General features: G+C 42.3%; 4 protein-coding genes across 4 annotated transcripts; all 4 read right to left on the bottom strand.

Moving 5' to 3' along the window:
• Window positions 1–20,755: 20,755 nt before the first annotated feature.
• LOC117972104 (ribonucleoside-diphosphate reductase subunit M2-like) lies at window positions 20,756–21,724 on the bottom strand. The gene has a single exon (XM_034920392.1). The coding sequence runs from the start codon at window positions 21,722–21,724 to the stop codon at window positions 20,756–20,758; it is 969 nt and encodes a 322-aa protein (XP_034776283.1).
• An 11,694-nt stretch (window positions 21,725–33,418) lies between these two features.
• LOC117972103 (CD276 antigen-like) lies at window positions 33,419–37,550 on the bottom strand. The gene is made up of 5 exons (XM_034920391.2): window positions 37,488–37,550; window positions 35,597–35,669; window positions 34,374–34,727; window positions 33,929–34,222; window positions 33,419–33,751 (listed from the first exon to the last, which is right to left on the bottom strand). The coding sequence occupies exons 1-5, from the start codon at window positions 37,515–37,517 to the stop codon at window positions 33,612–33,614; spliced, it is 891 nt and encodes a 296-aa protein (XP_034776282.2). The 5' UTR covers window positions 37,518–37,550; the 3' UTR covers window positions 33,419–33,611.
• An 11,492-nt stretch (window positions 37,551–49,042) lies between these two features.
• LOC117398003 (G1/S-specific cyclin-D2-like) lies at window positions 49,043–49,849 on the bottom strand. The gene has a single exon (XM_059014592.1). It carries the CDS (start codon window positions 49,838–49,840, stop codon window positions 49,049–49,051), a length of 792 nt encoding a protein of 263 aa, XP_058870575.1. The 5' UTR covers window positions 49,841–49,849; the 3' UTR covers window positions 49,043–49,048.
• A 1,110-nt stretch (window positions 49,850–50,959) lies between these two features.
• Window positions 50,960–51,769, bottom strand: LOC117398057 (testis-specific serine/threonine-protein kinase 6-like). The gene has a single exon (XM_034920389.2). It carries the CDS (start codon window positions 51,767–51,769, stop codon window positions 50,960–50,962), a length of 810 nt encoding a protein of 269 aa, XP_034776280.2.
• Between the last annotated feature and the right edge of the window lie 20,320 nt (window positions 51,770–72,089).

Here is a 72,089-nt window from a genome sequence, read left to right as displayed (position 1 = left end):
GCACTTTGCACGTTTCGTACACTCATCGCCTTTGCCTGAAGAGGACGGTTTGGGATTCGCGGAAAAGTGGTCGGGGTTCGTTCGTCGAACGTGCTCCTGTCATTTCGCCAACGTGGCCAAGCTGAAGTTTAAGCCGCACGAGTGCGCCTTCACGTCCCCCCACGAACCTCTGCCGGAGCCAGAGTTTAGTTCAGGGGTCACATCGGCCACCGAGAACGACGGCTCCTCCGAGGAACCGGTCGAACCGTCTCCCAGGACGGACCTGCCGGCCCACGTCTTCAACAGCATGCCACTGAACGACGGTTTGCGTGAGGGAAAGGTTTTGCTGTCGCTGTACTGCCAACCGGCCCGTCTGCAGCTGGAAAATGCCCGGGCGGCTTTCCTTGTGTCGATGGAGCATCTTTCGACCGAGTGGCTCGTGTACACGGATCCGCCGCTCAGAGCCAAACGTTTCGGAGAATGGCGACGGATTTTACTAGACAGAACGCCCTTCCGGGCCGACGGGGAGCGTCGTTCCGTTGTTACCGACACGCCGACAGCCTTATTGCGTGCCGAGCGGCCGCCCACCCTCTTGTGCGCCAAACGACCACCCGCTCTAGATCAATTGCCGTATTCCAGGCAGCCCTTGGCTCAGAATCGCCTGGTGCCACGTTATCTCGCAACTTGCCGCAGGCAACTTCTTCCGCTACGTAGCATGAGACTGGGGGCCAACGCCACGCCGGGATACCTCGTCTACAAGCGTTTCAAATCCCTCGCTTCCTTAAACATCCAACCCGTCGCCCCATCCCCCGATCGACCCGCGAACGTTTCCTTTGCCTTGTTTTTTGCAGCACAGGTTTCGTGCTTGAGAACCAGGGAAGAGGCCTTAGCGCTGTACCTGGCGCTCGCCAGCTTCATCGCCACTGACGAGGCTTACGAAACCGTCACCGGGAACGAAACCCCCGTCGCCCAAGCGTTCAGCCTTTCCCTGATGGCGGCGGATGCGTTATACACAGGCGGGAGCCACATTTACGATTGCCCCGACGACCTAGCAGCAGAGATCGCGGCCTTCTCAAAGAAATCTGAGCTGTCGGTGGATCTGTGCAGACATCTGACGGGGCTGGTGAAGTCGAGGGAGAGAGAGATGCGGGCAGGAGAACACCGCACTACGTGCAAGCTCTTGTACTGGGTCCTGTTCGTCACGCTCCCCTATTTCGTTCGCGGGTTTGTCGACGGCCGTTTGACTCTGAGCGAAACGAGAAAAAGATGCAAGGCCGCGTACCCGGACTGCCTGGTTTTCGTGGACGGGACGCTCAATACCTTGGCAGCCGGCGTACCGGTCGCTCGCCCGACTCGCTCTGCGCTTCGTATCTCGGAGCTCGAGGACATCAAACCGGCCTACGAAGCCTGGGTGGAGGACCGCATCTCGATTAACCAGAGGAAGCTCAAGGAAGTTTGGGCCGCGACGAAAAGGTTGACGCTGAGGCACGTCAGCTCAGGCACGTACTACGCCCATTTCTTCGACCTGTTTTTCTATTACACCTGGTGCGTTCAACTGCCCTTCGCCGCGAGCTTCCCGCACCTCAGCGAACGCGTCGTGCGCCTTGTGTTCAAGGGACGGCGCAACAACGCGATTGACAACGCCATCGCGGTCAAAGCGTGCGTGGAATTCAACCCGGCTGTCTCGTTCAACGCGGCCTCTTACGCCGCCTGTTTAACGGCCTCGCGGGGGGTCGCGGTGCCCGAAGCGTGCGAAGCTTCCATCGCGGAATGGTTTTCCGCAACAAACAAACACGCTCTGTACGCCGGGCCCGTGACCATGGACGGGAAGAGGTACCGATCCCCGAGCATCCTGTTCTACGCGACGGCGGCCTGGTGCCTCCACGCCTTCAGGAAGATGCCCCTGTACAACAGAATGTTCGGAGCGGCGCAAAACCACGGGGGGGTCGGCCTGCACTTTTTGGTCACCGAGTTGCCGAAACCCATCTTCGAGGAGGCGGCGTGTCGCGCGTCGGACGAAGCGTTCGAGGCGTTGGGCCTGGCTACCTTGCGAGACGATTACGACAACGGAAGGCCCATCCGAGCCAAAGCCTACTGGTACAAAAGGATTCTGCCCCACCCGTGCGGACCCCACGTCAACTGGCTGACCGTGTTGCTCGCTCTGGGTCCCCGTACCCCAACAACGGGTGCAATCAGGACGGAGCTGAAGAACGGGATCAGAGACAAAATACAAGACACACAATTCAGGCAGTTAATTAGTTTTTATTTTCAGGATGCCGTGTTATCAAACCGACATGGGTTTTGACAGCGGCAGTCGTCAAACACACAACCGGGGTCATGACACACCTGGAAAACTTTTCAAATAAAACGTCACTCTGTAAACAACAAAGGGTTTGAATAAAGTGATCAAAGTCGTCTCCATCCTCGTCGTCACTGTCTCCTTTTTTTAACAGTTCAGCGCCCGTATCGCCGGTGGAGTTCGGAGTAGATTCCGAACAGGTTAAAGACTTCGGAGATCGGTGCCACGAAGTAGACATTTTGACACACTTTGTTTAAGAAAAACTTTAGGCCGACTCTGCCGAAGCCCAGGAGGTAGAACCCGTTGGCTTCCTCGTAGCCGCCGGGGTCTCTCAGCAGCGGAGCGAGCCGCGTGATGTCGTCGCCCCAGTACCAACGCACGCTCGAGCGTTTGTTATCTTTGTACTGACTCAGAAAGGCATACAGGTTGACGGTGAGCCAAAAGACCTTGACGTATTCTGCCAGGAGCTGTTCCGCCTCGCCATCGCCGCCGTCCTCCTCCGTCGCCTTCTGCAGCACGTAGGCCAAGATGTCCTTGGAGTACGGCCGGCTAGCTATCCACTTCAGGTCAAGGGTTTTGAGGCGGTTGATAAACCTGACGATTTTATAGTTGGGGACCTGGAACGCCTCCAGCGCCTTAAAGAACGTGTACCGGGGAGACACGACGGTGTGCTTGTTCCGGTAGCGGAAGACAGGGAAGAAGGTGTTTTTGTAGAACTCGTTCACGATGTTGGTCTGAGCCTGATTCAGGCTCGTCGTGGCCAGAAACGTCCGAACGTTTTGAAGCCGTTGCTTGCTCACCAGGTCTGCCTCTCCTTCGGGGTACGGTGTCCCCGTGTCGAAATTCAGTCTCAGGACTTCCGTCACGTCCGCGGTCCGTGTTTCAAAAACCTCAGACAGTTTAGTCTTAAACCTCCAACGCTTCAACACGCTCAACAGCGTTTGATACGGTTCCAGGTGTAGGTAACGAACCGCCGTTTTGTTGTTGTGTTTGTCCTGGTAGCGTTTCAACGTTTGTATCAAAGCGGACCGTTTGGTCTCCAGGTGGTTGATACCGTTGTTCGCCTTGATGATTTCCAGTACCTGGTCGAAGGGTAGCTTGTTAAAAATGTCCTCGGGCTGCCCGGAGCCGGAAACGTCCTCTATCTCTCGAACCTTAACGGCTTCGGTCAGGTCCGCGGCGGTGGACACCCACTTGTTCACCAGGCCGTCCGGCTTCAAGTCGACAGCGTCTCGGTCGGAAACCCGAGGGGGAACCCCGAATCCATTCTCTGGGTCCCGGCTCGGGACGAGCGAGGGGGCCTGTGCGTTGGTCTCAATGCACAGGTCGTGGACAAACGAATAGTGGGTGCAGTGCATTTCCTGCAGCCGCTGTTTCAAAGTGCTCAGACCGTGCGGGGTGTCAAAGAGACACATAAAACAGATGTCGGTGTCTGCTGCAAAGTCGGGGACGAAAGGATATTGGGAGAAAAACGTCATGAAGTCGAGCATGAGTCCCAGGGTCTTCAACCCCCGCGCTTTATCCAAAAAGAAGTAACTCATGGTAAGCTTCCCAAACTCTCTGTCGTAGTCGTAAATGGAAATCATGTTGTTCGCCACCAGTTCGCCTTCCCACAGAGCCGCCGTATCCACGGACAGAGACCTGGCTAGGACACCGGTGTAGAAACAGAGAACCGACTCTTCTTCACAGTCGCCCGTCTCTTCCACCAGGGCCTTCTCGATGAAGGCCTCGGAGATTTCCTCACACACACGGCTCAGATCCCCGGGAGCGTGATACCGACCGGTCTCGATTAACGCCTCCATTCTCCTTTGGCGGAGGGCGGAAAGGTTTTCGTAAATGCGGAACGCGGAGTCAAAATCCATCGCCTGACGGGTCTCCGGTTTTTTTGACCGGGTAAAGTTTTTTGTCCTCGGCGTTCCACTCAGCTACCAGATAGCATCCGTCATCCGCCTTCGGAGCAAAACATTTCGGATAGATGTGGCGCACCGTCACACTGAAGTAAGGCGTGGCGTTCCTGTGAGTTTTTGAATGAACCATGCAGTGCAAGCCCGTTTCCTTAGAAACCAGCAGCGCTGACCCGTCTATTTCGCTTTTCAGAAAAAAGCAATCCCGTCCGTAAGTGCAGTTTATTTTCTTCAGGGCCTCGGCGACCCGTTCAGTCGAAGGCGGCGCCGGGTCGCTGGCCGAGGAGCGCGTTGCGCAGTGTGCGGCGGGGACCACGTCGCCGTGTTTCAACACGTGGGGACGTTTGGATAACACAGTCCTCGTCAGAGTCAACGGCAACGCAGAAAGACCGTAGGTTGGGCTGCCGTCCCTGTACAGCTCGTGAGTGTCAGAGTCCTGCAGCAGGATGTTCCAAGAGCCCTGGTATTCGAACCTACCCCCACCGTCGGGCTTGTCGCAGAGAGGCAACCGGACGGACTTGCGTGCTGCGTACGGCTCGGCGTCGATCACGCTGAAGAGCGAACCGCGGCACACATCGTTCAACAGGCGCTGAGACAAGAAGGCGCCCTGCAGTAGAGAAACAACCGAACCGTCCGCTCGGATCAAACGTGAGGTTGTTTTCGGGCTCGTTTCCAACATCCAGACATCTCCTTCGAATGGATTGGTAAAGATCCTGTCCCTCTCCTCGGTCATCAGGACACGTTGCCTGAGAGTTTTAGTCGACAGGGACTCTCGCTTGAGCTGCGCGACAAAGGCTTTTGCGCTACAGATGTTTTGAAAGCAAGCTTCCAGGGGTGGTTTCCACACCACCCTGAGGCTGTACTTGGCAGGCAAAGCTTTCTTCCTCTGGTACACAGCGAAGGGCCCGTACTTACGATCGTCCGAGTGTCGGAGATTAAAAATGGAAGCCACGGCTCGTTTCAGGCAAAGCAGAAAGTCTCCCGCCACCATCCCCAAGTGGTTTGGGTCACACCGGTAGCCTTCTCCCAGCGCCATGTCGATGTCCACGTTGAGGGTATAGACAGGGCGGGACTCGACAAACACCTCGTTCCAACAGCAAGACCCCGGGGGCGAGGTCTTCCATCGCTCGTAAACGGACGGCGCGTCGGCCACCACATAGCTAAAATGCTTTTCGCTTTTCCTGCTGTCGTCCATCAGGAGGACGGGAGCAACGGTTCCCCACGCCCGACGGTCAGGTAGCCCCATGGATTTGTATCGGGAGAGGGCCGACCCGTCCTCCTCCGGGTTTACCGACACGTAGTGCACCAGCAGGTCAAACACGGTCTCTCCCGCCGCCAGGAGCGATCGATAATCGCAGCGCCACGGGTCGATGGGAATAAAATATCGCGGGTCGTCCGCGATGCACCGATACAGTCCCGGGTGATGGTTTAAAGATTCCAGGGCCTTCCAAATGTCCATCACTGGGGAGCGGGCTTCCTCTGCGCACGAGACAAGGTCACGCGCCGCCTCGAACATCGCCTCGCCCGCAGTGGGACGTTCCACCGACGACCAGTTGGCGGAGTCCCCGTGGGCATCCAGCGGCAAGCCCGCTTCTCCTCTGAGAGAGCTCACCTCAACCTCCAAACATTGTTCGACAACGTCGTGGTCGACGGGAACGTTTCCCCCAAAGTGCTTTTCCACCACTCTTCTGTACAGCATAAAATGGTACGCTATGTCCACTCGATAGTGGCTCAGGAGGCGATTGTAGACCCAAGTCTCTATCTCTTTCGCTCGGACAAGGCGTTCCGGCAGGCGGACCACCCTGTCCATATACAGCACCTGCAAGAACGTCGCGAGCTCCGTTCCGGTAGAGGAAGAGAGGGATTTGATTTTTGCCTCAGGCAGACATTCCCTTTCTGTGTACTCCACACCATGCCGCCTCACATTAAAATGAACCGATTCTCGGATCTCCCCACCTTCCGTTAACGTTCCGGTGTCTACGACAAATCCTACGTCAGCCCACAGCTTGGGGGTCTTGTCTGGGCCTCGTAAAATGACATACAAAGAGCTGAGTTCTCCGAGTTCTGCCCCGAAGCCTACAATCTTGAGGCGCCCTTCTCCACCCAGTGGCACAACAAGCACCCAGTTCCTACTACTATCTGCCGACATGTTCTTTGTGACATGTGTCCTGTGTTTCTTTTTATATGGAAGACTGACTAATGGCACACACACACACACACACACGCACACACACACACGCGCACACACACAAATAAGACTTACGTTTGCGCCCGAAGACAAAAAGTGCACCACCGTGTTCTTTGCTTTGATTCCGGGTTTGGTGAAAAAACACATGTTCTCGATATCGCCAGCCGTTCCCACGATGCAAAAGTCTTTGGGAAACCACGGTTGTTTCTCCATCGTTCTGATGGCGCTCCATATTTTATCAAACAGCAGACGGCAGGTGTTTGCCCGGTGGGCTTGAACCAGTATGTCCATGTCAAGAAACACTATGGCTACGGCCAGTATCAGCACCATCATCGTCGTTTTACCGCAACGTCTCGGAACCAAAGCGAGGGTGTAACGCTTGTCGTATTTGCTGATTATGCTATCAATCTTTTCGCTGACTCTGAGGGAAGGGATCTCGGGGTTGTAAGACTCGATCTCTGGCGTGCTCAATCCGAGTTTCGTCAGCAGGTGGTGTTTGTACCTGTACATGTCGGTGCCCAGTTGCCTTGGCGCTACACCAAAAACAAAACCGCACAGGAGTTCTAGCTGGAAGATTTCAAGACGGAAATCTTCCCCCTGGTTGTCTCCCAAAGTTTTTAAAAGGTTAAAGAAACCGTCGATCATCAGTTCCATTCGTTTGAAGGTCCAGGCGTGACCGAGAGAGACCCCGAGCCCGCTCAGCCTCCTTAGATTCTCTACCATAAACCCGACGCGTTCTTTCCCGTACTTGGCGACGGACGCTGCCATTACCTGTGGGTTATTTAAAATCCTGCGTAGTTTTGTTTGGCTTTCCTGTTGTCGGGCGTCCCTTTTGCGCTGCGCGTTCCACTTGTACACGTGTTTGTAAAACCCGTCCGGGATGTTTTCTAAAGCGCATATTTGACCCTGGGAGTTAAGTTGAGTTTTCGACACCATGGGAGACGCGTTTCCCAAACGGTCGGCCAGCGCCGCGAGTCGACCGGACGTCATGGTGGTCCTCCCGACCAAACTGATATTTTGTTACGCGTTTCACCGCTCGGTCCCGGTGTTCAAGGATGATATCGAGAGTTCCGGTGGCGGAATTCTTACTTACAGGGATATAAACAGTAAAATGCTAGCTGAAGACGAAGTGTCTCTTTTAATGCACCAAGCTGAGAACGGGTACAGGGATCCCTTGGTGTCGTTCTGGCTACAACCCAACGGCAACGTGCTTCTGGTGGAAACCCTGGTCGAGGAAATTAACCTCAGGCTCGTCTGTTCATTTTACAAACACATATTCAGAATGGCGGATCCGCGGGCTTTTGCCCAACTGGACCTCAACTTCCGACGCTACGAAACGCTGTTTCTGGACGCCGAACAGAACGAGCGCTGGGAGTGTTGTCCCTATCCCTTCCCCGTATTAGAGCAGCTTCGGAACATGGCCGCTTGCGTGGATAAGGAGCACGTCGAAAAGGATTTCCAAACCTCGCTCTCGGCCGCCGGCCACTGCGGACGCGACCCTGTGTTTACGCAGGCGATAAAAACAACCCTGTTGAGATTCGGAGGCAGGTGTGACATCTCAACTCCGGCCTTCTTATCTTCCGTCTACCGGGACAGTTTAAAAAAACTACACAACCAAACAAAGAGTTTCAAACTGTTTTTTAATATAGACATCGACAACAACAACAACAACAACACTAGCACAGAGGACGATCTTAAAGGGGGGGTTCCCCTTGTCGAGACCCCAGTTGCCCCGAAACCGCCATGCCCTCCCTCGTGGAGAACCCACAGGATCCTATCCTCTGAGGAACTGGAGAGCCTTTTGAAGAAGCTGTACGTGGAGAATCTGGTTAGCATGTACGGGGGGGACGAAGAAGGAACTTTATTCCTGCGGGCTGTTGGCCCGGCGTTGGACTGTCCTAACCTTCACGAGGTGCCCGCTCCCGACGTCAGCTACGACCACTTTAGCCACACGCATCACTTGGAGGCTCTGAAAAAACTGTTGGAGGATCGTCTCAAGCCGACCGGCATCTTCAGACGACTCCTGGAAGCCGGCGTACTCTTCCTGTGCGGCAACCTGTAGGCATTCGTGGGGACCGGCGCGCACAGGGCCATGCGCTGCCGACACCAGTTGTCGAAACACCCGAAGCTCTTTAGGATCTTGCCCGTGATCCTCCGGGGAGCCACCGGTATGGAAAGGACCGTGCGGCTCACCAGAGAGACGACGATGAGTCGGGCGCGACAGAACGAGGCGAGCTGGGGGAATGTGTTGGCAAACATGATCCACGACAGCCAAGCCTGGTACCTGTACTTGTTCAGGGTGTATTTGTCAAGCGTGAGACCCTTGTAGGTTTTTATTTCTATCAGTTCCACCGTGCTGTTGGCTGGATTCCAGGCGACCAAATCCACCTCCGTACTGAAGGTGGGGGTGCTGGGTTCCAGGCCGCAGCGGGAACAGTGTCCGTCGGCCAACTTGTAACCCGTGACTTTCACGCCGGCGTCCAGAGGTAGCAAACCGTGTTTCCCAATGTGACACAACAGGGCGATCGATTCTGGCCTCAGTCCTTCAGCCGTCGCGGCCTTGCCTCGAAACAGTTCTTTCAGCTGACGATCCACGACCGAGCCGATCTGCAGATGTATGCCGGCCCCGTTCCAAATCTGCAAAGCCGCCCGCTTCGAAAGGTCTCCCCGACGGCGCCAGGATCTCGCAAACGCATTAGCCGTCTCTTCGCGGACGCCGGTAAAACGGACGACTAGCCGCGCGACCTCGGCTTCGAAGTTCAGGGCTTTCGAAGAGCGTTTTATCATACTAATAGCAGCGCGGAAAAAACGCAAGAACAGAAGGTTGGTTCCGTAACGGACACTCTGCTTGAAAGAGCCAGCTCTAGGCTTGTGATATTTGAGGTGGGAATCTAAAACCGCTGTGATTCCACGACTGGCGACCTCCCCGTTCACTCTCCACCGGCCGTCGATTACCCACACGGGGCTCTTCAGTTGCTTTTCCACGTACGCTTTCATCTCTGGGTCTCGTTTGCCGTTCGACCGAGATAAATAGTTGGAAAGATGCAGGCTCTCGCTGAAACGATCGCCAAAGGTAAAAAACACGCGCGCAAAGTGTTCGGACAGAAAGACGTGACGGTCAGGGATGTCTACACCCTCAGCAGCGTGATGGTGAAAGTCACCGCGGCTCACAGGATAATGATGGCGTACTTTGTGTACTTATTTGTCGTCACCTTGGGGCTGCTGCTGCTCCCCAAGGGAGGCCTTCTCTTCACCCTGATAGACCACGGTTTCGAGCAGGTCCCCGACATGAGATTTATAAATACGTCCGTCGCCGGCGAATGGCAAACAAGGCTCTCTCAGTACAACAGCGAGGTGTACGCGATATATATCGGCACCGTCCTGGCCTCTGTGTTTGTGGTGGGATTGTGCTTTTTGTTCTTCTGCTACAAAGTCTACAAACTCCTCAAGCACAAAAAGAACCTGAAGGGGTGCTCCAAGCAGATCGATGCTCACAAATACGGCATCTTCATATTCGCGTTTTACACGCTCCTGCTGTTGGTCATCAGCGGAGCGATCTGTCTCGAGGTGTTCTGCCACGACTCGGAGCAAATGTTCACCCCGTCCTGCCGGCACTATCACAGGTACTTGGCCGGAACGTACATATTGGTCTTCTCGGTTTACCTCTGCGTGGGCTCCTTTCACGTCATGTACAGCATGAAGAAACTCCGTCCCAATCTGACGTCTTTCCACGAGCCGACCGACTTCAACCAGACCCTGTTTTCGACCGCAGACACGGACAGGATGGGGTTGTGCGGGACCTACCGGGACGAAGACATGGAGTCCTGCGTCGGATCCTACATATCAGACGCGACCTACAAACGCCGATACTGAACCGTTCTCGTGTTCCTCGGAGGTCATGTATTCTAAGACGTTGGAGCACAGGATTCCGAGAATGATCAGGTTGGCGACAACCATGCCGAGGAAAATTAACAGCAGGAGGCAGTTACAGCATCCTGTAGTGAGGCGCATGTCGGTGTCGTGGTGGTGCGGTATACCTACAACTCGCAAAGAGAAGGTGTATTAACAGTGCAGACGTCGTTCCCCTACACCCCCCTAGAGCACGACGCACGCCGCAATATAACGGCAAGGTCCGGAGCTGTTCCATGTTGTATGTCCACTGTATATGTTTATGTGCTTAAAACAATAAAAAAAAACAGAAAGCGCATCGAGTGTCTGTGTCTTCTGTGATTTCTGATGCAGAGTTGCCAAGGTTGGGGAGGGCTGTGTTTCTGGGCCGAGATTTCCTACATGCGAAGGTGTCGTGTCGACAAGCCTGCACCACAGCTGCCGAGAGGTATCTGCGAGGTCATCGTGTATGAGAACGACCAGGTTGTGGACAACCGCGTTGAGAGGTGTGAACAGCAGGAGGCGGTCACAGCATCCTGTAGTCGGGCGCCTGTCGGTATCGTGGCAGTGCGGTATACCTACAGCACGCAACGATAATGAGTATCAACAGTGCGGACATCGTTCCCCCGTAGAGGGCAACGCACGCCACAAAATACCGGCAGGTCATGTAGCTGTGGAGCTGTTCCATGTTGTATGTCCATTGTAATACGATGCTTGAATTTACTGTGCTTAGAACAATAAAACAAAAAGCATAAAGTGTCCAGAAAACCGACTGGGGTCTTTTGTGGTTTCTGGTGTAGCACACCGTGGCGGAGTTTCCGTGGTTGGGGTGGGCTGTGTTCCGGGCCGAGACTTCGGATCCGACGTGCGAAGGTGTCAGCAAATACCTCTCCGCGTTGTAAGACAGCCTCGCGTAAGCCAGCGCCACGGCTGCCGAGAGGTACCCGCAGGTCGACAGAGCGATCCCAGCCGACAGAAACACCAAGTTTACCATCAGCAGCCGACGGACGGTGCGATACACGCTCGGGTCCAGGTCACAGGTCTTTGGTTTGAAGTTCAGGGACACGTGAACGCCCCCCCACATCAAAGACCCAACGGCGATCACAAAGCACAGTAATCGTGCGCAGCCCATAGGGAAGAAGACACAGCCTGCTTAAGGATCTCTTCGTCGTCCTCGTCTTCGTCTTCCCTGTCGCGTCTCCCTCCTCCCTTGTCTTTCGCCGAGGCCGTCAACACGGTGGTGAGCACCCCGAAGGTGAAAAAAAGCACAAAGTTAAATATCGGCAACTTGGCGAGAGTTTCTGTACACACCGCGTGGTTCGGGAAGGCGTCCTGTAACGTCTGGTTGGTCTCCAGGCTGCCGAACACCATTCTCCCCGTTTCCCCGCAGTTCGCCGGCTGTGGGCCGATGCGACATGGCGCGATCACCCCTCCCTGCACGAATCTCATGTAGTAAACGAAGAATATGAGCTGCTGGACTGCGGTCGTGGCGTGTAAAAACTTCATCCGTGTAAATCTGCGGTTCCCTCGCTTTGTCACGGTCGCTCTGTTCGCGCGACGAGGCGGCCGCTGCTTTACGCCACTCAGCAACTGGGACAGGTTGCCACAGTAAGAGCACACCTTCCACAGCGCCGCGGGGATGATCGTCACGGAATTGGTGAACCCCACGAAGCAAAGGCTGTCGTCGCACTCGGTTCGGTGAGTGAAGCAAAGGCCGTAGAGGACGACGCTGATGATGTAGTAAGCTAGGGATCCGGAAAACAGAATCCAAAACAGGATCCTTTTGAGACATTTGATCTTCTTGTAAGTGGAGGACAGACCCTCGATCTGAGGAGCCTGCAGGATATCTTCAGGGCTCTCAGAGAGGGTCAGAACATTCAAGGCACCGAGAAGGTCAAGGGCAGTCCAGAAAAAAGGCTTGGTCTTGTTCCTGCGACTGTTGTCGGTCTTCAGTCCCCCATTAACAAAGATAGAAGAATAGTTATTCTCCATGGCTCCCCCGTTGGCGATCCTAGAGGACAGAAAGCTGTTTGCCTTGATCGGTGAGCTTTCCCGGGTGTGTAGTATCGAAGATCTATCCCTAGCTTTGAGCAAGAGGGTCTGGCTCTACCCGTGGACAGGTCTCCTGAACGGCGCGTCCGTGGACCCTGGAAATGTCGCCCGTTTGCAAAACCCATCCATAACGTTCGAAAACCATTTTGCAGCCACCTGGGATGCTCTCGAGAAGACGGTTCCGTTTCTGTCGACGGATCGGGTCAGACAGTTTCGCTTTTGTTCGGAACAGCTGAACAGGTTGCTGTTCCAGCCTGGCAGCGGCGGCGCGGAGTACGGAGACCTCGTGTGGGTTTTGCGCAGCGAAAACCTGTTTGATCCCAACATGTTTGACGCGATTAAGCGGGAGGTAGATCACCTGGTAGACGGAGAAGCGATCTTAGAAAAACAGTTGAAAGGGCTTTGCGTCTTTTCTGCCGTGTTACACCGAGCCTTCGGGACGGGTGGCTGGAGCCCCAAGACAGACAGCGAGCTTCTCCGTGTCAAGCTCGTCACGCAGGAATGGGTCCAGTGGTCCGAGCTGAGCCCGGCGGGCTACGGGACCGAGGGAGTGCATCTCACGTTGACCGGCGAGTGTTTTCCACCGTGGGTGGAAATACCCGAAACGTACCGGGTTGTCGCAGACCCCCACCGGTTTGACGACGGAACTCCGCTGAAGGCGTTCTACCCACGTTTGACGGTCTGGCGACACCAAAGCGACCCTACGAGCCGGACCATCGTCAGGTACGCGTGATAATCACGCGTCGACAGGATCGCCTCGCTCGGTCGAAGTGAACCGGAGGGGCAACAGACTCCAGTCTTCTTTTAGCACGTGCCACATAGCTGCCGATCCGAACACCGCCAGATGGAGGCACGCGGCGGTCCACCTTCGGTCGAAGGCCTGGGTTTTGTTGGTCACCGTCAGAGACGTTCTGTGTTCGCAGAGCTTTCTGATAAAATGCTCAACAACCCTCCTGTTGCCTCTGTAAAACACGAGTTTCAGGGTGACACCGGGAGAAGACTGTAGGTTGGGTACGCTGAGGACGGCCGGAACGGCGATCAGCGCCAGGACCGTGCCGGCTTTAGGGGTCGCGTTGCCCGATATGTTGACGACATCCTTGGCCTCGTTCAGCCTGAGGGCGCACAGCGTGTTTGACTGGACGTGGGCGAGCGAGTGCTGTATCCCGTGGGAGCTGGACGTCACCGTGCCGAACACGTTGACGGCGGCGGCCAGCTGAGAGCCGTCCTGAATCATGTTGTGTAACATCAGCCACACCGTCTCGGAGGAGATTTCCCTATTGTGCAAATGGGTCCTGTAGCTTTCCACGAGACCGACCTTGACTTGCCCTCTGTCCAGCACGTAGCGTGGGTTCGCGACGCTGGGTATCTGTTTCCGGACGTGTGAGACGTAGCGACTGTGGGTGGAGTTCCACTTTTGCACAAAGGTCAGCAGGGAACATCCAGGCATAAATTGCCCATTTGGGCAGCTGCAGGTGACAGAAGCGACTCCTTTCATTGAGCCGGACAGCATAGTAACAAGCTCTTCTTCAAAGCAGTCTCCGTGGGGTCCGCCGTTCCCCGTTTTGACATCTAACGTCATTAAAAGGTCCCCGTTCTGCATCTTCGATTCTTGTAAGAACGAAGGGTACACGACAGCATCAAATTCCATCATGGGAATAGGCAAGCAACTGGTCCAGACGTTGATTAGGATGTGGCACGTGGCTCCTCACTTGCCCTGGCCTCTACAGGTGGTCCAGACGAAAGACCCAACTTACGCGTTGACAATTTTCGATAACATGTTAGTAACGAACAAAATATGTTGCGTGTTGGAGAGTTCGGAAGGGGAAGGGGCAGGAGAGGAGGTGATCATCGAGGGTCTCGTGCGTTGGTACGTCGCTCGGAGCCGGCGCGGAAGATGCCGCAGGGTGGTCCTTTGCGACGACGGGGAACAGAACCCCTACAAGGTAGCGGTGAGGGATCGGAGAGAGGCCGCGAGAAAACCCAACCGCTTCCTGACCACGCTCTCGGACAGGGAAAGGAGGTGGGCGGTGATGTCCGAAGTAGTGAGACGGCTGGGTGAAAAAGATCTCGAAGCTGCGTACCTGAAGGGGCCGAGAGGACAACACGGACCATCGTTTGTCTGTTCGACAGAAGGGGGTTGTTTGGACAAAGCATTGACCGACCTCACCGTCCGCGGCACCAAGGAGGTTGAAAGCGACACCCTTATGTTTCAAGTGTGCGAGTACTACAGAAAGATCTATCCCTTCGGGACCGTAGCGATAGAAACGTGCGACACGGATGCCGTGGCGGTCAACCTCGTCTTGAACGCCATCGGAAAAGCGGCGTCGCTCGGGGACGTGGTGATCGTCACTTCCGTGGACACCGATACCTACGGCAAGCTCGATTATGACCAGCTCCTTTACCTCTGCCCGGAGGTTCGTACGGCAACGCAGGACAAGTGGCCGAAGGGATTCTGGGGCGATCCCTACAACGACCTGGAGGGGGTTTTGGATTACATGTTAGACCTGAACCCAGAAAAAGACGCGGACATCAGATGGCAATACTGGGACCATTGGACCGAGTTCCTAGCCCGACACGAGATCTTTTCCGCCGGGCAGATGTCCACACTGGTGTTACGGGCGGAAGCCTTTGGACTGAGAGGTCCGACATTCAGAAGAGCCTTGCGGCGATGTCTCAAGACGGACATCGAAGAGGGCTTTGCCTTTGTAAACGTTTTCATATCTTTTTTGACGGACCCGGACACCCTGGTGACGGACAACACGCGCATGGGAAAGGACCTGCTGAGCCTTTTCTCCTTCTCGTGGCGCGACAACGACGGCTTTCACAAAGCCTGCGAGACGCTGGCGGCGCCAAAGGGGTACCACTACGAGCTGCTCTGGGCAACAAGGAAGGTCTGCGCACTGTACCGCAATGGAAAGGTCAAACCCGGAACCTACGGCAGTTACCTGAGGACGGTAGAACAGGTGCGGAAAGACTCTCGTATCGCGGTGTCCGTCTCCGCGGCTTCTCGCGCGGCTCGTAGCGCGGTGACCGCTTTGACCATGGCTGGAACAGACTACAGCCTACCCATCTATAATTTTGGAATCAATCAAATTATGAAATGCTTTCACGACCCCAACTGGTCACGGTTCGTGGAATCCGCCATCGACTTCCGACCCGACGGAGTCCGGTCGCGGCAGCCTCTGCGAGAGTCCCTTTGCCTGTTGACGGAATACCTGGAAAACAACACGAACGTGACATTCGACAAAAAAGACCCGCGGACCGACCGTCTGCTGGCCGTCTCGTGGCGCACTTTGCTTTTCGTTTTGAACGGGTGGGCCGTCAACGGGGGGTTCGCCGAAGCTTTGAACAACCCCGAGTTCGATCACGAGGCTCACGGCTTCTTCGTCAAACCCGACAGCGACAACAAAAGGATAGTATTTAACCTGCCGGAGGAACTCGTGAAGGAGAGACGTCTGTTCTTTCGTATTTCCCGTAAACGGCACAACCCCGATGGCGACGACGCAACTCTCGCCCCGGTTCGTCGACAAGCGCTTCTTGATGCAGGGGAGGCTGACGGTGCACGCGAGGGGAGAGACGTGGACAACATACAGGGCGACGTTTCCGTTGAAGCGTTGTCTGGGTCTGCGTGATTTCGGCCGAGGCGCTTACGCCATCGAAAAGCTTTCCGTGAACGTGTGGTCGGACAACAGCAAAATAGATTCGGGATATTTCTACGCGACGGTCAACAATAAGAATGTCTTACCCCCGGGGGTTTACCTCTCCGACAACGACGGATACGAGCCGCCGGAAGACTTGCAAACCTCCATCCCTCACACGTATCCCTTCACAGAACGTCTCACGGGGACCCCCGACGATCCCAGGCGCGCGGCCCACGGCACGCTCTGCATGCCTTTGGATTTCCAGACGTTTGACAAATTAGAAAAAGTTAAACTCGTCATCAACGCTCTGCGGTTCGTCAACTCTGCGGAGCAGAGGAGCTTAAGGCTCGCAATCGATCAATTCGGAGAGCTGTTACGGCAGGGTAGGTTGACATCGACCTGCCACCACTGCACTGCAAATTTCAGACCGGCCGCGTACGAAGCCACCGCCACGACAAAGGACTCCGGCACGATGGTGATTTTGGAAACGTTTCACCCCATCGCCCAGTCTTATCTGTCCGCGGCTCCCGTTCCCATGAACGTCCTGGTCAATAACTACGCCGTCCGGGATTTGAGCGGAGAAGGAGAAAGCCTCACGAGACTCGTGGTCAGCACCTTGGCCAACGACGGCAAAGGCGCGGAACCGGCTTTGAGCGCCCTGAATTTCATGCAGATGGAAGAGATGGCCGACCCCAAGTTTAAATCGGATTTTGCTGATTTTTTCAGAGACGCAAAGAGAATGTACAGGACGTACCCTTACACTTTTAAGGATCAGAATAACAATAAATACAAGATGGCCTTTACAAAAAAAAGTCTAGAATGTTTACTGACCTTCTTCTCTCTTTTGGACTTACATTCGCAAAGATTTTTTAGCTTCAAGGATTCTGACGTGATGATGGAGCTGACGGTGGTGTTACCCGGAGAATACGAAAACACCACTTTCCTGGCCGACGTTCAAGTGCGCAGTTTCTTTTCTTCCGACACGGCGCAAGATATAGAAAACTGTATTTTCGAATGCGTACGAATGAGGGAAAGCGGCCTGTCGGCCACGGTCGTCGACACCCAACTGACGGTGTTCGATACCGTCGCGACTTGGCGCTCCGAAGCCGGGCGGTATCTGCAGAATTACACGCCGAAGCTCCTGTTGAACATGTTCACGTACAAATTCACACGACCCGAAGAGTCCTTCCTTCCCTCTTTATGAGGTATTAAAAATCTGACCTTAAAAATAAATAAACAGCGATGCCCCCTAAACAAGCCACACGAGGGACGAACGCTAGTAAAGATGCCATTGCCGCCAAAGCCGACTCTTCGAAAGGCCGCTCCGCCGACGCGGAAAAAGAGAAGGTGCCCCGACGTAAAAGCACGAAGGACGAGGACGAGAAGAAAAAGGAGCGACAGGCGCCGGCTCGAAGACGTACCGAACGAGAAGAGAAAACAACAACGGCTCAGCCGGGGGGCGGTACAACGCCCCCTAGACGTAAGCCCGTGAAACAGGAAAAAGAAGAGGACGGGAAGAGCACCAGAACAACGAAGAACGCGCCCCTCAAAGAAAAGGTTTCCGCGGACTCCGAGATGACGCCGGAATCTTTCATGCTGCTGATGAAAGTCTTACACATCGACATTCCCGACGGTGTAATCACCGACGAAGCGATTCGGCTTTCTGAGACGGGCAGCGTTCTCGACGCCGCCGAGAAAATCGTCGGGCTCTTGACAGTCTTTAAGCTTCAGTTCGAGAAGCGTCCCAGGTTGTCTGCCAGGGAGGTAAAGCAAGGTTTGACGCTGTTCAAAGCCGACAAGCTGTGCGAGCTGACAACGTTGCTCTTTTTCAAACCGGCTTCTAACAAAAGCCTCCTCCGGGACCAGTGGGAGGCGAACACTTCTAACACGGGTCGCGGATTCGTTGTGAGCCCCGCGTTCAGGTCCGAGCCGGTCTCGATGCCGGTGATGCACACCGGCCCGGTGACCAGGTCCTGGAGCAAGCTGACGGTCGGGAAGGACCTGCCTACGATAACGCCGGGAACCCGCAAAACCCTGGGGGTCATCTCTAACCATCAGTATGTCGACGAAACGTCTTTGTGGAAGGCAAAGAAAGGGTTTGGTATGTTCTCGGCAAACAAGTACGACGAGCTAGAGTGCATCAAATGGTTTCACGAAACGGCGTCGGAGAAGAAAACGTTTGGCGGAGGAGCGGTGGTCTACACGTCCGGAAACCACGTCCAGTATGGGTTTCTCACGGGGAACCTGGACGTGTACGCAGATTTTAAAGGCGATAAACCTCCAGAAATTCAGTGCGACAGACTGGTGATTGAGTGCAAAGGGACTACGGGAGACATGGTTGGGCATTTCTTTACCAAAACTCAACAGACTAAAGACGGATTCCCTTACGCGGAGGTGAAACCAAAACACCTGTACGTCTTTCAGGTGCAAACGTACATGTACATTCTCAACGCTGTGGCAAAAATGACAAAATCCGCTCCCATGAGAAAAGCCGCGATGGTCCTGAGACATTACAACCCCGGCGGACAGCCCCAACAAGACTTTTGGCTGAGTCTCGTTGACAGCGACGTGCAAACACAGCGGGACATCGACAAACTGCGCCTGTTTCTGCAAACACACGTTTTGGCATGTTACATAGCTGTGTTAAGACAATTATTTGTGAAAGAGTGATGTCGATGTCTCAATAAACCGTTTGTTTATCTTTCTACCATGTGACTTGTGTGATGTGTGACCATAAGGAATAGACCGACAAATTAAGTAGCATTCCTAACCACCTTTATTAATTGTAGATTTCAAAATGGATCCTCATAAACCAATCAAATGTTGCAATCAGACTCTTTTAGTATCAACACGTTTGCAGAACAGCAGGGTATTGATGTTACAAAAGTAAAAGATTGTAACCAACAGCCAGCTGACCAAGGCCAGACCTCCTATGTAAATCCCCACAGCTCCCCCTGAAAAACAAAAAAGAAAATACAAAGATGACATTGGACTTTGTCCACTTCTTAAATATGCCATGTAAATATACATGATACTGGACGAAGAGGTGATGTTATCTTACTGGCTGGTTCTGGTCCGGCTGCAACTGGTGTCGCGTTAAATCGGTCAGGCGTTTCGGTCCCAGGTGGTGCGGGAGTCGGCGGCGCCTTAAAACTTTGTGTCGTTTTAGGCTTTTGTTTCTTCTTTGGACCACGGTCTACACTGAGGCAGGTCTTACCACTAGTGACTGGACGACTATTGAATTCGAAAGAGCAGAGATAACACGCACGATCTCCTTCTTTGACTCGGTGAATTAAAATGCTTCTGTGTGACACTGTCACGCGAGTGTTATACGGATCCATAACAGATCCAGTCTTAAGTCTGGGATTCCAGGTCGCCATCATTTGAGGACTACTATTGGCGTCTTCCATCATTTTCCTCCAAACAATAAATTTTAATGTTGTGTCGTTACCGTACATAGTACATTCCATTATCGCGTTTTGGTTGATCTGGACCTTTACGGTATCTCTAGTCTGGATCTGAATCGCCTCATTAGTCTGGGTCTGGATAATCGCAAAGCAGATGAAGAGAAAGAAAAAGAAGATTGGTTTCATGTCTGTCTTTGGTAGCTTGATCTGCGTTTAAAAAAAAGGATGTCATTGTATCCACCCAGATACATTTAACAAGATATAATGATGAAATAAAGTAGAGTGGTAATGGAAATTCCCTTTGCCTGTGTGTGTGTGTCTGTGTGTGTTCAAGAGACTTGTTCCCTCCCATCTGACACCGCCCCCCCCTTTTTGCAGGTTGGCCTACCCTTGGCCCCTGGGTGATATATAGAGGTTTCTACTTTGCAGAACAACACTACACAAAGGAACAAAAAAATGATGTGGAAGGACTGCAATTATCAAACAAACAATAACTGTCTCGAGTGTAGTGGCACATGCGAGGTGTCATATATAACAAAAGTGACATGCCTATATGCTATGGAATATTCCCTAGACGTTTCTGTGTTCCAACATAGATTACGGACCTTTACATATTGGCCGCGATCGGATATCATAAAGGGCGAATTATTGGCTCAAGCTGGATTTTATTACGCAGGTCAAGAAGACAAAGTGACATGTTTTTCTTGCAAAAACACTTTGCATCGTTGGGAGCCAGGAGACGACCCGTGGGTTGAACATGCAAAATGGTTCTCGGTCTGTACACATCTGCACAAAGAAAGGGGTGAAGAATTTATCAAGAGGATTACCGGATCAACAACCATAACCACCAGTAACGAGAGCGGACAGTCCAATAGAGAAATCGGATCAACAACCATAACCACCAGTAACGAGAGCGGACAGTCCAATAAAGAAACAGAGGAATACCTGTGTAAAATCTGCATGGACAATAAAATCAATGTTGTGTTGTTACCTTGTGGACATTTGGTTTCTTGCCTACAATGCGCTTCGGCCTTGAACAAGTGTCCCATTTGCAGAGTGTCTTTACAGTCTTACGTACGCACCTATCTTGCCTGATCATAATTACCAGCAACGAGAACGGACATCCCAAGAAAGAAAAACTGAGAACAGCTGTGTAAAATTTGAACGGACAATGAAATCAGCGTTGCCTTGATAACTTTTGGACGTTTGGTAAATAAAGAAGTATGTGTATTTTGAGCATATCTTATTCTTACATACTTTGCCTAATAATGTATGAATACAAAACGTTTGACAACATGTTTGTGTCTGTATGTTTATTTTATTATTAAAATCATCTTGTAAAACCAGATGGTGTTTGGTTTATTTATTAAAGGAAATGAAAATGTTAGAGGAATATTTTAGAAATCTACATCTGTTCTAAACACATTGGTCGCCTCTGAGTTACATACTCCCAGTCTCTGATATTCTCCCACCCTCTTTTCAAAAAAATTGGTTTTCCCTTCCAGAGATATATTTTCCATGAAATCAAATGGATTTTGCGATTTGTAAATCATATCGTAACCCAAGGCCACCAGCAACCTGTCTGCGACAAACTCGATGTACTGATTCATCAAAGCCCCGTTCATGCCGAGAAGCTCGACCGGTAGGGCTTCGGCGAAAAATGCTCGCTCCATTTCTACAGCCTGCACAACGATGCTTCGAACAGTGCTGTGGGAAGGCTTGTTAACTATGTAACGTGTGTAAAGCAGGCAGGCAAAGTCGCAGTGCAAGCCTTCGTCTCTGCTGATTAGTTCGTTGGAAAAGGTGAGGCCGGGCATCAGTCCCCTTTTTTTGAGCCAGTATATCGCCGCAAATGAGCCGGAGAAAAGTACGCCTTCTACAGTTGCGAAAGCGACCAGCCGCTCGGCAAAGGAAGCCTTTTCATCAGCGATCCACCGCAGAGCCCACTCGGCTTTTTTCCTCACACATGGCAACGTTTGTGTGGCTTGAAAGAGGCGTGTTTTTTCGTTGCTGTCTCTCACATAGGTGTCGATTAACAGACTGTACATTTCAAAGTGAATATTTTCCATGGTGATTTGGAACCCGTAAAAACAACGGGCCTCGGCCACTTGAACCTCCCTGCTGAATCTTTCCAAGAGGTTTTCGTTTACTATGGCATCGCTAGAGGCGAAAAACGCCAAGATGTGTTTCACAAAGCGCTGCTCCTCTGGATTTAAACTGTCCCAGTCTCCCAAGTCCTTTGACAGATCTACTTCTTCGGCTGTCCAAAACGAAGCTTCCGCTTTCTTATACATGTTCCACATATCTGGATACTGGATGGGAAAGAGGGTGAATTTACCCCAAGTGGGAGTGAGAAGAGGCTCCATGATGGCAAGGGACGGAGGTTTTAATCTGGAGGACAGTAAGAGTCGTAGGTGGCGCAGGTCTCTACAACCGGTCTATTGATCTACTGAATCACTTATTTTCCTGTTTCCTTTTCCTCACATTCTTTTCTAGGGTTCACTCTCTGTCCCCGCCCACCCCGATCGATGTCACGGGAGAGAGAGCGTGAGTGAGCGAGCAATCAGACTCTTTGAACTTTTGACCTTTGCATTATTCTGGGGACCTTCCACCGTGGAGAATTTTTCAGACAGATATAAGAGAGGTCAGTTGTTGATCTGATGCAGGTTTAGAGAGGAAAACAAAATGGGAAAGGTAAGATTTTTAGCAACTTCCTTTGATAGTTAATGGTAGTGGGGAGGATGAGATGATTGACTAGTATTTGTTATTGTATTTTTAGACCAACGATTCTCGTGGATGTCCTTTATGCCCCTTGAAAACAAAATATTTGGCACAGCATTTAAAAAAGACGCATCGAAATGTAACTTCAACTGAACGCATAAGACTTTTGAGGGCCACAAGAGTTAGGTAATAATATTTTTTTCTTCCATGCAGTTATTCACGCTTTGTTATATTGCGTAATGTAAATTTTGTTTGTTTGTTTCTTAGAAAGAGCAATTTACCTTTGGATTGTCCGGTAGACAACTGCCCCTCAACCAATTTACAACGACTGGACAAACACCTTTCTTTGATCCATAACATTCAGGTACAGTACATGTGGACGTTTGTGTGTGACACCTGGATTAATTAATATTAATCAAATATATTTCTCATTAAAACACAGACTGGATCTTCCAAGTATAAACAATTAATGGAAGAAACCAAGGCAAAACATGCTCACGGTAACAGTGAAAAAGAACAGGCAAAACATGCTCACGGTAACAGTGAAAAAGAACAAGATAATATCAGCCAAGAACCATCATCCTCCGCAACTCCTGTGACACGTAGAGAGGTGGAAGATGTTCTGGTAATAGTTCAAGATGTCGAGCGACGTCTCAAAGACATTCTACAACGAATGGATGGTGCCCCCTGTGTTTCTACCGTTGACCATCCGCCTGTGTCTCACATCGACGTCCCAGTTGCACAAACAACACTGAATGATGTGGCAAATGGTAGGCTATCACATTGCATTACAATTGTTTGATACAAAACAAAGTACAATAAAAAGTTAATGTACGTGTTGTTTGTTTTAAGTGTCTACTGTGAAGGAATTTCTACAGTACAAAACAGGGGCCTGTAGGACTGCAAAACAGCGTGAAAATGCCAAACAAACAGTAATGCATGTCTGCAAGTTTCTACAGTTTATGGCAAAGGGAGGAAAGATATTTCCAGATCTCAGATGCTTGAAAGAAACCTCTCTGGTGAATGGGTAAGCATGACCATTAACAATTTATTGTCACGTCTTAAAACGGGTCTTTTCAGTGTGTGTGTATTTTTGTTTTTACAGATGGCACGACTACTTAGAAGCACAAAATTATGTACCTACCACCATTCGTAATTACAACATAGATGTCAAGGCTTTTCTCAAGTATCTCGAGGAAGCCCAACCTTCACAGGTTCGCTTAGGCAATGCCACTATTAAGAAACTGATGTACATCATCAAACATATTCAAAAGCGAACACTGCGGATGATTCCAGGTTATCGGCAAAATCAACGTAGGAAAAATAAAAGTAGGTACTTTTTTATCTTTCTCCGGGGAGCAGAGTTGAATGGGCGTCTATATCTATTGTGACTCATCCTGTAACATTTTGTCCACTGTTTTCCAGGGAATTTATTAACCTACAATCAAATCCAGACATACATTGACAAAACCACACTGGCCATTCCAAAATCATTAGGTAGGTTATTGTACCATCACACTCACGTTGGTCCTTTGAATTGAGTATTACAAGGTTTTCCTGGGGATGTTTATGCCCCATTTTATTACTTATTTTATTTATTTATTTTTCACTGTGACAGAATCGATACAAAATGACGGACGGTCTTCTGAATATTACAAGATTTTCATGGGGATGTTTATCACCAGAAACATGATCCAAAACGGTCACAGACGTGGTGTGTATATGAACATGGAAATAACAGAGATGGAAACAGCAGAGGACACTGGAACACATCGTATTATCTGTGTGAGTTTTAATTAAAAAAATAGCTTTGTTACAAAGGGATTGTTAGAAACTGAGCGTAGTGTCTTGTTTGTTTGCCCACAGGTAAAAAACCACAAAACCAATGGGAGTTTTGCAAATGCCTTTGTTGTGGTGAGTCAAACTGAATTCCTTTGGTTGCAGAGGTTTGTCTGTCTTCGAAAACTGCTCCCTGGATATCAGGCCAATCCGCAGACCGTGTTTTTTAATGGTTCAGGAAAGCCCTTTTTACGTATCGAAGGGGCTATACAAGATGCGTGGACACACCTGGGCTTTCCTGGTATCATAACTCCAGGATTAATCCGACATTCACTTGTGACATATGTAAGCGTTTGAGGTTAAATTTAAATAATGTGATTAATCGGATTGTAATTCAATATAATCTCGTGGTCACCTTTTGTTCTATTTTAGGCTTGGGATACATTAAACGATATGGAACGAGCACAGGTAGCCCAACATATGTGTCACAACACACACACACAAGAAAAATATTATAGGCAAGACCAAACAGACGGCGGACACGTGAAATCTTTTCTTTTGCTTCAAGAAGCACTTGGACTAAATCAGGTGAAGGATAACGGTATCACATTTGGGTTTGAGTAAATTTCCACTATTTGCCCACCTAATAAGTGGAATAATAATTGTAATCCTTTATTTTATAGTCGTCTAATAGTGATAAAGAGGAAGAGGAGGAAGAAGAAGCAGCGGCCGTTTCGTGACCATACAGATGTAAGACCATTACTTGGCTACCATTATTATGCACTAACAGGGACCGATGGCCTGATAGAAAAGAAAATAATCATTTTTTTTCTATTTACAGGACGAAGAGGGCCACATGTTTCCGCTATCGTTCTTAGGGGGACTTTTGGGGGGCTCACCTTGTGGGGGCTCACCTTGTGGATTGTGTGGACTAGATCAACTGGGACTTTGTTGCTTAACACCCGCTGTCATTTGTATCGGCCTTTCTCTTTTGCCGTGCCTCATCAGTTCATGTGCAAAACGTGCGACCGCCTTGGATTACAGGCATCTGCCTGTTACGTACTCACAACCTGTGGCTATAGGACAACCCACAAATAGAATGAACTGAGGAAATGACACGATCTGTTCTCTTAAATAAAAGTTAATCAGTCTGAGTCTGTATTGTCTGTGTCCTGTGTCATTGTAGACTGATTTTTAAACCCTTCAAATGAATAATAGTGTTTTATTGCAGGTTACGGTATTTGATGTGGTGTCAAAGCACATGTCCATCTGTAGGGATTACTGTAATATCATACTGAAACAAACAAATGTGTGTGCGTGTTACAGTGAAAGCCAGTAAGTTTGCATGGATAATTGGTATTAGAAATGTGAAACTGTTTTACAGATCAGATCATCTCTGTCATTTCCACTAAGTCCACCTGTCCATACATCGGGTGATGGTTGACTATAGGATACACAGGCTGTTTTTTTTCATTTTGTAAAATGAATGGAGGTGGACACATTCAACAAAAGAAAAATCTGTCAAACAAAGGAAGATATAAAATAAACCCGCCAATACAAAGACAGGAGATACAGGGAAAGAGAGGAAAAAGAGGGAGAGGGAATGAGGAGAGAGAGCTATTCCATTACATTAATATAGAATAAGGTATATTCATTAGAATAAGGTATATTCATTAGAATACACATACCTGTTCAAAGGGTGGTTCTGGAAGAGGGTCTAATGAAATGTTGTGTGTTTTGGTGGTCTTACTGAATAACCATTTGAGTTGGAAGTCATTGGTGGTCTTACTGGATAACCATTTGAGTTGGTCATACTAAAAAAAGAAAATATTAGATGAAGTAGATTTGAGAGGCAAACAACTCGGAATGTTTTGGAAATGAAGACAAAATATACTGCAATTTTCAATAAAAACGTAATTTAATTCAGAAGAGATATTATACAAATGAAACATTCTGGAAAAAAAGAAAATGTTGATACTTTATAACAATTGTAAGTCATCTTGGATCAAGGTGTCTTGGTAACATAAGGCTTTAGTTGTTTGACAAGACCATTACATATATGTGAACTGCAATTTTCAATAAAACGTAATTTAATTCAGAAGAGATATTATACAAATGAAACATTCTGGAAAAAAAGAAAATGTTGATACTTTATAACAATTGTAAGTCATCTTGGATCAAGGTGTCTTGGTAAACATAAGGCTTTAGCTGTTTGACAAGACCATATTACATATATGTGAACTGCAATTTTCAATAAAACGTAATTTAATTCAGAAGAGATATATTATACAAATGGAACATTCTGGAAAAAAAGAAAATATTGATACCTTATAACAATTGTAAGTCATCTTGGATCAAGGTGTCATACATGAGAAAACAATACGTATTTGTCCAAAGTCTTTAGACAAGAGTCCTCCCATCACACGCTTCCTGGTTCCAGTCTCTCATCTCATCAGGAACATGATGATAGCGCCGATCTTTACAAGACCAATGAAGATCAACATGAAGATTATCACACTGGGATCTGGATCTTTAATGTGGAAAAAATCCACAAATCCTTGCCAACCTCCGTTCTTCAAGATCCATTCTCGTTTTTCTCGTATCAGAAAGTCGCTGATTTTCTCCCCCAGTCTTTCTATGTCATGTTCCAGACCGTTGTCTTTCAGATGTTTGACTACTACTGTCCCGAATGCCAATAAGGTCACCACACGAGACCAATTTGTGACCCCGTCACTGAACAGATTTTCTGCCACGTCTTGAACAAAGTCCACATGTGTTCCCTGTCCCATGCGAACTTTACAGAGCATTTCATTGAATTCAGATTGATGTTTTTCAATCACAGTATTGGTTAACCGTTTGAGGGTCACCAGCGGCTTGTTTTGATGCCTGTCTTCAGAAGTGTTATAATACGGAAGACCCGTCAAATAATCAGAAATGAGATCTCTGGTTGTCTGCTCGAATGGTCCGTTCAATTCATACTGGGAAGGACAGTACAGACTCATCTTTGTTACTTTTGACAAACCTAGGTATTGCCTGCTTATATAGCCAAACACACAGAGGATGGGGAGGAGGATGTTATGTAGAATGAATAACTACATAACATCCTCCTCCCCATCCTCTGTGTGTTAGGGGGGTCGGGGGGGGTTGTCTTGTTACATTAACAGTGTAACATGTGACACCTTTTGGTAGAGGAGAGCAGAGAGAGTGTCTCTCTCGTCTCTCTCTGCTCTCCTCTACTCTCCTCTCTCCGAAGGCGAACGCAAACGTTCGGGCAAATCTCGACTGACCTGTTTGTAAACCTGTTCGAAACATTCGACTTCGAAATTCACCGAGTACAAACAGGTCAGTCGAGATTTGCCCGAACGCTTGCGTTCGCCTTCGGAGAGAGGAGAGCAGAGAGAGTGTCTCTCGTCTCTCTCTGCTCTCCTCTCTCCGAAGGCGAACGCAAACGTTCGGGCAAATCTCGACTGACCTGTTTGTACTCGGTCGAATGTTTCGAACAGCTTTAGCGACCTTTGCTTCTCTCTCTGCTCTCCTCTCTCCGAAGGCGAACGCAAACGTTCGGGCAAATCTCGACTGACCTGTTTGTAAACCTGTTCGAAACATTCGACTAAATTCACAGAGTACAAACAGGTCAGTCGAGATTTGCCCGAACGTTTGCGTTCGCCTTCGGAGAGAGGAGAGCAGAGGAGAGCAGAGAGAGACGAGAGACACGAGACTTAGACACGAGAGAGAGAGGAGAGAGAGAGAGAGAGAGAGAGAGAGAGAGAGAGAAACATTCGACTTCGAAATTCACAGTCCAAACCGACTAGTCAAGATTTGCCCGAACGCTTGCGTTCGCCTTCGGAGAGAGGAGAGCAGAGAGAGTGTCTCTCGTCTCTCTCTGCTCTCCTCTACTCTCCTTTCTCCGAAGGCGAACGCAAACGTTCGGGCAAATCTCGACTGACCTGTTTGTAAACCTGTTCGAAACATTCGACTTCGAATTCACCGAGTACAAACAGGTCAGTCGAGATTTGCCCGAACGTTTGCGTTCGCCTTCGGAGAGAGGAGAGTAGAGGAGAGCAGAGAAAGACGAGAGACACGAGACTTAGACACGAGAGAGAGAGAGAGAGAGAGAGAGAGAGAGAGAGAGAGAGAAACATTCGACTTCGAAATTCACAGTCCAAACCGACTAGTCGAGATTTGCCCGAACGCTTGCGTTCGCCTCCGGAGAGAGTAGAGTAGAGGAGAGCAGACGAGAGATCCAGGGCGACTTACAATTGAGAGAATACGTAAGATAGTAAAAGATGTTCCTAGTCGTGTTGGAATCGTTGTAGGGATCTTCGGAACTTTGTTGATTATCGTGACAGTAAAAAAAAATAAAGTATTATATGTGCATTGATCTGTGATGATTGATAGGATGGTCTAATGTTGATTGTCCCAAGGTTCTTTTACTGTGGTTATGGGTGTGTGTATGTCTAAATTTGTTTTTACTGTGGTTATGGGTGTGTGTATGTCTAATTTTGTTTCCCTCCCATCTGAGAACATTATAAAAGCACAAGGCACTGTTGTAACCCACCAAATCCAACCATGCAGTACATCAAATTCTCTTGGTTGCCATTACACAAGGTCAACCTTACACCAAATGAACATACACTTATCCGTGATGTCCAGATCATACGGCAACTAACAGGGCCTAGTTTCAAGAAGAAAATATGTCAAGACTTATCTTTAAAACTACCACCTGTTTGTAATAAACAAGATAGAAAAGAATACAGATTGTGTATGGAGACTATGGAGACACTGTACTACGCACGGACAGTTGATCTGAATAAAACACCAAACCGTTTTGGACCCAACGTTGAAGAAAGACTGACTCATCTCTTCATGTTTCTTAAGTTGATGGACATCAATGACAATATGGAGACTGATCACGCTCTGACAATTACAGACACGTACTGGAAATTTCATACTCCCAAACTTTCGTCTCATGATCTTGACCAATGTCTGGAGTTATCTAAAATTCGCTTCTGTGGAGCAAATCACGAACAACTCCGTAACTGTTACTTTTACTTTGGCGAAAACTGTAATCTAACACACTGTATTGAACTCATGGCGAAATACATGGTCTATCGCTTTTCTGGCCATTTTTGTTGTTCTGCAGACAAGACACGCGAGTCTAAACAGCGAATATCTTCCCTGCCCTGCCGTATTTGTTATATTAACACAGTCCAAAGACTATATCAGCCTTGCGGACACTGTGTCTGTACGGACTGTTACGATAGAATATTTTACATGGACGCTGCTGATCATACTAAAATATACTACATATGTCCTTTCTGCAAGACAAAGGCAGATGACATTATTTCCATAATGGACGAACATCAAATGTCGGTTTCAAATGTCATCACGTTTCACCAGAATCTGCGTGAAATGGACTCAATATGCAAAACAACGATAGATGCTGTACCATACATCAAAATGGGATTTACCCTGCCAGACAAGGTCAGTGATTCAGTACATCATACCATTCAACGGATAATGGAAAAACCATGTGTGGCTGATGATGCGATCTCAAACTTAATCGTGGAACTGGAACTGGAACTGCAATGTGAAACATCACAAATATACCATCGGTTATCTTATGTAATAGCGACAGACTTGTTAGAGAAAAGAATCCAGGGAGGTTTGGCTGTGTGGATGCGTTTCATGAACTTTAGCAGATTCGACGAGTTTCACATCAGACACCTGGTGACAGCTTCATACACATTTTACACCACAAATCCTGCTCTACCCATGAATCCTACTATCAGACAACACGTTATAAATTGTGAACTACCCGGAGAAGACCAGTCAATCAGACGTATAATCTGTGATGCGGTAGACGAGCGAAAACAAAACCTACTTTTCTACCTATTGAAACACATGTACGTCCGATTCAGAAACAGGACCCAAAGTGACAAACCAGACGATCTTCCATACTGTTTGGTGTGTGAGCCAGAAAAAAGAAAGGTCAGGCTCGTGGGACTACGTTGTGGACATCTGTTCTGCACCATATGTTGTGAGGAAAAAACAAAAAATCAAATCTGTCTGATCTGTTTAAATAAAGAAAACACATTTGTAAAGGTTTATTGGTAAAATTAATGTAAACATTAGACTATTTTAATTAATCTCATGTAAAAATATTAAGTTTGATTTGCATGTATGTAATATGCTCAATAAACTATATTTGTTTTTTTACATTGTCAATGTATATACATTGTTATACATACAATATACATAGAAGACCTATTCACATGTATATCCACTAGATGGCACTTTTGTTACACGTTTTAATTAATTAATCTGCTATATGAGCAGACCACATAAAGCACAGAAAGGTCTGTTAAAACACAGGGAAGCATTGTAAAGCACAGAGAGGTGTGGTAAAACATATTAACAAAACAAACCCTGGTAATGACTTATTCTAAAATATACATACCTGTAAAACCCTCAAATCGAGGGAAAACTCATCCTAACAGGGTTGTGCGATATATGGACAGACACAGAGAGATGCTCAGACAAACTGGCTTTTATAAGATTATTTTATTCATCATGCCAGTTGTAAAGTATTAGGATGAGCTCCCAGCACGGCTCTTCCCTCCAGCTCGTTTCAAGGCTATCAGCGCTGTTGTTGTCAACATTAGCAGTAGGACGGGTATGAGTAAAAGAAGATGACTTCTAGCAATCGGAGCAGCGGACCTCTCTGAACCTGTCAATTACATTACTATTATCATTAGAAGCACAATACAAGCAGATATCAGCTTGAATTTCACACAACTCTCTACACTCTATGTGTTTAAAAAAATAGGAATTATTAAACAGTACAGCTAATGGGATGCTGTGCAATATGAAGGCGCTAGCCGGTGTGGTTTCTCACCTGTGTTTTTTATAACAGAAAAGCTTCTTCTTATAACCTGATCCAGTTTTGTGTTGTTGATGATGAAGGTGTAGGATGCGTTCTCATCTCTCTGCTCTAGCATCTGACTCCTGAGCTCCACCAGGCCTCTGCTGTCCAGGGATTGGCTAGTCCTGCTGCGCTCTGTGATGTCACATCCTGTCTCATTCAGCCACTGCACTGTAGCGCTGGGGTACCCTCTCGAGTAGAGAGTCAAAGTATATTGGTCACGACCCTCCATTATTATTATTATTATTATTTATTTCTTAACAGACGCCCTTATCCAGGGCGACTTACAATTGTTACAAGATATCACATTATTTTTACATACAATTACCCATTTATACAGTTGGGTTTTTACTGGAGCAATTTAGGTAAAGTACCTTGCTCAAGGGTACAGCAGCATTGTCCCCTACCAGGGATTGAACCCACAACCCTCCGGTCAAGAGTCCAGAGCCCTAACCACTACGCCACACTGCTGCCCACCTGTCCATGATGTCAATGTGTATTTGAGACTCACTGTATGGAGCTGGGAATACAGGGAAGACCTATTCACACATATATCCACTAGATGGCACTCTTGTTACACGTTTTAATTAATCTGTTATATGAACCACACATACAAAACAAACCCTGGTAATGACTTATTCTATTTAATCTGTTATGACATCTGCTTGTACTGTGCTTCTAATGATAATAGTAATGTGATTGACAGGTTCAGAGAGGTCCGCTGCTCCGATTGCTAGAAGTCATCTTCTTTTACTCATACCCGTCCTACTGCTAATGTTGACAACATTATTTTTACATACAATTACCCATTTATACAGTTGGGTTTTTACTGGAGCAATTTAGGTAAAGTACCTTGCTCAAGGGTACAGCAGCATTGTCCCCTACCAGGGATTGAACCCACAACCCTCCGGTCAAGAGTCCAGAGCCCTAACCACTACGCCACACTGCTGCCCACCTGTCCATGATGTCAATGTGTATTTGAGACTCACTGTATGGAGCTGGGAATACAGGGAAGACCTATTCACACATATATCCACTAGATGGCACTCTTGTTACACGTTTTAATTAATCTGTTATATGAACCACACATACAAAACAAACCCTGGTAATGACTTATTCTATTTAATCTGTTATGACATCTGCTTGTACTGTGCTTCTAATGATAATAGTAATGTGATTGACAGGTTCAGAGAGGTCCGCTGCTCCGATTGCTAGAAGTCATCTTCTTTTACTCATACCCGTCCTACTGCTAATGTTGACAACAACAGCGCTGATAGCCTTGAAACGAGCTGGAGGGAAGAGCCGTGCTGGGAGCTCATCTTAATACTTTACAACTGGCATGATGAATAAAATAATCTTATAAAAGCCAGTTTGTCTGAGCCTCTCTCTGTGTCTCTTTCCATATATCGCACAACACTGTTAGGATGAGTTTTCCCTTGATTTGAGGGTTTACAGTTCAGAATTAGTGAAAGGAAAATCATATGTATTACCAGGGTTTGTTTTGTATATGTGGTCTGCTCATATAAAATTCAGCTTGAATTTCACACAACTCTTTACACTCTATGTGTTTAATAATGAAAAACATAATTTAATAGGAATTATTAAACAGTACAACTAATGGGATGCTGTGCAATATGAAGGCGCTAGCCGATGTGGTTTCTCACCTGTGTTTTTTGTAACAGAAAAGCTTCTCCTTATAACCTGATCCAGTTTTGTGTTGTTGAGGATGAAGGTGTAAGATGCGTTCTCACCTCTCTGCTCTAGCATCTGACTCCTGAGCTCCACCAGGCCTCTGCTGTCCAGGGATTGGCTAGTCCTGCTGCACTCTGTGATGTCACATCCTGTCTCATTCAGCCACTGCACTGTAGCGCTGGGGTACCCTCTCGAGTAGAGGGTCAAAGTATATTGGTCACGACCCTCCATGATGTCAATGTGTATTTGAGACTCACTGTATGGAGCTGGGAATACAGGGAATGAATCGTTCAATATATTTATCGTGACTAGAAGTCTATATCAGGTAAGATGTATTAAATAATTTAGGTACAGTCACCTTAAAGATGTAAATATGTGAAGTTACACCCTAAATTATGTCTTCAGAACACCTCTTACCTGCTACTACGAGGCGCACGACTCCCCTGGTGTTCTCCATTTGGTTGGTGACAGCGCAGGTGTACCAGCCCTCATCAAACCAAGCAGCAACATGCCAGCTGTACAACTACATTCAAAGCAGATGGGCTTCAAACACATTCAAAGCAGATGGGCTTCAAACCCATAAAACTTGTTTTTTTTTTTACATTGTCAACAAGACCTATTCACACATATATCCACTAGATGGCACCCTTGTTACACGTTTTAATTAATCTGTTACAGATAGGTCTGGTAAAGTACAGGGAGGCATTGTAAAGCACAGAGAGGTCTGGTAAAGCATAGGGAAGCATTGTAAAGCACAGAGAGGTCTGGTAAAGCACAGGGAAGTATTATAAAGATTATAAAGCACAGAGAGGTCTGGTAAAGTATAAGGAAGCATTGTAAAGCACAGAGGTCTGGTAAAACACAGGGAAGCATTCAGAAATGTCTAGTAAAACACAGGGAAGCATTGTAAAGCACAGAGAGGTGTGGTAAAACATATTAACAAAACAAACCCTGGTAATGACTTATTCTAAAATATACATACTTTTCCTTTCACTAATTTTGAACTGTAAAACCCTCAAATCGAGGGAAAACTCATCCTAACAGGGTTGTGCGATATATGGACAGAGACACAGAGAGAGGCTCAGACAAACTGGCTTTTATAAGATTATTTTATTCATCATGCCAGTTATAAAGTATTAAGATGAGCTCCCAGCACGACTCTTCTCTCCAGCTCGTTTCAAGGCTATCAGCGCTGTTGTTGTCAACATTAGCAGTAGGACGGGTATGAGTAAAAGAAGATGACTTCTAGCAATCGGAGCAGCGGACCTCTCTGAACCTGTCAATCACATTACTATTATCATTAGAAGCACAATACAAGCAGATGTCAGCTTGAATTTCACACAACTCTCTACACTCTATGTGTTTGAAAAACATAGTTTAATAGGAATTATTAAACAGTACCGCTAATGGGATGCTGTGCAATATGAAGGCACTAGCCAGTGTGGTTTCTCACCTGTATTTATTGTAACAGAAAAGCTTCTCCTTATAATCTGATCCAGTTTTGTGTTGTTGAGGATGAAGGTGTAAGATGCGTTCTTATCTCTCTGCTCTAGCATCTGACTCCTGAGCTCCACCAGGCCTCTGCTGTCCAGGGATTGGCTAGTCCTGCTGCGTTCTGTGATGTCACATCCTGTCTCATTCAGCCACTGCACTGTAGCGCTGGGGTACCCTCTCGAGTAGAGGGTCAAAGTATATTGGTCACGACCCTCCATGATGTCAATGTGTATATGAGGCTCACTGTATGGAGCTGGGAATACAGGGAATGAATTGTTTATTATATTTATTGTGACTAGAAGTCTATATCACGTAAGATGTATTAAATAATTTAGGTACAGTCTCCTTAAAGATATAAATATGTGAAGTTACACCCTAAATTATGTCTTCAAAACACCTCTTACCTGCCACTATGAGGCGCACGTCTCCCCTGGTGTTCTCCACTTGGTTGGTGACAGCGCAGGTGTACCAGCCCTCGTCCTCAAACCGCACCAGTTTCAGTCTGAGGGAGGCGTTCCCCACACTGAACTGCTCTGGGAACAGCTGGGTCCGATTCTTGTAGGTTTCATTCTGCAGACCCAACTGGTCTCGACCGTAATAGAAACTGTGGACGACATGATCGGCAGGAGGGCGTTGCCAGGTAGCCACCACTTTCCCGAGATCAGCCCCCGCTTTATAGGAGAAAGAGCAGCTGAGAGTGACATCGCTGCCAGGAAGTGATGTCACTGGAGACCGGGGCACTATAACTGCATCATAAGCTGGTGGAAGAAACAATGTAAGCCTCTCGTTACACAGCAATTTCAGCCAAAGTAAACTAAGAAGTGTGCTGTAATCCTGTGGCTTTAGTATACATGTCTAATCTCCAAGTGCGCTTGGAGCGATTAACCTGCCCCCCCCTACAACACCGACCTTGTAGATATAGAAACACTAATTGTGCTGCAAGGTATTTCTTACAGATGTAGCTCATCTATTCCCTTGGAGACAGGTTAGTGTTTGCGCTCCAGTGTGTTGTAGGTGGACATACACTGTAATTAATAAAATAGTTTCTTAAATATCCTCCGCCAGACACATCCATTTATTATTATCTGTCAGTTCAGTTTGTCAAACTGGCTCTCCCCTCCCCCCTTCCCCCCCTTTCACAGGAACTGAACTTAGCTCACAAATAGCATTCTGGGCGTTGCGCCAAGGTCCGGGAGCGAGCTGTGCCAACAATCCTGAGAGCAGAGAGACACGGGGAAACATAGTATAGCTCCACAGAAACAGAGGGAGGGAGGGAGGGGGGAGGCAACTTCAGACTAACTTTATAATTTTGTGCATTAAAAATATTGCAGAAAACAGTTCTTTTCGGCTTTCCTGAAATGGCACACTGTGAGTACTGTGCTGTAAACTGGAAACTAATTACATTTCGTTATTGCCTAAAACTTCAAAGTTTTCCTTGCAGGAATACTCACAGGTCACGTATAATGCTTCAAATGAACCTTTAGTTCATGACACCACTTGCCTCATTTGCTTAGTGGAAGTCGAACCAGTTACAACTTAATTCCTATCACTACATAACATACAGGTAATCGTTACAACACGTCAAACACTGCGTGTACATTGCATTGTGGATTGTTCAGTAACTTACTCTGAGTCAAAAGTATCACATATAATAAAGAGATCAGTCTTTTATAGTCCAGAGTCCGACCTGGATGCATCACCTGAAATGAAATCATTATTTTCTTAATAGTCTGCCAATACAAAATCGAACAGTATTAAGTTTAGTGTTAATTATTAATAATTAGTCTAAATTTAGTAAAAAAAAAAATACAAAAATTCAAAGACCACCATAAGTAGCGACTTATTAGTCACATATACAACATGTCCTGACGAGCCTACAGTGTTATCATCGCGGGAAGACAATTATGATATTCAGGGCCACTAAGTGGACTAAATTTGATACGCTGAAACTGACCCTATAACCCTGAATATTTACAGTGTCTCCAGACAGTCCAAAATTCCCTGACTCCATCTGTTTTAACCCTAATGATGCAAATGACAGTTTTACGTCATTTCAGGATTTCAATCAATGGACACTTGGGATTGAAACTTAGTAAAGATGGAGAAAAACAAAACAGGCATATGTTTCAGAAAATATAAAGAATTAATAGGACCAAATAATACAGTAACTACATCAGGACAGACAGAAAAAAAAACAAAGTCATTTTTTTACTTGGTGTGTGTTTGTTTGTGGAAAGATAAGTTGATCACTGTCGTTTTTGTAAGAAGTGTTTGTTCTTTTCTGTGTATATGTGTGTGGAATGTCTTGCCAGAATCTGGCCCTTGGTCAGACATAGTTGACGTGTCACAATCACAAACATTACATTGACAGGTCTGTAGACTTGTATGTTTCTATGTAAGATAAGTAAGTTTTGTCATTTAATAAAATCAATACTTATAAACTGGCTAAGAAGACTCTTCTCTGGACTCTAGACACACATATATATACAGACACACAAATAACTAATGAGAAAAAACAAAAATTCAGAGACTATTTTTTCATAATGTTATTAATAAAATGTCAATGTTGGATATTATTATAACTTTGTCCACAGAAAACAGAACAAACGTTATTCACTGGCAAAATGCCTAGAATCTACTTAAATTTAATTCCACTGAGATTCACATTTTAACAAGTTTCAAAATGTGTAATACGAGTGTCATTTAGTGGATGAGTCTGTTTATATAACAAATGGAAAATTAAACAAATTTTACATTTAATAGTATTTTTATGGAAACAAGTCAAAAAAGACAATGATTAACTATTTTTTTCTTGTAAAAAAAAAAGAAATATCCACAAATAAATAGATTTAAGGTCATTATAAGGTATTTACTTTTATTCTTGAGATTTTGCCAGAAAAAAAAAGAAATGTCCACAGATAAACAGATTGAATGTCATTCAAATAAAAATATATTTTTAATGACTTATTTAAATATTTATAATTCTGTCCACAGGTGACACAAGAAACATATTTTATAACATAAACGTAGGATTTTTTCAATACAGTCAAATATTTTTATTATAATGACCTTGAATTCGTCTATTTATAGACATTTATTTTCACTGACAAAATGTTAAAATCTACTTAATTAAACTTAATTCCACTGAAATTGACATTTTACCAAGTTTCAAAATGTGAAATATGAGTGTCATTTAGTGGATTAATTTGTATATATAACAAATCTAAACGTAAACAAAATTTACATTTAACAATAATTCTATGGAAACCGGACAAAAAACACAATGATTAACTATTCTTTTCTTCTAAAAAAAAAAAAAGAATTGTCCACAAATAAATAAATAGAAATGTCACAACCAAACAGATTGAAGGTCATTCAAATAAAAATATATTTTTAATGACTCGTTTAAATATTTCTATGTATAAATAAATAATTACAAAAATATAGTTTTAAAATAAGATTACATATACATAAATACAAATCATATTATCAAAAGAAAATAAATCAAATATACTTACTTTTTTGTGAAAGTCCATATCGTGAGTCATTAAATCCTTCTCTCAATGTTGGTCTTAATTCTAGTTGAATTTCAAATGACTATATATAGAGAGAGAGAGACATTCAGCCCCCAAAGGGATTTTCCGGCTGAAAGGGAATTTCCATTTTAGACATAATACATGAGACACTTGGAAACTTTTATAAATTTCCAGAATTTGTAAGTTTCAATTAAACAGAGTCATTATAATAAAAATATCTGACTGTATTGAAAAAATCCTACTTTTATGTTATAAAATTACATACTAACATAACATCCTCCTCCCCATCTTCTGTGTGTTTGGCTATATAAACAGGCAACACCTAGGTTTGCCAAAAGTAACAAAGATGAGTCTTTTATGTCCTTCCCAGTCTGAATTGAACGGACCATTCGAACAGACAAGCAAAAATCTCATTTCTGAATATTTGACGGGTCTTCCGTATTATAATACTTCTGAAGACAGACATGAAAACAAGGCCTTGTTGACCCTCAAACGAATAGCCAATATCGTGATTGAAAAACATCAATCTGAATTCAATGAAATGCTCTGTAAACTTCGCATGGGACAAGGAACAGGTGTGGATTTTGTTCAAGACGTGGCAGAAAATATGTTTAAAGATGGCATTACAAATTGGGGTCGTATAGTGACTTTATTGGCGTTCGGGACAGTATTTGTCAATTATCTGAAAGAGAATGCGCTGGAACATGACATAAGAAGACTGGCCGAGAAATTCAGCGACTTTTTAACTGGGGAAAAACGAGAGTGGATCTTGAAGAACGGAAGTTGGGAAGGATTTGTACATTTTTTTTCACGTTAAAAATACAAATGTCAGTATGATAATTTTTATGTTACTTTTCATTGGTCTTATAAAGATCGGGACTATTTTTATATTGCTGATGACATGAGAAATTGGAAGGAGGAAGTCTGTAATGGGGTCTTGTGTAAAGACTTTGGACAAATACGTATTGTTAAATCTCGTTTAAATACTATTTTTTAATGTCATGTATTTGGTTTATTGAAATTTCACATATATGTAATATTTTGTCAAACGGTTAAAGTCATGTTGATCCAAGAAGACTTACAATTGTTATAAAATATCAATATTTTTTTTTTTTTTAACATTCCAGAATGTTTCATTTCTATAATATCTTTTCTGAAAATCAATAAAAGGACTCGCAGGTCTCATATATATAATTTGTTTTAGTATTTCTATCTGTATTTTACAATTATATTATATTTTGGAAATCTTTAATATTAGGTATCCAAAATCTTGGACGATCTGGTTAAAACGTAAAAATATTATTTATTTGTGAGGTCACGACACAATGTGCCTGTCTGTCTGTTTTCCATGTCTGTTAAATACCGATGAATTTCAGATTTCTGAGAATAGATGTTAATAATATAAATATAATTGTTTTAATTTTCATGTCAATTTGAGACAAAGAGAAAGAGAGAGAAAGAGACAAAATTGAATGTATTTGTATTTAGTTGCGATTGTAAGTCGCCCTGGATAAGGGCGTCTGTTAAGAAATAAATAATAATAATAATAAAATATACTGGCATTTTCAATAAAACATAATTTAATTTCCTATATGTCTGTCTGTGGTCTATGCGTTTCCACAATTACCAATAATACACAGAAGTCACTTGAAAAACTGAATATCTGTCTATTTTAATGAAAAAGAGTCTAATATGGTTATAAATTGGGTGACCTTGACTAGTCCAGGACAACCATGTGGAAATATATCTTCTGTGAAAACTGAAATTATAAATTTTGTATTTGACATGTTATCTAAAAATTGCCATTAAGTCAAAAATATTATATTTTTTTCTTTCAATTGTCCTTATTGTATCAGAATCGCAATTCATATTTATTTCACTCACTTTTACATTTCACCAAAAAAAAGACAAACAAATTATTGGAAGAATGAACCTTTAATAATAATTCAACTTTTTAACAATCAAAACATACATTGAAAAAAACAAAAAGCAAATGTTTTTCACATTTATTTACAAATGATTAATAGGATTGAACAATCAAAACATATTACATGGAAACAATATTATACAGTAGTCTGTTTATTGGTCTATAATTAAGGTCCTGCCATGACAAATGATTAATAGGACAGATAATTAAATATATAAAAATATTTTTTGTTCATATTATTATTTATATTATTTACAAATGTCAGACTATTTTAGGACAGTCCATGGATACATTCCCACATATTATGTGGATTCGTGCAGATTTTGCACCGATAACAAGGAAACATGATTGGATTTAAACCAATTGTCTCATGTCTATTGTGACAATTCTGACAAACGTGTATACATATGTCACCTAAAAGAAGACAAAAGATGCATTGATTTGACTTTATATGTCTAAATTTAAGAAATGTAAATAATTCAAAAAATGTCTGACAGGCATGATTGTTTTTGACTATGTTATATAGTGTTTTACAGTCTTCTGGTGGAGTAAATTGTCCAATGTTTTTGTAGACTGATAGAAAATGTATGTAAGTATTATTAGTTTTTCGTGATGGGACTTGGACCTGAAAATCACTGGGTGTCGTCAAATCATTAAAAAAATAGTCTATGGGTGTTACGTCGGCAAGACTTGGCAGGTCGGTAAAAAAGTCAACAGAGGCATCAAAATCAAAATACATCGTGGAGACGTTCTGAGACTGTGATTGACTTTTTTCACTAGATGGAAAGATTTGTTTACCTGTCATTGTGACTGTGATGTCAGGTCGACAGAGTCCTGTTTCTTCAGTCGATGGAAAAGTAAATTGTTGGCCTGTTAATATGGTTTCCGGCAAGGAAGATCTCATGACTGTTCTTTCTTCATTCGATGAAAAGGTACATTTATTTGTGTTTGTCTTGTCAGGCGAGTAGGATCGCACGAATTCTGTCTCTTCAGTCGATGGAAACGTAAATTGTTGACTTGTGAATGTCTCAGTCGAGGAAGATTGAATGACTGTTGTTTTTTCAGTCGATGGAAAGGTAAACTTACTGGTCTCAGGCATACAGGATTGCCCAAGTTCTGTTTTTTCATTCGATGAAAAGGCAATATGTTCAATTTCACTCGATGAAAACATAAATTGTTGACCTATAATAGTCTCAGGCAAGTAGGATCGTATGACTGTTGTTTCATTTGCACTGGTCTCAGTTGGATACGATCGTTTTGTTTCTGGCGGTCGACAGAGTCCTGTTTCTTCAGTCGATGGAAAAGTAAATTGTTGGCCTGTTAATATGGTTTCCGACAAGGAACATTTCATGACTGTTCTTTCTTCATTCGATGAAAAGGTACATTTATTTGTGTTTGTCTTGTCAGGCGAGTAGGATCGCACGAATTCTGTCTCTTCAGTCGATGGAAAGGTAAATTTGTGGCTTGTGAATGTCTCAGTCGAGGAAGATTGAGTGACTGTTGTTTCTTCAGTCGATGGAAAGGTAAGTTTACTGGTCTCAGGTGAACAGGATTGTATAAGTTCTGTTTCTTTCCTCGATGAAAAGGCAACATGTTCAATTTCACTCGTCTCAGATCGCATGACCGACGTTTCATTTGTTCTGGTCTCAGTCGGATAGGATCGTTTTGTTTCTGTCAATGACAATTTGCGACTTTTTTTGTGCCATAGTTTTTTCTTCTGTTTCAATTGCAATTGCAATTTTCTCTTTATATACAATCTTAATGTTTGATTTTGTCTGATCAGATGGTTTTCTTGAAATTTAAGAGACGTAATTGTTTTATGTAATTTCTGCATTTCTTTTATTTGCATATTTCTTGTCTGTGTTTCATTTTTAATTAGATCTTTGAGTCTGTCTAATTCTGTCGTGGCGTTATTAAGACGATGACAATTTAGAGACATGACATGTACTAAAGACATTGAACATATTGTGTCGATTCTATCATATATATCATCTGGAGTCAATGTATTTGAAGAAGGTCTTTCTGACCCGTGTAATAGAATTGACAAAGTGTCTATATAACTTTTCAAAATTGATTTTGTTTTCAGATATTGGCCAGGTAAGTCAGTCTTTGTTTTTCTTACTTGACATTGAATAGTTTTTAATGACTGTTCATTATTTGTCAATTTTGTCCTTTTTTTCGGAGATGCCTTTGTCCTTTCTGTCCTTTCTGTCGAAGACACCTGTGTCCTTTTTCTTGGAGACGGGTCTGTCGTTTTTGTGGAAGATGTTTCTGTCCTTTTTATTGGAGACAAATTTGTTTTTGTTGTCTTTTTTGTTGGAGACAAATTTGTCTTTGATGTTGATTTTGTCGGAGACACATTTGTTTTTCTTGGAGACGGGTCTGTCGTTTTTGTGGAAGATGTTTCTGTCCTTTTTATTGGAGACAAATTTGTTTTTGTTGTCTTTTTTGTTGAAGACAAATTTGTCTTTGATGTTGATTTTGTTGTAGACAAATTTGTCTTTGATGTTGATTTTGTCGGAGACACATTTGTTTTTCTCGGAGACGTTTCTGTCCTTTTCGTGAGAAGCGTCTCTGTCTTTTTTTTTGGAGATTTTCCTTTGTCTGTTAGAAAGAAAAAGAAAAAAAACATATTTCTATTTAATCTTTTCAGACCTGAAATATAATAACAATTATAAGTCACTCTGAATAAGACGAATAAGACTGTCTGTTAAAAAAAATTTAAGAATATAACAATAATAATATTACGACTAATAATGTTAATGATGACAAAACTATTTCTGTCTCTCCCAGTCTCTTCCTTTATCATTTATTTATTTATATGAATAATAGATAAAGAGGTAAAAAAAACAAAACTATATAATAAAATTGTATAAAATAAGTTTTTACAGAAGATGTATTTGAATTAACAAATATGATGTTAATAAGTAAACAAATATCATGTTAATAAGTAAATGAAATTAAAATAAGTAAATGAATTAATAAGATAAATAATATAAAATTGTGTTTCTTAATTGGAGAAATACGTTAATAATAATATTATATGTATATTTAAATATGTTTCAAAATAACTTTTTATACAAATTTTATTTTTAAAAATCATTATTCATATTAATGGACATTTGGTCCAAAAAATAAATAAAATGTAATTAAATTTATGACATTATTAAAAATTAATACATTTAAAACAAACTTAATATATTAATAGACCTTAAAATTTTCTAAATAAATCTATAAATATTATTGCTTTATTATATTCAAAAAAAATAATCAAAATAGTCTATTAAAATAATAGAAGAACTTAATATTTGTTCAAAAATATTTTATATTAATGTCTAGATTCTTTGGAATTTTTTGTCAAAAATAAAGAATTTAAATAGTCTGACAAGATTTGTTTTATAACGATTCATACAATATAAAAAGATTAGTAAGCGATTTAGTAAATCCTTTAAAACATATGACAAATCTCCAATAATTTTAAAAATGTTAATTTGTTTTTGTATTATTCATTTAAAATTAAAAACATTTACCGGGACATGTCTTCTTGATTAAAGAAGAATCAAATTCTTTCAGTCTGCAGATTGATACAGAAGATTCTGTTATAATTTTTCTTTGTATACCAGAAAGTAATTGTTTTTTAATACAAGACATGTTACTTGTCGTAAAGCATACAGGAGAAATAATTCTGATAAAGAGAGTCATCTATTTATATGATACTATTTACAGGATGTGAAACTCTTAGTCTAGTTTTTGGCCTTGAAAGGAAAGTCTCCCTGGAGACAAAAGAAAACATGATTATATGACCTATAAGTGGGTGTATAACTTTAATGTTAAAATAATGATTAATGTCGAGAAAAATTATGCATTCGATTGGTCAGACAATCAGAACTCCAACAATCTCTCCTTTGTAATAATGACCCTTAAAAGTCCTTGGTATTTTCAATATATTCTGGAATGGGTCAAGACCCCAAGAAAGAAAATATGAAAACAGGGCCAAAGACTACAGACATTAACATGGAGACTGAGGAACGAAATATTGAAGACAATGAAGACTATAAACAGAAAAAAGTAAGAACTAGAAAAATGTGGGAACGTATTAATTCATTGTTTATGTCTTTATGTCATCTAATTTTACCTTTTATTTCACAGGTAAGATTCAGTTCATTGGTTCAAGTTTATCATTTACCAGAATATTCATTTGATGAAACTAGAAATGGAATATCTTGGGAACAAATGGCAAGGGATCGCATACGTTTTCGAAGAAGAATACAAGAAATTAACAAAGTGATTGAATACTGTTTAGAGTCAAAACATAGAGACAGAATTTGGAATAAAATAACAGTTTAAAATGTAATAGATTGACTTTGAGTCTGCCTTCCACCCCCCCATCCTTTGACATCTTAAGAAAAAAAAGTGGACTTTATTGATTACTGGGGTGTGGCTTAACACACACATCGATTATATATACACAGAGGACAAACAGTAAAACACATGGCACCAGAAAATGGAATTTATTAATTTTGAAGCAAGAGAAACAAATTCTACTACTGAGAATGAATACATCATCATCTCCGATACTGAAGAGGACAGAACAGATGAAACAGATGAATCTACACAGGTCTCAGAATATACAGAAAACGATGAAGATCGCAGATTTTGTTGTGATACAATAATATACGACGACGACAGTGAAGATGTTTTGGGACAAATGGAAAAGACATTGAAAGACAGACAAAAGGACAAAAGAAGAAAAAAAACAAAAATGTTCGTCATGACATTTTCATGTTCAAAAGATATTTTAAGATTTATATGTAAATACAATACAAGTGACTTTTATTTCAAGACCAAACGACATGAATTATATGTCCCATTAGGAATGGCTACGACAAATAATCTGATTGAGAAGAAAGACTTTGATTTTTGTGAAGAAAAAATGATGAAATTGTCACATTTGTCAAAATTAGAATGTTGTCTTCAAATCAATATTGATGACATTGATGCAGTCTTGACAAAAGACCTTTGTCAATTTAAATTACATTTACCAGACGTGGACAATTTATTGATGTTTTTACAATTGGACCGTGGAGAATGCTTTTCAATTGTGTCTAATTCTAACAGACTGAGTCGTTCGCATACATGTGATTTCATCATTGAAACAAAGTCGAAACATTTGTTAAAATGTATGAAACGTCTTTCAGAACAATTGGGTCCTTGTTATTTGGAAATTTAAACTGTGACATTACATGTAATCTGTAAAATGGAAATCCCTTTTCTTTGTTTAATTGGAACTTACAAATTCTGGAATTTTATGCCGATTTCCAAGTCTATGATCTATTATGTAGACAATGGGAAATATTTTTGGGATGGAAAATACTTTTAGACTGGAAAGTCCCTTCGGGGAAAGAATGTCTATTATGTCATTAGATTTATGTCTGGTTTCTAGTCATTTGAAATTCAACTAGAAAAAAGACCAACATTGAGAAAAGGGTTTAATGACTCACGATATGGACTTTCACAAAAAAGATAATATATTTGATCTATTTATCTTGTTTTGTATAATGAATGTAAGTTAGTTTTATTGTTAAGATTTGAATTTTATATAATTCTTATTAGTTTCAGTATTTTTTGGATTTTTTTATAATGGTATTTATCATTATCTGTCGTATAATATGTATAATATGTAATTGAATTGTTTTTATATAATATTAATACAAACAATTGATAACAAAAAAGGTCATGATGATATGTGGAATTTATATTTCTTTTTTTTAAATAAAAGATTTTTATAGGTTTCTTTAATATTCATATATATTGTATCTTTTATGATATATAATTGTTTTTTAATACATATTTATCGTTTATTAGACATTTTTGTATTTTATAATATTTTACTAATTATCTGTGTTTTATAAAGTTGAGTTATTCTTTATCAGACTTCAATATGGATTTAAAATATTTATGTTTTACATAGAAACATTTAAAGGAGTTGTTAAAAATATATTTTTATTTGAATGACCTTGAATCTGTTTATCTGTGGACATTTCTTTTTTTCTGGCAAAATCTCAAGAATAAAAATAAATGTTAATGACTTTCAATGTATTTATTTGTGGACATTTCTTTTTTTTAACCAAATCTAGTTAAAATAAACTTTTTCTAATTCCATTGAGGCCTTTGACTTGTTTTCATAGAACTAATGTGAATTTTGTTTAAGTTGTATAAGGACCACAGTCAGAAAGTATTTTACAAGATATATGAGACCCATTTCCCCATTCAATGTCCCCTATATAAGTTTCAATAGACCTCATAAAGGCAAAAATTATTGATATAGGATACCAAATAGGTAATGAGAAAAAACTTTTTGCAAAATTATTGACTCTGTCCAGAGGTGACAGAACAAAGATATTTTGTTATATATTATTCATTCATTCTTTCTCCAGTCCTTAGGAGAGTCGGGGGGGGGGGGGGGGGGGGATTGTCTTGTTACATTAACAGTGTAACACATGTGACACCTTTTGGTTGACTATAGGATATACAGGCTGGTTTTACTATATTATATATTCCGTAAAAGAAAAATCTGTCAACAAAAGAAGATATAAAACAAACCTGTCAATACATATATGCAGAGTGAACTATAGAGGCCATATATGTAAAACTCTGAGATTAAGTATTTTGTCCAGAATTGTTGGCGCAATGCCCAGAATGCTATTTGAGAGTTGGCACAGTTCCCAGAATATCTGAGACAGAAAAAAAAGGAAGGGGGACGACGGACACGGTCGACAGGCAATATATAATCCCCCTCCCGAACCAAACCATTCCCATTACACGACACTATATGTTAAAAGTTCATGCTGATTTAAAGTCGGTTCTCGCCAACATAAGGCAGTCTTTGTCAAATACTTTGTTCTAAGACATTTATATCACGTTGAAAAAGTAACATAATATGTGTCTAGAAGGGACATATACAGAAGGGACATATATTTTTTGACTCAGTTTATTAAATTGTTAAAGAAAAAGTATCTTTTGTTTTTAATAATTTCAACAAACAAACAAAACAGATACATTGAGAGAAAAATAAACATATTACAACATTACAAATTATTCAAATGTCCATTTGACTTGAACTGTATTTCAATGTGTCAATGTGTTAAAAACCTTCAGAAGAATGACACGCATATTCGGTTCCATGCACAAAATACATATCTCATTGACTATCATATTACATATAAAAATAGTATTATTACATTGTACCGTTATTACTAAAATAGTTTTCAACAAACAAACCAGATACATTAAGAGAAAAATAAACAGCGTATGACAACATTACACAGTAGTCTGTGTTGGATAATATATGTCCGTTTGACTTGGACTGTATTTCAAGGTGTTAAAAACCTTCAGAAGAATGACACGCATATTCGGTTCCATGCACAAAATACATATCTCATTGACTATCATATTACATATAAAAATAATATTATTGTACTGTTCACTTATAAAGACATAAGAGAAAAGAAACCATAATTCTGAAAATGCACAAAACAAAAGAATGGAAAACAGTCTGTTTGTTGGATAATTATAATTCAAATGTCCGTTTGACTTGGACTGTATTTCAACGTGTTAAAAACCTTCAGAAGAATGACACGTATATTCGGTTCCATACAAAATACATATCTCGCTGACTATCATATTACATATAAAAATAGTATTATTACATTGTGTTGTTATTACTAAAATTATTGTTAAAGAAAAAAACATTTTGTTTTTAATAGTTTTCAACAAACAAACCAGATACATTAAGAGTATGACAACATTACACAGTAGTCTGTGTTGGATAATATATGTCCGTTTGACTTGGACTGTATTTCAAGGTGTTAAAAACCTTCAGAAGAATGACACGCATATTCGATTCCATACAAAATACATATCTCGCTGACTATCATATTACATATAAAAATAGTATTATTACATTGTGTTGTTATTATTAAAATTATTGTTAAAGAAAAAACATTTTGTTTTTAATAGTTTTCAACAAACAAACCAGATACATTAAGATGATGACATCATTACACAGTAGTCTGTGTTGGATAATATATGTCCGTTTGACTTGGACTGTATTTCAACGTGTTAAAAACCTTCAGAAGAATGACACGTATATTCGGTTCCATACACAAAATACATATCTCATTGACTATCATATTACATACAAAATACATATTTCGCTGACTATCATATTGCATATAAAAATAGTATTATTACATTGTGTTGTTATTACTAAAATTATTATTAAAGAAAAAAACATTTTGTTTTTAATACTTTTCAACAAACAAACCAGATACATTAAGAGTATGACAACATTACACAGTAGTCTGTGTTGGATAATATATGTCCGTTTGACTTGGACTGTATTTCAAGGTGTTAAAAACCTTCAGAAGAATGACACGCATATTCGATTCGGTTCCATGCACAAAATACATATCTCATTGACTATCATATTACATATAAAAATAATATTATTGTACTGTTCACTTATAAAGACATAAGAGAAAAGAAACCATAATTCTGAAAATGCACAAAACAAAAGAATGGAAAATAGTCTGTTTGTTGGATAATTATAATTCAAATGTCCGTTTGACTTGGACTGTATTTCAACGTGTTAAAAACCTTCAGAAGAATGACACGTATATTCGGTTCCATACACAAAATACATATCTCATTGACTATCATATTACATATAAAAATAATATTATTGTACTGTTCACTTATAAAGACATAAGAGAAAAGAAGCCATAATTCTGAAAATCCACAAAACAAAAGAATGGAAAATGTTTTTCTACTGTCCTTTCTGGCGCAATTCTTTCGACGCTTCACTCGTAACAATATATATACGTAACAGATTACTATACTGAGAAAATAAGAAATGCATAAGGCGCACATAAAGGCAATGTATCTTTTGTCCAGTAAAGCATGAAAGCCACTGTAATAGTCTCCAATATTTAAACTGTTCCATCCGAACAAAGCCGGAAGTGCGAAAACATAAGAGACTGTCACAAAAAATATCAGAATATAGAAACATCTTGGTATTCTGGAACTGTTTGTCACGGGTCCTTGAAAAATCATACAAAGTCTTTCCCAACAGACCGTATTGATCGCGGAATACAGAAACAAAAATCCAAATCCAACAGTCTGTCGAAGGACCATCAATCCCGTCAGCGATATTGAAGAACTCAGTTTGACCAACAAACCAAAGGAAAACAAAATCTGTCCAACAAAAACATACAAATAGGTCATGTAAAAAGAAGGACAGTCTTTTCCTTTCGATCCAAATAACCAAACCCAAAAATGAGCTTGATATGAGCAAAAGACAGAGACTAACGGCGAAACAAATCGTCAGCCAATTTGGTAATCGCAAATGCGCATCCAATCCGGTCCTGTTATATAAGAGGACGAGACATTCAGAGTCGGTCAAATTCAGACAAGCCATTGTTTTTCTTTGTTCCAGTCAAAATTCAGAATGACAAGAGTGAAAACAGTGAGTCTTTATATAGACAGATATGTGGGTGGATGAATTTTCTCAAAGAGGTATGGTAAAACATATTGAAATATTGCTGATAGTATAAAATTATTGACAGACCTGTTTCATCCTGTTCACCAATAGTGTCTCAATCTGGTCCTGGCAAGCCTTCAGACAATCCATTTCTGTGTTGATGATCTTGGCCAATATATTAGTCAAATTGTCCACGCAAAATGTCTGTTTTCCATCTTCCAAGTGAAGTCCGGAAATAGCAGCCCCAACGCTTCCAGTTGCTATGATCGAAGGGGAGTATAAGGCGAAATTAAAGTCTGTGGCGCAAAGGGCAATAAACGTCTTGGTATGTTTGCGAATCAATGGCAGTTTATTGCTGGGTAAGGGCAGTTGTTTCACAATGTGTTCAATGAAATCATGTGGAGTCACCGCTGCAAGATTCCATTTCAATTTTTCTAAAACCAGTAGTTCCCATTCCAACAAGTCTTGACGTTTGATGGAATTGTCAGTATAGATGCAGAGTTTTGCTGAAGTTAAAGGATATGTCTCTTTTAATTTCGATGCCAGGAACATACAAACTGTCCCCAGTAACTGCAGATTAGATTTTATAATGGGGACCAGGGCTAAAAATCTGTCCAGGTAGTTCATAGACAAGGAAAAAACTTCTTCTTCACATTTCTGTTCCTCGCAGACGTCCAGCATCCAAGTTGCAACCATCCTCCTCATAAAAGGCTCAATGTCCTTTTGGACGTTTTTAAAATAATTACATTCAGGTTGAAATTGTTCTTCGATACTTAATAAATTTACCAAAGTTCGTTCATTATACAATAAATTTGGGTCTGGACCGACTTTCCTGACGGTATCTATTTCGCAACAAAAGAATTCCATTATTTTGTTTGAAATTATATATACAATTATTGGAAAGAAAAATTTTAAAGCAACATATATGCAAGCCTGAGGGCTTTCCAGCACATTTCAGAGTCAGTCAAATTCAGGCAAGCCATGTTTAATCTCAAAACTCAGAGTGGGAGGGTGAAAACACTGAGTCTATGACACATAAAACAGATGCGTGGGTGGATGAGTTCTCTCAATAGACCTCAGTTGGGGGATTTCCGTAGAATGGTGACAAATTACTTTGAGAAAAAAAAAAATTCATAAACAAAAGTAAAGGTAACATTTTCACCTTTTAAAAAAGCCTTGATATTAAAAATTAATGTACACAGACAACACATCTGCGCAAACAATTGGCATCAAAAGGACAGATTTCGTCACACAGGGGCGAGGGATGAGCCTGGGTTGCAGTCTGAGTCCAAGACTGTTCAATATTTACATCAGTGAATTAGCAACAATGTTGGAACGGTCTGAGACCCTGGCTTCACATTACATGACACTGAAGTTAAGTTCCTGTTCCACGCAGATGACCTGGTCTTGCTGGCATCCACAGAGAACGGCCTACAGCAAAGCCTGTCATTTCTGGAGTACAAAAGAAGATGATTCTATAATCTATAATATTAATAAACCTGTCAAAATCTGGCTAAAATTAATTGATAGTGTTAATGAGGTATGGGGTCCATTCAGTGGGTGTCAAAGATGATGAAGACACAGAAGACAAGGATTCCGACACGTCAAAACACAAGGAGAATCATTTTTTCTGGAAATAAAAAAGGGTAACAAAATATTCTGGGGACAGTGCCAGAAAATAGATAAGATGTCTGGACATTTGTTCATAAGGAACAACTGCGAGGCCATTGTAGAATTTAGAATTTTAACTTTCACAGATAACATATATTCCCAGATGAGTGTCCTGGACTGGTCAAACTTATCCAATTTATTTGAGAACGATAAGATAAACTGGAACATGACAAGGTTTCGAATTCAACCCCCTACATCATTTCATGTTAACAATAAAAATAAATCAAAGTCTTACAAAATAACATTTTTTAAAAAGTTGAACGTTTGTACAGTACAGCCGGATACCGGCCCACTTTAATCATATGTTCCTATCGCCTACGTAGTTGTCAGCCACTCGTTATCGGCGACCTGGTTGATGGCCGGCCGGATCGAAGGGGTGAACTGCAGCAGAAGACCAATAAGTACTTTGCATTTATCCTCCACCACCACGTCTTCGGGATAGACCACGCCCCGCTTCTGGAAGCGCGGCAGCTTGCTGACGTTGGATTCGTCGAAGGGCATGTAGCCGGTCGTCATGACGTACAGAATGACCCCGAGGCTCCAAACGTCATACTTTTTGGGGTCGTAAGGGACCCCGAGGAGAACTTCGGGGGGCGTGTAGACAGCGGAGCCGCAATAGGTGCTGCTGACCTCCGGGTAGCCGTGCGCTTTCCTCCCAAAGCCGAAGTCTGTGATTTTGACCTGGTTGCCCTCAGTCAGAAGCACGTTTTCACACTTGAGGTCCCGGTGGACTATGTTGTTCTCATGCAAGTAGCTCACCGCGCTCACAATCTGAATGAACATTTCTTTAGCTTGCGGGCCTGGGATGTGGTTTAGCTGTTGCACCCTCTGTAGTAGGTCAGTCTCCGCCACCTCCATGACGATATACAGCTTCCCGTTGCAGACCTCGATGAATTCGTAGACCTGCACAACGTGCGGGTGCTTGAGCCCCTTTAAAATAGCGAGCTCCCGGGGCAAGAATTTAGTAACGAAATCCGGAGGAGCTTTTCTCCGGTCTATGATTTTTATTGCTAAGTTTTTCTGGTATTTCTTGGACTTGGCCAGCTTGACTTTCGAGTAACTGCCTTCCCCGATAGTTCCCCCGAGTTTATACCCCAGCTCGGACAATAACCTGTCTCCAGACATCATTTAGGCCTTTACCTTTTTAAGTAACATAAGTTTATTTAATAAATATTTATATAGTGTATGATTCTGGCCAAGTATAGGAGTGTGTAAACCAGTGAGTCAAATGTGCTGATCTGAAGGCGAGCTGAAAGATAGCTGTTTCTCAATGTCAAGCGATAAGCGTAGCAAGAATCCATTTAAAATAACAAGATGGTGCCGAATGCCAGTTCAGCTTGCCACACTTACAGCAATGTTTCAGATGTGTTTTGAAATGCAGATGGTCCTTGAATGTGCTGATGTAAATCACTGTACTGAATGTAAGGATGGGGGACTTCAGTTTTAGGTCACCCAGGAAACGCAGAGATTTGTTTTATTACAATGCGTTGACTGTAGAGCCACTTGATTACATTTTGTTGCTGCTGTGGGTAATGAAACCTTGCAAGAGCTGGCACCACAATTAGACAACATTCTACTGCAGCGTGCTACATCTGAGGCTGGGAGACGCAGGTCTTTACTGCACTAACCACTCTTCTGGTGGTCGTGAGAAGGTTCATCCTTGGGGTAGCATTAAATAATGTCAGAACACAGCATCTCCACCATAGTGACCCCCGTGAGGAGGCCAGGTAACTTCATAGACACACTGTATTAACATGCAAACCCATCGACTCTTGGAAAATAAGATTTTTATTGAGAGAGACTTCGTTCTGCGGCTTACGTACCCTATTACACATGCCTTTTCTTTTGAGCTCCCTGCTCCATGTACTAATCATAAAACCACATGCACTGCTTTTGGCATATTTTGTGTGTGTGTGTGTGTGTGTGTGTGTTTTGCATCCCACAGAGTTTCAAATCTGTACGATCACAGACCCCAGTTCAAACGCGGTGCTTTCTAAGGTCCTTCGGAGATGAGGTCCGGTCTGAAAAACAACGCAGACTTGCTGAGCACCGAACAGCTCCACTGCTTCTGACGGAATACCCCTGAGGGACGGTTGAGCTGTGGCACTTCCACTGTGACTGGCGTGTTGCGGCGCTCACACATCATGCAAGCCACGTTGGAAGCCAGGCTTGCTATTTGACTGGCCACGGCCTCCAGTTCACTGTGGAATGTTTTGCAGTTTGGGTTGAACTCCAGCTGCTCTCTGGTGATCTCCCTCAGGCTGGCATGGATGAAGGCCAGGACCTTCTGGATTTGGATCAGCCTTTCGCTCTCAACCACTCCATGGGGGAGGAACCTGTCCGCGAGCCTGGTGCAGATATTTTCATTCATGCCTTGAACATTAAAGGACAGCTGGAAAGCAAGATGTAACGACTGTTAGAAGATGAGAGCTTGCAGCAAGGATTCGAGGTGCGGCTCCTCAATACACTGAATGTAAAGTGTTGTTATATTGGAGTTTTGTGATTCTGATCTTTGCTCTGTTTACTGTTTTGTGTTTAAAAGACTGCTTATCTGTTGAAACTGAGCTAGACACTATTTATGGTCTTTTACAGTGCACTGCACATTCGCTTAGTCTGTCTCTTCATACATACTTCATCGTTGCAGCATATCTCTTTTCCGCCCTTGGTTAGCCAAAACATTCCAAGGTCGTTGGACAGGTCGCACTCTCCAAACTTGACAACACTGAATTAGTTCATGAGGGGCCACCTGATGTCAAAACCCAGGACGTCCCCCATATTACAAACAAGCATTTACACCCAACAGAATAGCCATGTACCAAGTAAGAGGGAGAAAGAGACTCACATAGGATGCTAGCAGGTTCTTCATGAGGCCTCTCAGTAATGTCACAGCGCTCCTGCTGTTCTGTAGAGACTTGTGGCAGGGGATGTCAGTGTTGTTGTAGTTGCAGCTCTCTGGTGCATGTTAGTATTATTAAGTCACTTTCAGTAGGACTGGAAACAGTATCCATATGCTGAACCTTTTTCTACTCAATCCAATTCTTTTTTGTTTGCTTTGAAACCAGACATAAGGACACCAAGAAATGACACTCCCACAGCTGTGTTGGTTGTTTACTTAAAGTCTTTATTAAAAATTCAGATAAGCAAAGCATTACACTAACATGTACTTACTTCAGCTACAGAGCTTGTTCTTTAGCTGAATGGTAAGAGAAATCAATTGCTTTATTGATCAGCCACCAATTAGAAAATGAAATATACATTGTTGTGGACATGCACTTTCTATTTCAGTTTCTATAGCTTTCGCAGCTTTTGTTTAAATGCTTTGTAAGGGAGTTTACCATGACCAATGGTAGCTGTCTGCCATGCCATGTTATTTAGGGTTGATTAAATTAAAAGCTAAGGCAGATGTGCTTATTTCCAGTTCGCTTTTTTTCTTAAACAGCATCAAACAATTCCAGAAATTTAAGGCACTGCGAAATGGAAGGCGAGACATGCACTTCTTGGGAGGGGACTGAAGTTATGTCATTTCTACAGCTCTGGCCAAAAGTTTGCATCACCTAGACTGTTACCATTGAGACATAAAAAACCCTAATGAGCCCTAATCCTAACCCTTTTCTGATACAATTGTGTACTTACATATAATGTGCAAAATTATTTACACGTTCAGTACATTGTAATTATGCATAATACCATTAAAATAATGTGTAAGTGCATACGTACTTATAGAGTAACTACTATGTAACTACACAGGAATTAGAGACACTTCATGGAAAGTGTTGTGGTGAAAGCATTATAAAGCATAGGTAAGCATTGTCAAGAATAACATGGCAAACCAGGGTAAACTATGGTAAATGCATATTATAACCATTGGAAAAGCATGAGAAAACTGCAAAATTACAGTGATAAACTTTTATAAGGGGTCATACCTTACTTTACAAACAGGGGAACACCCAGGTTAAGGGCCCCCCTCTTAATCCAACGAGCACACATAGACAGGACTTGCCCTGTAAACACCCTTCTAGTTTGTTTTCCATGTTAAGAAAACCTCAGTTGAAGAGGATATAGGTTCAACATGGTTAAAATACAGTAAACCTATTAGAATAATACATTCCCTAATGGCTTATATATACTGTAAGCATTCGTCATAGGTTCCATTATATACAGCTATTGCTAAAAGTTTTTGCATCATAGAATTTTAGGATTTATACAGATAATTAAAATTATAACTATATGAGCATAAATCAGATATTTGATTTAACATCATGTAATCAAATAAACTACTAAATAATATTGCAAAAGCCTACACCAGATACCGTAATGGTAGTATAGTATTTCATGTAAAGATTTAGAAATGTCAGAATTTCTGTCAGTTTTATGTTAAGTATATGGAAGACTACAAAGCAGTATGTGATTCAACATGTTAACTTCACATTCTTCAGCAGGTTTCATTCAACTTTAGGAAGCAAAAATACTTCATTCTATAAGGTGATGCAAAACCTTTGGCCACAGCTGTCTGATGTGGGGGAGGAGGAATATAGTATTGCAATTATAAAATGACACATTTAAACAAAGTCTTTGGAAAGTATAATTCAATTATGAACTGCTGGCATAACTAAGTAACATGAAATGGTCGATTGCTAGAATTGTTCACACTGTTCAGTAGCCTTTGTTGTAGCGGGATACATGTGGAATCAAAGCAACACATTCTCAGTGCCACCATGTTTGCTTGGTTTTAAAACAAATATCTAAGCCAACAAGCTAGTAATTACATTGTGAATTTGTTGATAAAATACACACCTTTTGAACAGTTTTTCAAGAGTTGCAGATCCTACATTCAAAGCTGCTGTTATATAAACACACTTGAAGATTCAAGTTTAAAAAAAATAACATAACATCTAATCGAAATATAAAAATAAGCATTAAACCGTACCCCAGTCCACCAAACCAAACACAACTATAGAGTGAAACGTTTGATCCAATACCCCTAAAATATTACTTTACTGAAAATGCACAGTACCGCCACAAATGATGGAAAGACAAATGATTTACAGCAAGACTAGAGGTGGTGATTGTATTGCCCAAGTTTCCTCACTCAGTCCCCTTGCTTACTAAATACCCTGAATAGATAACTGTTCCCTCTTTAAAAATCTGCTCAATATTTTAATGAGCAAGACCTCTCACAAGTAGAGCGGTCTCCCGAAATGTTCTCCTTTTTCTAGGAAAGTAGCACAGCTGGGGATGGGGAGTTTGTTGCCGGATAGCTTCACTCAGACTACTCGCTCACTAAATATCTTGATATCCTTGAATAACTGGATGGCAAAATTTAAAGAGACGATGATCTATTCTGGGATAATAGGGTATTTAGTAAGCAAGGGGTCTAAATGTGGGAAAATGGGCAATACAATCCCCACCCCTAGTCTTGCTGTGAATCATTTGTTGTTGCCATAACTTGTGCCACTTGTCCCACTCCTGCTATCCATCATCTGGTTAAATCAATGTTCACACTGTTATGTGTGTCCCCATTGCAGCTCCTGCCTCTAGTGGCCATCAGTGTTCATTGCTTCACTGGCATCAGATTGCATTTCACAATATGGGCAGAGACAAAGACTTCTTAAAGAAAAGTGTATCTATGAAAAGATGTACAATGCTCATCTCTACAATAATGCAATGTTTAAAGAAAGGCTGTCTGGTAAATAAATCTACTTAAAGTATATATTCTGTTAATGTGTTGATTCAGCCCGACAATCTGCAAGGCAATTGGCTCCACCCAGTGATCTATAACCAGCAACTCAAATGGCCAATCAGATTGCAGCTGCATTCTCAGCACTAGTTTATTTTTAGCCTATGCTCCAACCACAGTTTCTGATAAGAAAAGTTATGTGAAGTTAGGTGCTAACAATCTGCATCTTAACTATTTGAATAAAAGAAAACAGATAATGCCAGCTGATAAAAAACATGATAAAGTTATTAACTCCATAGTGACCAAGTATTTTTTTTAAATGAGAAAAGCAACTTTATTTTTGTAACTAGATTCCATTTCTTGTACAAAAACACTTTTTGTTGTTTTGTTCCTTCTACGTATGAATAATCCTGGTTTGTGGGGCTGGATTAAATAATAAGCAGACGCCCTTATCTAGGGCGACTTACAATTGTTACATTATACAGATATCATATTATTTTTTACATACATTACCCATTTATACAGTTGGGTTTTTACTGCAGCAATCTAGGTAAAGTACCTTGCTCAAGCAACATTGTCCCCCACCTGGAATTGAACCCACAACCCTCTGGTCAAGAGTCCAGAGCCCTAACCGCTACGCCACACTGCTGCCTGTAGAACTATATGTTTTACTGTTGGGTATTGTGTAACAGTGTTCTTAATCATGCTAAGTACCTGCAATGAATTCCTACAGGACAACAACTGAAAGTTTGGATGGTTAATCTAAATAGGGTTAAATAATACATTGTGTTAATGAATTCGGGAGAATATGCAAACTCCATGGAATTATTAATAATGACGAGAAGCAGTCCAAATTTACAGGTAACGGAATTCCTCGGAAATTGTAGAATGTTCATGGCTTCAGTGGAATTCGCAATCTTCCACAGTTTTGGAACTGGTTTATTTATGTTAATTACAATGTTATTATGCATAGTTGCAATGTACTTAACCCTAACTTAATTAAACACAATATAGCCCTAACCCTTTTCTGATATAATTGTGTACTTACATATATTGTGCTAAAAGATTTACACATGAAGTGCATTGTAACTATGCATAATAATATCATAATTATGTGTAAGCACACTGTCACTGTCACTACAATGAAACTACACAGTAAGTAGTAGGACTCTGAACTCTTGACCGGAGGATCCTGGGTTCAGTCCCAGGTGGGGGACAATGCTGCTGTACCCTTGAGCAAGGTACTTTACCTAGATTGCTCCAGTAAAAACCCAACTGTATAAATGGGTAATTCTATGTAAAAATAATGTGATATCTTGTAACAATTGTAAGTCGCCCTGGATAAGGGCATCTGCTAAGAAATAAATAATAATAATAATAATAATAATAATAATAATAATAATAATAATAATAATAATAATAATAATAATAATAATAATAATAATAATAATTAGAGACACTTAATGTGAAGTGTTATCACAGTCCACACACCCGAGTCTCTGTAAGTCGTCTTGGATAAAGGCGTCTGCTAAATAAACAAATAATAATAATATTTTAGGCTTTGTATTAATCGAATATGACTGTAATATACAGACCTGTATCGCCAATAAACTGTGGATCAAATCATCTATACGTTTCCAATTAGAACTAATACTAATAGCAATAATATTGCAGATATCAATTAGCTTGCTGTTAACAGGGTCTAAATCTGCTTACAAACACAAAAGGGAGCAATTCTGAAGTCTATTAATTGCACAAAAACAAAAAGAATGTTAAGTTTGTGATCCTATATATATATATATATAAAAAGTAAAATGGAAGTGATGAAGGATTGTGTTTAATAAGTCGACATGCTACCTTAATTAATGATTTCAAAATTATATAACAGACACTAAAAACTATACAGCGGCACAAACTAGGTCGTGAATATAAAGCATTACTTTAGAATAGCTTTCTCAAAACTACCTGCAATAGTTAATTACATGTATTTCTAAATACATTAAAATCTTTTTACTATTATTGTTTTATAAACAAAAAACCAATGCCATATTAAAACAGTTTAAACGGTTTAAAAGTGTGATATTGTATTTTATTTTGGTAAAAAGATGAATACATTAATACCAAGCTCTTCTAATTGTGTTTGAAATTATAGTGTATTTTGCATGCCTGTGTCCAGAACAGAAGCAGGTGCGCCGCATGGAAAGTTTCACTTCTGCACAAACTCGTTTGCATTCATCAAACCCGATACCTTAGTTGATCTTTTTTGAGCCACCAGTTACCGCTTATTTGTGTTCCAAGCGTGTCTTGTTCACAGAATCTCTCGGTCCAGGGGCCTCTCGGTTCCTTGTTTTTGCACGCGTCAGCCTTCAGTGAGTTCACACCTGCTGGGCAAGATAACTTGATTAAAAATACAGTATATGGTACAAGGGATATATGTGTTCTACAAATAAAAACAATGTTAACTTTCTTATTTTTGCAATGAGGCGCACGAAACATGGTTTAAAATGTAGTGACAGGTTAGATCTGGTCATCCAAATGGTCAGTTTCCTCATGTGATACTTGAGTCGCTCTCAGAAGAAACTGTTTGAACAACACGCGCTCAGTTCCTTGTGTTCCTTCAGGGGTTAAGCCAACTAGTCTACATAAAGAAAAAAACAAAACCATGTATTTAGTATGTAAGGGTTTAGACTAAAATAACTGCCCTGTAAAATATATATGTAAATGTAGCTGCAACTAACCATTTTTAAATGCACTGTCAACGGTGAAAATGAATGTTCAGTACCAACCGGTATAGGGCCAGAAAGTGGTACACCGTCAGAATGTGGTACGTGTACCAAAGCGTGACCCGTGTAAGGTCAGAAAATGGCACACTGTCAAAAAACGATATACTTTGTATTGCAAGTACTTCGTGCATGTTTATGATGGCTGTTTCTAATGTTGTCAGAAGGTGGTACGTTTGTATTTCTAGTGCTTTTAACGCATGTGATGCATGTGTCAGTTTATGTACCTGTTCTTGTTCTTTCGTCTTCCAATATATACACGGATAGCGGTATTGCCTACAGTACAATGTGAAGCAAGAAAGTATTGAATAGGCTACTGATGTATATGCTTGCTTTAAATATATGCATTTCAGAACCATTAGCTGTGTTCATAAGTTGCTACAGACCTGTGTTATAAACAATATGCAGATTTAAACATGTGGAGAATCTACATTATTTTCACACTTGTGCATGTGATTGTGTTCCCTCATTTAAACAGATGGATAGAATATATAATAATTGCATTTAATGAGGTCTATATGCATGCTGCCTGTGTGGACTGCATACCAAAGACTGAATCGTCATGTTGGTTATGCCTAAACAGGGAGACAGCAGTTGCTAAAATAATTATATATACTATTATTAGCAGCTGGCTGTTTGAGCTAATATATATATATATATATATATATATATATATATAATTATACATTTTCACGTATACATTTTAAATCAAAAACTTTTTTTTTTGGACGTTTCTCGCGTCCCCTTTGGATTGCTTCGCGACCCCCCTGTTGTGAACTACTGGGTAAATGTGATGGATTATGCCCAAACCCCCCTTTTTCCCCGGCCGAAAAAAAAAACCGGCGCGGTTCGATCGGGGTCCAGGGACAAGCCGGGTCGCCACGTGGCCGCGAGGGGGCGCAGCGCGCGGTCCGGCGTACTGACCTTGGGTCTCGCAGCTAGACTGGAGGAACTGTACGTGGCGCCCCCTCGTGGTCGGACAGCAACCCACGCTTTACAATGCTTTAGGATGCGAGACCTCTGTGGAGCTACGCTACGCTTCCCCGTGTCTCCCTGCTCTCAGGATTGTTGGCACCGCTCCCAGCAGAGAGAGGTAGGGAGCCTTCTCCCTGCTTTACGACGCTTCCCCGCGCTTTACCAGACCTCTCCGTGTGTGTCCTCCTGGCACGGTTCATGCAACCGTTTGCAGCGACACGAGGTTAGCCCTACGCCCTACCAGACCTCTCCGCTCTGTGCGCACGCACAAACACGCAATACTGACCTTGGGTCTCGCAGCTAGACTGGAGGAACTGTACGTGGCGCCCCCTCGTGGTCGGACAGCAACCCACGCTTTACAATGCTTTAGGATGCGAGACCTCTGTGGAGCCACGCTACGCTTCCCCGCGTTCAGGATTGTTGGCACCGCTCGCTCCCAGACCTTGGCGCAACGCCCGGAATGCTGTTTGTGAGCTAAGTTCCCAGAATATCTGAGGAGGGGGGGGGAGAACAGACCTCTTTGCCTGCATAAGGTTTTTTTTATTGTATTATTTTTTTTAGAACGGAGGGAGACACGGGGAAGCATAGCATAGCTCCACAGAGGTCTCGTATCCTAAAGCATAGAAAAGCATTGTAAAGCGTGGGTTGCTGTCTGACCACGAGGGGGCGTTTTTTATAAATGCCCCCCCCCTTCCTGCAGGCTGGCCTACCCTTGGCCCCTGGGGGGTGGCGCCCCCTCGTGGTCGGACAGCAACCCACGCTTTACAATGCTTTAGGATGCTAGACCTCTGTGGAGCTACGCTACGCTTCCCCGTGTCTCCCTGCTCTCAGGATTGTTGGCACCGCTCCCAGCAGAGAGAGGTAGGGAGCCTTCTCCCTGCTTTACGACGCTTCCCCGCGCTTTACCAGACCTCTCCGTGTGTGTCCTCCTGGCACGGTTCATGCAACCGTTTGCAGCGACACGAGGTTAGCCCTACGCCCTACCAGACCTCTCCGCTCTGTGCGCACGCACAAACACGCAATACTGACCTTGGGTCTCGCAGCTAGACTGGAGGAACTGTACGTGGCGCCCCCTCGTGGTCGGACAGCAACCCACGCTTTACAATGCTTTAGGATGCGAGACCTCTGTGGAGCCACGCTACGCTTCCCCGCGTTCAGGATTGTTGGCACCGCTCGCTCCCAGACCTTGGCGCAACGCCCGGAATGCTGTTTGTGAGCTAAGTTCCCAGAATATCTGAGGAGGGGGGGGGGAGAACAGACCTCTTTGCCTGCATAAGGTTTTTTTTATTGTATTATTTTTTTTAGAACGGAGGGAGACACGGGGAAGCATAGCATAGCTCCACAGAGGTCTCGTATCCTAAAGCATAGAAAAGCATTGTAAAGCGTGGGTTGCTGTCTGACCACGAGGGGGCGTTTTTTATAAATGCCCCCCCCCTTCCTGCAGGCTGGCCTACCCTTGGCCCCTGGGGGGGGGCTCCTGGGGGGTGGAAGAAATATTAAAATAAAAAAATACTCAACTAGTGTAAATAATACTTTAACATTTTTTTACATAAATTTGTGAGTTACAGTAAAAGATTAAACCGCACATAATATGAGCAATTCAGCAATTCTACATTAAGAATAAAGAGCATGCAATATGATCAAGTATAATATTTAATTTACAGAATACACATGAACTAAAATATATAAAATAAACACAAGGAAATAATTATAAATAATATATATGAAAAAATACAATAATATATTTATATAATCACTACAATAAGAACGCTATATGTAGCAGTTAACAGGACACGTGCTACACGTAGCATGCGATATGTAGCTTTCGGGGACAGCTACATATAGCACTCCTCCAGACGCTATATGTAGCGGGTCGTTTCGTGCTGATGGTTAACCGAGTGAAAAAGGATATGACCTAAACGGATGTCAAACTACATATATAGTACAGGGAGTTGTAGTCTTTTGCAAATCCTGCCTCGATTTAAAGCCCAGTCAATGTAAGTATTTGTTTATTTTTTTGATTGCCTCACTGGTTTACAGGTTAGGTGACAATGGCAAACACAACGAATGCAACAGCACCATTGGGAGAAACTACAACAAAATGTTACCACTTTGATATTAATGCTTTAATGGTTTTAGTTAGTGTATACAGTGCATTGTTGTTGTATATTGTATCTTTATTATTTGCACGCCTCAGGGTTATAGAAGAGTACAGGAAGATGCTGTGCACCGTGTAAAAAAGTAATATTCTCGTTTTTATTAATTATTGTACGTGTATACAGTTAAAGGAGGAACGAGAGGAAAACAAGGAAAAAGAGGAGAATTTGCTGAAAAAGATTGCAAATCTTCAAACTAAAATCAGTGACTCGGCAAACGGACCACAGGTATGCATTATATAAACACGCATTAATTTAAATATACAGCATTACCTTTCTCTTATGTCCGATTGTAGTTTGTAAGCTTGTTGATGGAGATGGACTTTCATTCCCGCTTGTTGCACTTGTAGACGGCATATTATTAGAATTTGTCTCGCTATTGTCATTACCATCTTGTCCAGTATTTTCTACCTGATTCTTGTCAGCATCTGACCCTTTTCGGCCAGGTAAACGCCGTAGTTCATACATATTAAAGACCAAAACAATAAAGTAGTTATGTAAAAAATACAGATGCTACACGTAGCATGCGATATGTAGCTTTCGGGGACAGCTACATATAGCACTCCTCCAGACGCTATATGTAGCGGGTCGTTTCGTGCTGATGGTTAACCGAGTGAAAAAGGATATGACCTAAACGGATGTCAAACTACATATATAGTACAGGGAGTTTTTGATTGCCTCACTGGTTTACAGGTTAGGTGACAATGGCAAACACAACGAATGCAACAGCACCATTGGGAGAAACTACAACAAAATGTTACCACTTTGATATTAATGCTTTAATGGTTTTAGTTAGTGTATACAGTGCATTGTTGTTGTATATTGTATCTTTATTTGCATGCCTCAGGGTTATAGAAGAGTACAGGAAGATGCTGTGCACCGTGTAAAAAAGTAATATTCTCGTTTTTATTAATTATTGTACATGTATATGCTATTGTCATGGGAGAATGGATTGATATTAATGGAGAATGATATTTCATTAAAATAAACAGTTAAAGGAGGAACGAGAGGAAAACAAGGAAAAAGAGGAGAATTTGCTGAAAGATTGCAAATATTCAAACTAAAATCAGTGACTCGGCAAACGGACCACAGGTATGCATTATATAAACACGCATTAATTTAAATATACAGCATTACCTTTCTCTTATGTCCGATTGTAGTTTGTAAGCTTGTTGATGGAGATGGACTTTCATTCCCGCTTGTTGCACTTGTAGACGGCATATTATTAGAATTTGTCTCGCTATTGTCATTACCATCTTGTCCAGTATTTTCTACCTGATTCTTGTCAGCATCTGACCCTTTTCGGCCAGGTAAATGCCGTAGTTCATACATTATTAAAGACCAAAACAATAAAGTAGTTATGTAAAAAATACAGGTGCTACACGTAGCATGCGATATGTAGCTTTCGGGGACAGCTACATATAGCACTCCTCCAGACGCTATATGTAGCGGGTCGTTTCGTGCTGATGGTTAACCGAGTGAAGAGGATATGACCTAAACGGATGTCAAACTACATATATAGTACAGGGCGTTGTAGTCTTTTGCAAATCCTGCCTCGATTTAAAGCCCAGTCAATGTAAGTATTTGTTTACTTTTTTGATTGCCTCACTGGTTTACAGAGGGCTCCCTCTACCTCGCTCTGTCTGGTAAAGTATAGGGAAGCATTGTAAAGCGCAGAGAGGGCTCCCTCTACCTCTCTCTGTCGGACCACCCGTTTTTTTAAAAGACCCCCCTTCCTGCTGGCTGGCCTACCCTTGGCCCCTGGGGGGGCTCCTGGGGGGTGGAAGAAATATTAAAATAAAAAAATACTCAACTAGTGTAAATAATACTTTTAACATTTTATTTAAGGTACATAAATTTGTGAGTTACAGTAAAAGATTAAACCGCACATAATATGAGCAATTCTACATTAAGATTAAAGAGCATGCAATATGATCAAGTATAATATTTAAATAATATTTCAGAGTGAATATCTTTTGATGTGAATATTTATGTACAATTTCCACATTTTTAACAAAACAGAATACACATGAACAATATATATATAGACAAGGTTCCATACAATATTTCTAAAAACATTTTATACATACAAAATAAATTCCACAAGTTAGACAGGACATCTATATACAGCTATCTTTATAACATCACTGATTAGGTGGTGTTTCTGCTCTCAGTGCATTTGCCCCTTTGACTCTTAAAGTACTTTTCTGTATTGGGTTAAGTTTATGGTCTTTTCCTGTTCCGTCAAATATCCATTTTCTCTCATTGCACACAGGGGCAACGGACTCTCTGGTAGAATCATACATTGGTCTGAATGCTGCTCTATTGCACACTACACGCTCACCGTCTGACATTGTTTGGGCCTTCGAATCACGTGTTACATCGGAAGATGTATACACATCTCTTTCCTTCTTTTCTTCCTCGGCTACAATAGCTTCATACCTATTCATCATCTCTTTATATTCTGGGGCCTCTTTGTACTTTGACAATATTTCCCATACCAACTGTTCCAGCACCATATGCTGTGGCTCAAAGACAAGCGGTAATATAGACTCCTGGTTAAACAATACCATATGCAAGACCAGGGTCTTCACTGACTCCAGCAAGTAAGCATTTGTCCCTAGTAACTGATTTATAAAATCAGTTATGCTGTCACTACACTTTGTATTGATAAAGTGACTTACAACACGATGAGCACAGTTTGGGATTTTATTCTTATTTTCTGTTACAAGAATTTGCTTGGGAATAAGAAAAGATCCCTCTTCAATTTCAATCCCTTCTTTCCTCTCTACTATAGATGCCTGTTCCACCATCTGTATGAATGACTTCCTACATGCATTGATACTGATGTTGCACATTTTAGTTGCTCCAAAGTTGAAAGACTCGGTTTCCTGAGATAAATCATTAAGTTTCACCTTAAATAGCTTTTGCAAACCCTTGGCTGCTGTATTACCACCATTGCCAATTAGAACTATTGCACCAGTTCCAGGTAAGTTCTTGACAACACTTTGACTAATCGCTCTCCAGACTTCAGAACTGTTCCCACCCAATAAAGCATGAATTCCGATTGCAGCTTTGCACCATCTATCAGAGTAGTCGTTACTTGATAAATCTGTTAACTCCTCACATACCAAGCTTCCAAACACAGTTGATCTACACTCTTTTTGTTGGGTACTCCTAAAGTGCTTTGAAAGGTATTCCCTTGCTTCCAATACTAAGCTTCGCTTGAATTTCATTTGAAATAGCTTTGAGTTTTCAAAGTGCAGAATGTGCATATCACAATGCTTATCACATTCTACACACTCATCGCACTCAGATGGCTTTTTACTGAAGCTGTCATAAAGCCCTACTGACTCCTCCAGTGAAAGATGAGCAAAGCTGGACAAACATTCACATAAAAGCCTAAAGGAGAATTCAACCCCATCTTTAAGCACATTCTGCCCAGGGAGGAAGCTGCTTGCCCTAACATCATAATACATACTTATATTCTTTAATAATGCCTGCATCTTAAGAACATTCACTGGATAAATGTTATCCTCTGGGATGGGTAGCTGTGATGTTATTTTCTTTTTAAAGACAGGAGGATTCTGTGCGCACCTTAGGACTACCACAACAATAGAGCCATCTGATTGGTCATCATCAGCAACCAGGCTGTTACATATATCCATAGTCGACAGAAGGTACCAGCATGAATATGACAATTCACGTGAAAGCTTTATCAAGTAAATAGCTTTAGTCCTTCCATGGGCTTTTGCAAATGACAACAAGTCTTTTAGTTTGTCAAATGCTGTTTCCCTTACCCCTTCACCACCACGATCTACTTCATCAGACTCTCTCAGGGATCCTGATGCAACCCCACCTACATTCTGATTATTATCATTTGTCTCTTGTCTGTCAGATGTTGTCTCCACATTTTGAGTATTTGGATTAACAGGAGCAAATTGTACAATGGGTGCAGCACTAAAGTCATCTATCTCAATGTTCTCTAAATCTAATGTAATGACATCCCCAGTGACTGTGTTTTGTGAATCCACACATTCTGTGTCGACACCAATTTCACGCCTACCATCATTGAGAAATTCATCACAGATTTCCTCTAAATCACTGGTCCTTGTTGTGTTGCCTTCAACATTACCTGTATTTGTAATAGAAAATGCATCTTCCTGAACCAAAGCTTCAAAACCAGGAACATGGATATCAGATTCATTATTATTCTGGGATTCCATATGTGACACCAATGCATCTAGAGAAACACTTTGTGAAACCCCGCAAGTTGTGAATACACTTGATATGCTCTGAGCACATTGCTGATGGACCATAGGCCCACCACCTACGTTGCCAGACACAGGAAATAGTTTAGCAACTGATTCAATAAGAGTTGTGAATTGAACCTGTGCCTCATTAAATAATGTCCTTGACATGACACTACCCCCTATAACAATTACAGAATCACCCGTTTTACCTCCATCAGCAGATGGTCCTTGTTCTGTTGTACTGTTACTACCATTTCCATTTTCACCAACATCTTGATTTAAAATTACATTGTCATTTTGATTGTTATTTCCCTGTTGATTTTCAGTGCCTTCGGAAGTATGGGTCTCACAAGTGGTTTGTATTCCATCTGTCCTACCACTGTCTGTGACATTATCATCAGATTTACTGTCACTCTCAGTGTTATCTATTGGTTGGTCTGCAGGTTGCTGTTCACCAGCAGTTTGTGTGACTTCTGAAATGGGGGGTGTCGTTTCAGTACATTGTGTTTGAGTTGTTGATCTCTCTGTTTGTGTAGATGATCTTTCTCCTTCTGTGTTGTCTGAAGATTGGCTTTCAGCGACCTCAAAAGAAACAGTGCTCATAGATGTTTGTGCTGTAGCTTCAGTTTTTTGATCTGTTTGACTTTGACTTTGCACACTTTGTTGAAACAAACGCATTTTTTTCTTCTTTTTCATAAATGGTGTCATGGCAGTTAGAGGACTGTGTACCCTTGTCCTGCACCATAATCCAGTGGTTGCTCTTAGTCGCACAAGGCGGCACCTGGGGCTGTAAAAAGATGTTACTCTTTTCTTCTTTTGGCCTGAGGTTGATGATTGAGTTGTCTTCTGAATAGGAATAAAATAAACACAAGAGGAAATATTATATTATATATAATAAATAATATATACAACCCACTATATGAAAAAATACAATAAGAACGCTATATGTAGCGGTTAACACAGTGCTACATATAGCGATTGACCCTTGGCTACATATAGCACTTACAGGACCGCTACATGTAGCAGGGCTATAATGCGCAACCACTAGTGCTACATGTAGCACTATGTAAAATCGACCGCTAGATGGGGCGCCCGTGCAATAAGACGACAGCTACATGTAGCAACAATGGCTGCCGTTTCCTGTAACCCAAATCGTGCCATAGAATGCAATTAAATAACAAATGCCACACTTAATAATAATTTAAATATACAGCATTACCTTTCTCTTATGTCCGATTGTAGTTTGTAAGCTTGTTGATGGAGATGGACTTTCATTCCCGCTTGTTGCACTTGTAGACGGCATATTATTAGAATTTGTCTCGCTATTGTCATTACCATCTTGTCCAGTATTTTCTACCTGATTCTTGTCAGCATCTGACCCTTTTCGGCCAGGTAAACGCCGAAGTTCATACATATTAAAGACCAAAACAATAAAGTAGTTATGTAAAAAATACAGATGCTACACGTAGCATGCGATATGTAGCTTTCGGGGACAGCTACATATAGCACTCCTCCAGACGCTATATGTAGCGGGTCGTTTCGTGCTGATGGTTAACCGAGTGAAAAAGGATATGACCTAAACGGATGTCAAACTACATATATAGTACAGGGAGTTGTAGTCTTTTGCAAATCCTGCCTCGATTTAAAGCCCAGTCAATGTAAGTATTTGTTTATTTTTTTTGATTGCCTCACTGGTTTACAGGTTAGGTGACAATGGCAAACACAACGAATGCAACAGCACCATTGGGAGAAACTACAACAAAATGTTACCACTTTGATATTAATGCTTTAATGGTTTTAGTTAGTGTATACAGTGCATTGTTGTTGTATATTGTATCTTTATTTGCATGCCTCAGGGTTATAGAAGAGTACAGGAAGATGCTGTGCACCGTGTAAAAAAGTAATATTCTCGTTTTTATTAATTATTGTACATGTATATGCTATTGTCATGGGAGAATGGATTGATATTAATGGAGAATGATATTTTTGTGTCATTAAAATAAACAGTTAAAGGAGGAACGAGAGGAAAACAAGGAAAAAGAGGAGAATTTGCTGAAAGATTGCAAATATTCAAACTAAAATCAGTGACTCGGCAAACGGACCACAGGTATGCATTATATAAACACGCATTAATTTAAATATACAGCATTACCTTTCTCTTATGTCCGATTGTAGTTTGTAAGCTTGTTGATGGAGATGGACTTTCATTCCCGCTTGTTGCACTTGTAGACGGCATATTATTAGAATTTGTCTCGCTATTGTCATTACCATCTTGTCCAGTATTTTCTACCTGATTCTTGTCAGCATCTGACCCTTTTTGGCCAGGTAAACGCCGTAGTTCATACATATTAAAGACCAAAACAATAAAGTAGTTATGTAAAAAATACAGATGCTACACGTAGCATGCGATATGTAGCTTTCGGGGACAGCTACATATAGCACTCCTCCAGACGCTATATGTAGCGGGTCGTTTCGTGCTGATGGTTAACCGAGTGAAAAAGGATATGACCTAAACGGATGTCAAACTACATATATAGTACAGGGAGGTGTTTTCTGACAGCTAGGTTTCTTGTAATGCCAGCTGTTTCCTGTCTTACTCAATTTGAAATTTCTAAGGCGGGCAGAAATAAATAGGAGGGAAAATTTACGTCATAAATGCTATAAAAACATAAAATCTGTTAGAATCCGCCTTTTTGATCGCCATACTTCGTTCCTTAAGACACCTTTGGATGAATCGGCTGTACAAATTGGGTATTTCTGGTTTTAATTATTTTTGTGTCATTAAAATAAACAGTTAAAGGAGGAACGAGAGGAAAACAAGGAAAAAGAGGAGAATTTGCTGAAAGATTGCAAATCTTCAAACTAAAATCAGTGACTCGGCAAACGGACCACAGGTATGCATTATATAAACACGCATTAATTTAAATATACAGCATTACCTTTCTCTTATGTCCGATTGTAGTTTGTAAGCTTGTTGATGGAGATGGACTTTCATTCCCGCTTGTTGCACTTGTAGACGGCATATTATTAGAATTTGTCTCGCTATTGTCATTACCATCTTGTCCAGTATTTTCTACCTGATTCTTGTCAGCATCTGACCCTTTTTGGCCAGGTAAACGCCGTAGTTCATACATATTAAAGACCAAAACAATAAAGTAGTTATGTAAAAAATACAGATGCTACACGTAGCATGCGATATGTAGCTTTCGGGGACAGCTACATATAGCACTCCTCCAGACGCTATATGTAGCGGGTCGTTTCGTGCTGATGGTTAACCGAGTGAAAAAGGATATGACCTAAACGGATGTCAAACTACATATATAGTACAGGGAGTTGTAGTCTTTTGCAAATCCTGCCTCGATTTAAAGCCCAGTCAATGTAAGTATTTGTTTATTTTTTTTGATTGCCTCACTGGTTTACAGGTTAGGTGACAATGGCAAACACAACGAATGCAACAGCACCATTGGGAGAAACTACAACAAAATGTTACCACTTTGATATTAATGCTTTAATGGTTTTAGTTAGTGTATACAGTGCATTGTTGTTGTATATTGTATCTTTATTATTTGCATGCCTCAGGGTTATAGAAGAGTACAGGAAGATGCTGTGCACCGTGTAAAAAAGTAATATTCTCGTTTTTATTAATTATTGTACGTGTATACAGTTAAAGGAGGAACGAGAGGAAAACAAGGAAAAAGAGGAGAATTTGCTGAAAAAGATTGCAAATCTTCAAACTAAAATCAGTGACTCGGCAAACGGACCACAGGTATGCATTATATAAACACGCATTAATTTAAATATACAGCATTACCTTTCTCTTATGTCCGATTATAGTTTGTAAGCTTGTTGATGGAGATGGACTTTCATTCCCGCTTGTTGCACTTGTAGACGGCATATTATTAGAATTTGTCTCGCTATTGTCATTACCATCTTGTCCAGTATTTTCTACCTGATTCTTGTCAGCATCTGACCCTTTTTGGCCAGGTAAACGCCGTAGTTCATACATATTAAAGACCAAAACAATAAAGTAGTTATGTAAAAAATACAGATGCTACACGTAGCATGCGATATGTAGCTTTCGGGGACAGCTACATATAGCACTCCTCCAGACGCTATATGTAGCGGGTCGTTTCGTGCTGATGGTTAACCGAGTGAAAAAGGATATGACCTAAACGGATGTCAAACTACATATATAGTACAGGGAGGTGTTTTCTGACAGCTAGGTTTCTTGTAATGCCAGCTGTTTCCTGTCTTACTCAATTTGAAATTTCTAAGGCGGGCAGAAATAAATAGGAGGGAAAATTTACGTCATAAATGCTATAAAAACATAAAATCTGTTAGAATCCGCCTTTTTGATCGCCATACTTCGTTCCTTAAGACACCTTTGGATGAATCGGCTGTACAAATTGGGTATTTCTGGTTTTAATATTAACTCTATATGTTATTGTGGACGAAAGGGTTACATATAATATTCTTTTCCCTCGATAACATAATGAGTTGATATTAATTGGTAAATATTTGATCTGTCAAATAAAATATAGCACCATTGATCTCGGGATGTATGTCATTGATCCCTAGAGAAATGTTGTTGTATTTAATTTGGACTTTAGTATTTCTTGACTCTATATATAATATTGTATTTTTGGTAACGGAATTAATGACGCTTGTCTAGACTGCACGTGTTGGTCGAATTGTGGTTAAAATGACGTGAGTTAGGTTGCAACAGTGGATATGGCTATTTTTAAAAATGTTGATTTGCACTTAATTAGATACAAGTTTGTTTACTGCATCGATTTTTATATAAAGTTTTTACATCAAGGCAATTTGGTTTGTATTGTTTGAATCATGGGCATTATTTAAAAAATACCATGCTTAAAACAATACATACTTTGTTGTTAATTTTTAACTTGTATAAGTAATGTTCGCTACTAGTACTTTTATAAATGCCCCCCCTTCCTGCAGGCTGGCTGGCCCAAACCCCCCTTTTTCCCCGGCCGAAAAAAAAAACCCGGCGCGATCCGATCGGGGTCCAGGGACAAGCCGGGTCGCCGCGGGGCTGCGAGGGGGCGCAGCGCGCGGTCCGGGAGGCGCGGAGAAGCGTCGCGAGAGGGCGCTCTCCCCGCGTCTCGGTTAATTTCGTGGGACCGACCCCCCTCGTTCCGTCTCGGAGGGGAACGGTGCCGACAATCCTCGGAGCGCCGAAGCGTAGGGAAGCCGCGCGGGGGCACTTGCGTGCGGTTCGGCGCGGAGAGTTCCGGTAGGGCGTAGGGCTAACCGCGAGGCGCTTGTGTCGCTACAAACGGTTGTATGAACCGTGCCGGGAGGAGTTTGTTTAAGAGAGAGGTCTGGTAAAGCGCGGGGAAGCGCCGTAAAAGCACAAGAGAGGGATCTCTACCTCTCTCTGTCTGTCGGTTACTTTCTGCTCGGCGTAGGAAAGCAGCAGGGAGAGGCCTGCTTTCTCTATCTTTCTTTCTGTCTGTCGTTTCGTTTGTGCCCCCCCCCCCCCTCCCTCTTTCTCAGATATTCTGGGAACTGTGCTTGGCTCAGCTTTCTGGGCGTTGCGCCAACAGCCGTTCTGGGAACTGTGCTGACTCTCAAAATAGC

This window comes from Acipenser ruthenus, chromosome 48 (assembly GCF_902713425.1).
Source record: "Acipenser ruthenus chromosome 48, fAciRut3.2 maternal haplotype, whole genome shotgun sequence".
Taxonomy (NCBI): Eukaryota; Metazoa; Chordata; class Actinopteri; order Acipenseriformes; family Acipenseridae; genus Acipenser; species Acipenser ruthenus.
The sequence above is the reverse complement of the archived record's forward strand: the minus strand, read 5'-3'. Positions and strand labels throughout refer to the sequence as shown.

Excerpts from the sequence above, each read along its gene's own strand:
- LOC117972103 (XM_034920391.2), bottom strand. The coding sequence starts at position 37,517 with ATGACTCACGATATGGACTTTCACAAAAAA. Across the intron at positions 34,728-35,596 it reads TGTGATACTTTTGACTCAGA|CTTATGATGCAGTTATAGTG; the intron begins GTAAGTTACTGA and ends TTCTTCCACCAG. Across the intron at positions 33,752-33,928 it reads TTCTGTTACAATAAATACAG|GTTCAGAGAGGTCCGCTGCT; the intron begins GTGAGAAACCAC and ends TGTGATTGACAG.
- LOC117398003 (XM_059014592.1), bottom strand. The coding sequence starts at position 49,840 with ATGGAATTCTTTTGTTGCGAAATAGATACCGTCAGGAAAGTCGGTCCA.
- LOC117972104 (XM_034920392.1), bottom strand. The coding sequence starts at position 21,724 with ATGGAGCCTCTTCTCACTCCCACTTGGGGTAAATTCACCCTCTTTCCC.
- LOC117398057 (XM_034920389.2), bottom strand. The coding sequence starts at position 51,769 with ATGTCTGGAGACAGGTTATTGTCCGAGCTGGGGTATAAACTCGGGGGA.